Genomic DNA, 64,688 nt, shown 5'->3' with positions numbered 1-64,688 from the left:
TTCAGTATAACTTGGCACACAAGTAGACTACACAAAGAACATAAAGACACTTCATCAACGATGATTATTCTATTTAGTTTCAAATCCCAGCTGCTTAACTACTTTTCTCTTCCTTTGCTATAAGTTCAAACCAGTAGAGCTTCAGTCTCGACAGAGACTTCTGGTTTACTATAAACCAACATTTATTTGCGACGACTTTATTTCGCAATTAACCGGGGTTAGACTTGTTGGCAACGATTAATTTACGCGAACAAACCATTTTTGATCTGTTGTTAATAGACAAAGAGACTGTAAGGACTGGTTCACGGCAAGAAATATTTGCGATGACGAGGCTTTTGCGAATTTCGGGAAAATTTCTCACGCGCAAATAAAAGTTGGTTTACAGTATTTTTTAACCTGTTGTTAATGGGTAATATCTTCTAGTTTGGAAGATTAACTTTTACCTTGTTTATATATTTCTGTATATATATTTGAAAGGGAACAGAAAAATCTCTTGAGTCTGAACAATTCATGCATTTGTATATAATCATTCAATTATAAATTATAGAAGGATTGTTTATTTTATTTAAAATTTTATTTATATTCTTGTTTATTCTATGATATTATTTTTTGTTTTGTTTTGGTGGTAGTACTTATGAACGAGTACATGTAAATTATTGCTACAGGTGTATGGTAACAGAAACTGTTATTCATTTTCTGACATGTATAAAAATGCCATAAAAATTTCAAGAGTGTTTAGGTGTTTTTTAAGTAGAGTCACATGTTTTTTTTTAATCAATAGATTTCTGCAGAAAATTAATTTTTTTGACTACAATTTATCAATTAACCACCTTCAATCTGTGTTCATAATCGTAAATGAAAATTGTTAAAGGAATATTACTTTTGAACACTGCCATGTAACTACATTAAAATTTTAACTCTAAATGTATAACTCAATTTCATGAAGATGATCAATTGATTGGCTTGCGTGATAATTTTATGCATAAACGCAAAACTGTGGAATTCATTTTAGAAGATTTATACTTAAATTTTGCATTAGCATTTTGAAAATTGTCACTTCTCTCTCTTTCATTTGTCTTGTTTTTGAAGATTTTTTAAAATTGCATATTAATAAATTCATTTGCATTTGCCAACCCACAATTTTTAGAATAAGTAAATATCTTTCTTCCTCCATTCATGGATTTTTTCAGATTTTACCTGAATTGTGAATTATTGAAATTTTTTCCTTATTTTTATTTAATGTGTTTTGCCTTTTTTTATTGTAAACAAAATTTTCAAATTGAAAAAAAATATTTTGATATTATTTTTTTTTAATTGGGATTTGGTAGACAACTGCAAACAAACACTGTTTATTTAAGCTTAAGTGTCACGTATCAAGGTCAAGATTCTGTCATTGTAATACTACATTACAACATGCTGTATGCATGGGGGTAGTCATATGTGTATACTCAGTACTAAGATAGCACATATCTAAAAAGGCACCACATTTAATTTATACATTCAGCTTTAATGTTTATTGCTATATGTACACATGTATTACTTATTGAAGAAGTGCTTCATGTATTTTATACGCACAGCAGAGACTCATATACATGTATAACGAATATATGTGTAGAAAGAAACAGTTGAGGCTTAATATAATTGTTAAGAATAAAAGGAGAAAGAAAAATTTTCTGCTGTGTATTTTTTAAAAGACAGGTATAAAATAAAGCAATCATAATTATATTTATGTCAGCTGGCTGATTCATCAAATTATTATTAGAGAAAGATCAAGTGCAAGAGGCAATGAACAGAAACAAAAGTTGAGAAATGTATACACATGAACAATGTACAACCCCCTTCCCCATGGTTTTAATTAGAAAGACAAATATTTCACAATTTATAAAAGAAATGGAAGAAAGAAAATAAAAATATATGACAGAAACAAGTGCCCACTATGAGTGAAAAATTATTACAGAAAGAAATCAATAGGCGTCAACTGGTCCTCAGGGTAAACTGGTGTACATAGTCAAGAAATTATATTGGGGGTGGGTTCCGGGGGAAATCGCAGTTATATAATTATTTAATTTGGTATATATTAGTATTGCACAGAGTAAATCAACCTCCCCCCTCCTTCATAAATTTAAATCTTATGCATGATTTTCAAGAGTGAAGTCCTACTCTACAGCCTCTATTCTGGGGATAAATCCTGCTCTAGAACCAGTAGCCGAAGTGAAAATTAGGAAGGGAAACTTTGTGATAAGGAAATTTTAAAATGCTCAACAAACGGAAGGCAGATTTCCTTAAATAACTGTAGGGGAAATTAACGTCTATAATTTAGATTGAAAATTATCAGCAGGAATAATGATGGACTCTGAGACTGACGGAACACAGCAAGGTTCGTAAAATATAATATACATAAAAAATATTTCTGCTTAACACTAAATCACCTTTACTTTTAATTAGTTTAATATCTTGTTAAACCACTCATAGTTCTGTTTAATTTAAAAAAAAATATACTTTAATAATGTTTACTTCGTTTAATCTATACTTTCAATTTAACTAGCAATTTTACAAATATAATTATATATCAAATTATCAACATTTTATTGTTAAGAAATGATACTACATGTATCTAAAGTTCTATGTGGAGCTTATGCACTTGTTATATATGTGTATTCATATTACAATGAAGCGCATTGAAGTGGTAAAATTTTCTGTTTGTATGAAATGTTCTTAGTCAGCTTTTGAACGTCAATTATAACAATGACACGCCCATATTTTTTGAAACGAGAAAGAAATATTCGTAGTGATGTTTAGGGACACCCCAATCTTCGCGACAAACAACATGATCCACACTTAAATGGAGCTTTAAAAAATTAGAAGAAAGAATTAGAGACTCCCCGCTTCTGTAAAACTCAAATTGCTGCAATATGAACATATTTTTGAACTTATCATGTCTATTGAAGTGACCACAACACATGTTTCGGTCGAACACGCGTTTACTCGGTGTTTATTTAGACCGACAATTTGATTGGTTATTATATTTATGGAAAACCTGTTCTACAGGTATTCGAATAAACAAACTGACCGTTTTATCCATTTCTAAAGAAATAGGCGTGTCATAAGATGACAATAAACGTTCTAAAGATAGCTCAAAACGTTCCATTCGAACGGAAAATTTTACCACTTCAGTGCGCTTCATTGTATGTCAATTACATGTACATGAATTTGTTCAGTAAGGGATTCGGATGCTCATGTACGGATTTTAAATCCTACATATGTAAATTATACTATATAATCCATTATACAAATAAACAAATATGTTTATAAGATTATAGCATATATCTATCTTCTAATTTAAAAATTACAACAAAAAATCATGTAGAAAAAAATATCAAAATTACAAATGCATGCATATACTATATACATAGACTAGTTAAACTATACATTTGAATTAACGAGGCCGAGTCTAATTATTTCTGACCTAGGGATTTTGATAATTTTTTGATAATTAATTTTTACTGTTATATTTATTGTTTTAGGATTAAAAAATCGAATGTTTACCACCCCAATTTCTTAGGGGGCCATCTCAAGTTTTGTCAAACTTTACCATTGGACCCTATGGGAATTTGTTGGAAAATCGCCAAATCATTACATTTTTTCATATTTTTTGTACTTTTGCCCTAGGGATTTCTTTTTCATTCAAGTAAATGAAAGTTAAAGTAAAAAGTCACCAAACAGTGAAGTTTCAAAAAAGTTCACCATCTCAATTGGTCTAGATAGTAATTAAGTTTATTTTTTCGAATCCAAATACCTCTAAAATTGGCATATTACGGTATAAATACATATCTTTGCAGATGAATTATCGGCGCATACTTTTTTTCGGCAAATTTAGCAATTTTTAGAAACTAGTTTTGCTTCAAGATATGTCAAAGTTGTTAGCTCACCTGAGCCGAAGGCTCAAGTGAGCTTTTGTGTTTTTTGTCCGTCGTCCGTCCGTATAAATTAAAGCAATCCGTCCGTCTGTACGTCTGTCCGTCCGTCTGTAAATCACATTTTCGACTTCTTCTCAAGAACCAATGGGCCAATTTTAACCAAACTTGGTACAAAGCATCCTTGGGTGAAGGGGAGTTTAAATTGTTAAAATGAAGGGCCAAGTCCCCTTACAAGGGGAGATAATCAAGAAAAGACAAAAATAGGGTGGGGTCAAAAAAATCTTCTTCTCATAGAACCACTGGGCCAGGAAAGCTAAAAATTATGTGGAAGCATCCCTGGGTAGTGTATCTATTAAATTGTTCAAATCATGACCCCCGGGGGTAGGGCGGGGCTACAAAAATCCAATTTTTACATAGAAATATATAGAACAAATCTTTAAAAATCTTCTTCTCAAGAACCACTGGGCCAGGAAAGCTGAAACTTATGTGGAAGCATCCTTGGGTAGTGTAAATATTAAATTGTTAAAATCATGACCCCCTGGGGTAGGGCGGGGCCACAATAGGAAATCCAAGTTTTACATAGAAATATATAGAACAAATCTTTAAAAATCTTCTTCTCAAGAACAACTGGGCCTCAAAAGCTGAAACTTATATGGAAGCATCTTGGGGTAGTGTAGATATTAAATTGTTAAAATCAAGAACCCCGGGGGTAGTCTGTGCAATACTAATATAGTTTTACATAGAAATATATAGAACAAATCTTTAATAATCTTCTTCTCAAGAACCACTGGGCCAGGAAAGCTGAAACTTATGTGGAAGCATCCTTGGGTAATGTAGATATTAAATTGTTAAAATCATGACCCCCGGGGTAGGCGGAGCTACAATAGGGAATCCAAGTTTTACATAGAAATATATAGAACAAATCTTTAAAAATTTTTCTCAAGAACCACTGGGCCAGAAAAGCTGAAACTTATGTGGAAGCACCTTAAAAGTGTAGATATTAAATTTTATATGGTCAAGTTGGTTTTATTTATAAAAGTCCAAGTTTTACATAGAAATATATAGAACAAATCTTTAAAAATCTTCTTCTCAAACACAGAAAAAAACAATAAATTTTTACTTTGTAAGCATCTTTGGGTAGTTTATCATTTCAAGTTTTTAAATAAAAAATGTAAGGGGTTGTTGGGCATGATTGGTATAGCAAGAGTGGGATATTGAAACCCTTTCTTTGACATAAGTTTTGTCATATGATTGGCCCATGGGCCTCTTGTTATCGTAATATCCATGGACGTCTTGAACATATAAGCGAGTCAAGCGTCATTCTTCAGCGTCATGCATTGCTTACAAAATCCGAAAATGGTTACGTTGTTAGAGCCATTTCAACGTTTTTTTTCCAATTATTGTCGTAAAATCACATTTTCAGATCAGTAGGAGTAACAAATAATGTTAATTTTGTATTAGAATTAAATTAATTTTCAAAGGTGTACTGTCACACAAATGACTGCATGAAATTAGAAAGCTGCGCAAAGTGATGCGCACTCGAATTAGACTCGGCCTCGTTAAGTCACAATTTAAAATTTTCATTTATGGTAAATGTGAAGTAAAACATTTCTTCTTTGTTTTTCCCATTTTCAAAATAAATATATATAGATAACAACAACTAAAATAATTGAAATAAAAATAAAAAATGAAGCTATATTTACATACTTTTACATATATTCTTTCGCATGTACCACAATTTAACAAATTTTCAATAATTGGTTTTGACTTCATATGGACATTACTCATGAAAAAAATTAGAACTTATTTCTTTTGGTGAAAGGAAGTTGGGTCATACTTTTCCTTATGGTCGCCACTTTGAAGAAGGAAACTTGAACATGTATGTTTTTTTTTATTCCCCAGAGAGAGAGAGAGAGAGAGCAATACTTGATCACATTACTTTAAGAAAGCTAGGACAATTGCACGATTCATTAGAAATTTAGAGAGAGAGAGAGAGAGAGAGAGAGAATATATTAGTATTGCAGATGAGTGCAATAAATGCACCTCAAAACGATTTTAAAATTGAATCTTATAACGAACACACTGGTTTTCATAAAATTACTTCCTATATCCGTACATCCTCTTATATCCATATAAGGACAAATTGATATAGTATTCTAGAACCAGTAGCCGAATTGTGAAAAAACATCATACAGAACTATGCATTTTCAGTTGATAAGGAAATTTTAAAATGCTAACAAACGGAAAATATTTTCATCCTAAATAACTGTAGGAAGAAATTAAACTTTGTTACTTACTTATTTAGATTGAAATTATCAGCAGGAAAAATAATGGACATCACTGACTGACTCCAACGAACACGATTTTGAGCTGCTCTGGCTGCAATATAATATACATAAAAATATCTGTGTCTTAACACTAAATCACACCTACTTTTTATTAGTCTAATATCTTGTTAAACCACTCGTGTGTTTTGTTTAATGTGTGTCAAAAATAAAAAAAATACATTAATAATGTTGTACTTCCATTGATAAACTTTCACTTTAACCATATTAACTAGCAATTTACAAATGTATAATAATATATCAAATTATCAACATTATATTGTTAAGACATGATACAACATGTGTCTAACTATGTGGAGCTAATGCACTTGTTATATATGTGTATTCATGCTCTTTGAGGCCAAAATATTTTAAATAATCAATTAACTCAATTACATGTACATGAATTTGTTCCCCAATAAGGATTCAACTTCTTTGATGGATTTTAAATCAACTGTGATGTGTACATAATCCATTATACAAATAATCAAATGTGTTTATAAGAATTTTAGCATATAACATATATGTTTATCATGCATCTGGTTTACAAATGTGAAAAAAATCATGTGCAAAAAATATCATCAAAATAACAAATGCACTGTACATTGTTCCTATATACCTATGACTAGTTAAACTATATATTTGAAATAAGTCACAACTGGTAACTTTTATTACTATTTAGACTTGTAAATGGAAGCAAAAAAATTCACATTCTCTGGATTAATTAGAAATTTTCAATGTATATATATATAGATTAAAACAACTAAAATAATCAAATAAAAATCGAAAATGAAGCTATATTTACATACTTTTACATATATTCTTTCTGGTAATGATGGGAACTTGGCTACTTAATTAACATGTTTTGACTTCAAATGTTGATACTATTTTATGAAACAGAAATTCTCTCGAGAACTTATTTCTTTTTTGGTGAAAGGAAGGTCAGAAGATTTTCCAGATATGGAGGCAGTCATTGAGCAGGTACGATGAAATTGTTTCTTTATTCCCCCCAGAGAGAGAGTTAATGGCTGTCTTGATCACATTACTTCTGCTGAAAGCTAGGGCAATTGCACGATTCATTTTTAAGTTTAGAGAGAGAAATTCTTGATTAATAGAGATGAGTGCAATAAATGCATCAAAACGATTTTGGAAAGTACAGTAAAACTTGGTTATAACGAACACACTGGGATCTATAAAATTTATATCCGTAATTCGTTATATACATATAAGGAATTCGTTAAATTTATATAGTATTCTAGTAAACGTATTGGCACAATTGTTAGAAAAAAATCATTATCCAGAACTATGCATTTTCAGTTGAAGAACGTGAATGAGAAAATGGATATAGTACGATGAAAATCTTTTCATCACTAAGAGATTAAATTCTTTAGAGGCTGTGTAGGATAAACTAATGCACATGTCTGGATTAGATAAAAGAAATAATGTTCATGGAGCTTACTGTTGTTGATTGTCAATTGTACTCATTATAGACACTTTTTTAGTTAACTTAAATGCCAAAAGATACATGATTCTCTATTACAAATTTATTTGTAGTTATCACTACATGTAACTTTAACATCGTTCACTTTGCTATATATGTTTGTATTTGTAATCAAAAGGGTATTAAGTTAATGAAGAACTGCTTCAATATCTGTTTTTATTTTACAGGAAAACATCTGAGACCGATGATAATAAATTAGGTAAGATTTCTAAGATATAGGTCCACTCCTACATCTATGACAAAAATGCCACTGTGATGTTTGCGGGGGCCCGTGTATATGCTCCTTTCTAAATTTGAATTGTTTAAATAAATTAGATGTTGAGGTTGATTGCTTTCTTGTCGTCATATCACATTGCCTCACATTCAAGATCATAAGGAAAGAAATGAACACCAAAAATGAATAAATAAATAAATTAATTATAAATTGTAAAAAACAAACTGTCTATTATTTCCTTAGACAAGCTCTTAGCTCAGGTAGTAGAACTGTCTGAAACAGATTTCCGACAAAACAAAGAGATTTCGGAGTTAATCATAGCAATTCTGACAACAAACGAAAACATCTCCAAACTGAATCAGTCTATTGGTCAACTAAGAGATGTCACTACAATGGAAGCTTCAGAGAATTCCGATTTTCATCGACATACCACTGAAAATGGTGATCAAGAGGAAGATATGAATGATGTACAGAGAAAGACTGAAGTTGATGTAAATCAATCTGATGGTTTTAGTGAAGAAATACCCGACGAACAACCAAGAACATTATCTGAAAGTAGAGATGAGTCGTCGATCAATTCTTTTGGAGAAGTAACAAAAGATAGAACCGATGAGGAATTGAATATATGTGAAGAAAAGACCGTTGATCCTGACGTCAGTGGAAGCATTGACGATGAGCATAATTCTGTTGAAGAAACGAAATCTGAATATTCCCCAGAGGTAGGCTCTAATTCCGAACCAGTTGGAAACTCTATATTAAGCAGTCATGCTGATCGTACTGCTCTCGTTCTTGAACCGGAAAAATCTATGTCTGAAATAGTAAAGAGTTCTTTGGACAACAACAGCAAGGAATCCAAACCACAAAACCAAGAAAGTAGTACTTCATTCCTATGTTTAAGAGCAATGGAGGATATTCTAACCACAGCGGAGAGTAGAGGAAAACTGAAAAGGAGGCGAACTCAGCGTGACTTCGACAACAGGCTTGTTGTTATGACAGAGGAATCGAAAAATATTGAACAAACGTTAGACACGAAGACTAAGGATTTGCAAATTTTTGAAATGAAAACAGAGTATCCTAGTTTAGAAGGTACATGTATATGTATTATAATTAAATACATGTAACTAACTCAATCAAACCAAAAATCGTGCTCATAAATGAAGTACAAGATTTTTTATATGAAATGTATTTATTTTGTTAGCATATAAACATGATAAAATGCATATTATTTTTACCGACGTTTCCTTTTTCTTGTTCAAGATTTAATACTAGCAACTTTTCTTTATGCAGCAAAATCAAAATTCTTTTAAAACCAGATATGAATTATTTCAGATAAGATAATGATGTTGGCCAAGACAAGACGCGTTGACAAAGACCATTGGGTAGAAGAGTCAAAATTAGCTGGAAGGAAACGTAACAATTTTCACAATGATTTTGCTTTATAAATCCTTATTTTGAATTTTGCTAAATATGCTGGCCAGAGGCCAAAAAGGTTGCAATGCCATGTATATCTGCGATTTGAATATCTTTGTTGTATTGGATAGAGGCCAGGAAAACTAACAGATTGTTTAACATTTTGATCTCCAGTGGATTAATAGTAGTTGTTTTAAGCATTTCTTTAATTTAAAATATTATTCTTCACTGCAATTTTCATTTGAATTCAAAAGAATTGATATAAACTAAAAGAGAAAGAAAACGAACTGAAGCCTAGCCTATAAGTCCGTTTGGAAACTCCTTTTGAAAATAGAAAAGGAGACAAATACTCTAACTGACCGTAAACACTAGAAGTGAAAAGGTTGATAAATAAATATTACCAGTCGACTGGTCAAAAACATCGTGAGGTCTCTATTTTGAGCAGGTAAATGTAATGATTAGCAGATGATAAGTTTAAAAGCTTCTCAAGACTTAAAACTGGAATGAATACATCAGTTATATTACAATCTAACAACCTTGCAAAAAGCCATTTCATCGAGAAAAAAATGGAAATGCTGACTTTGAATGAAAATGGCTGAAAGCCAAGCATATAACATTAACTTTTTTATCAGTAGCCTGTTTATAGGTAATTTCAAAATTTTATCCGACGAAGAACATGCCATTGATTTCCAGATGAGTTAATAGAAAATAACGTATTGTGCAGTTGATATGGGGAAAGAATGATGGGAAAGTTGAAGTCATCAAATATTCTATTAATTTTATTGCTAGTTGTCATAAGCGTTTCTGGTCAGTAAAAATAAAAAAAAAATGTCACAATTTTGATAAACTGCAGTCTTTTAATCAGGATCCACTGGGATTTATGAAATCAACATATGATTTACATATTTTTTTGTTAATGGGTAATGGCAAAAGACCGAATTGAAGAAAATACATATGCACATGCATTGTTGATAAAGATAAAAATAATCCCATACACCAAAATAAAAATTTCTGTTTGTCGGTATCTTTACAATAATTGAATCCTCAGTAACTTTAAGTAAAAAAATCTGTACAATTCTTTCAAAATGCAACTCTTTTGAACTTTTGATATTTAAATTCAGACCGGAAGAAGAATAGCCTTTTCAGAGATTTATCATTAATTCTATGACTATCATATGATTTTAACTTTTAAACCTCTCTATTATTTAGCAGATTTTTTTTTCTACAAATTCACAAATATCTAGAAAATCATGATCAACAGAGATAAAATTGTAATAAAATTGTAAAAATTCAAAATTTGATTTTTTTTCTTTTGTTACCTTAAAAACTATGATATGATATATCTTCATAATGGATTAAAAATTCTCAAATTTTATATTTTATTAGACGAAGCTTTAGAACATCAACCTGGAGGTGGATTTGACACTATATTTATTCTGGATACATCTGCCAGCATGGAGGGTGATGGTATTAAGCAGTTGAAAGGCACTGTTAATGATATTTTAGATGGTAATCAAAATTTGCATTTTAAATTATAGCCAAAAATTGAATTAATATTCCTGTTCAAATGCGAAGTAACAGCACATAAGAAGTCATTTTTTAATGTGTTGGCCTTTTAAAAATATTTTGCAGGTCAACTGTATTTAATATAGAAATATTAATTTGCGAGATTTCTTTACATTTAACTTTGCAGCACTTTTCAAATATCTAAATACTATATTTCATAGGCGTCGAAGCAAATTGAAAGTGGAGGGGAGGGGGAGCTAATTTAAAGTGTGTGTGTAAGTGGAGGGGCTTCGAAGCGTATGCATTTGTTTCATGATTCATCTAGAATCATCTCTTAAAATAACATGACTAAATCGATTTAAAACCCTTCTATTAACCAATACCATGAATCTGCACACAAATATAACATGTATAAGACAGTATAACTTGACAGGGAATGGACGGTAAATATACGAGTAAATTTATAAAGCAGACTTGGCATTTAAGTCTATGGCCTCTTACATATCTGCAAATAAATATTTTATTTAATTAAAGTTTACGATATAACGTCATATTAAGAAAAGAAGCGATCAGCAAACTGTTATAACTTGTTATCTGGAATTTAATGAACAACCAAATAAATTGCTTGTACTACACTGTAACTAGCAAGGTTTAGTTTAAAGCTCCCAGAAAGCTCATGTGAGCAAATTATTTTCTTTGAAGAAAACTAAAGCATTGTTATTTTTGTCTTGCGTCAAAGTAAATGTTTTTTTTTAAAATAAGGCTTAGGCCCAACCCATTTTGAATCTTAACTGTAGCTTGTTATCTCTGACATTTGTCGAAGTATATATAATTTCTACAATTTAAGAGGACTGGCATTGAGGCAAGGGAATAATTGCATACTTTGAGCGGTTTATTTTAAGTGTTACATGTACAAGGGTCGTTCAATAAATAATGCAATATTTCATCTAAAAATATGACAAAAGTAAATAACACATACTCTTGGTAGTTTAAATCCTACCAGACATTCCCTGTTACCTTTTACACATGATTATGTCTTTGTATCCATGCACAGAAAACCTCAACATACTCATCTTTAGAGCATGTTTGGAGCACTTGCTTCTCGTTATCATAATAAAATGATATCCTTTCTTTGATTCCACATTATTATTAATCTAATTTTTCGGATATGAAAAGTTCACCTATGTTTTGTCATTAATCAAGCAATTTTATCAAATCTTTTATTATTTTTTTTTAAAAAGACAGTTGCCACATTTACCGCATGTTTTCTCTTAAGCATTTGTAAGAAAATAGGGCACCTATCTGAGAGAAATATTGTTATTTTTTATTCTTTGTCCAAATTCTACAAAATGCTGTTATGATTTAATATTTAGAATCTTAACGATGTCTCTCCATGTACATTTAGTATTTTCAGATATAATGTGGCACATAGCATCGATATTTTTGGTGTTCCCCTAAATTTCAATCGGCCAGACTGATTGTAATATTTAAACTCTCCTTTTTTCTTCTAAGTTATAGTGTCCATCTGAAAAGTATACAACTTTAAACATGTTATAAAAGATAACTTTTTTCTATTTAAAAAAACATATCTTATAAATATGAATTCTTCGGCGAATTATGTAGAAAGCACATAGGCTGTTATTTTCATTTTCTTGGCAGAAATCATTCATAAACAGTTTTCCGCTCAGTGCAGTGAATTTCTTTGCGAGGACAATACGAAAATTCATTGCCTTTTTTTTCGTTAGAACCTCTTTAGTGAAACTTTTCAACTGTGTAAAAATAAAATTAAATGCCTCAACATTTAGTATGTTGCATTACTTATTGGATGATCCTCGTATAATTCACTTTTGATATGCCTTTATATGGATAGTGCATATAAAACTATTTTGCTCAAATATAATAATAATTGTTGTAGAATTTCAAAGATTTTCTGCATTGGATCAACATGTTGCTGTTATCACATTCGGAAAAGAAAATAGATTTCAATGCTATTATTCCAATCGCTACTACGAGATCAAGCAATCAATTGGTGAGAAAATATTTTTGAAATTTTTTTTACAGTTATTGATATTTCAATCCTTTTACATGTGTCTATTATTTAGTGGACAATTAAAAAAATATAATTTTTTCTAGATCAACTAACTTGCGATGGGCCATCACCCTTTGGAGCAGGTCTTTTACTTTCATGCGGTGCACGAAGTAAACTTTTTTTTGTTAGCTATAAATTAATACCATATATTACATTGAATACTATGATGAAATAATACCTTCAAAGAAAACACTGTTTTCAAACTGTGTGTTTTAGATGGCTTTACCAAAGTTGGGAAGTGGAACATCAGACCAAATATCATTCTAATTTCGGATGGCAGACCTACAGATATCCATTATCCTGAAGGTCCAGAGGATCCAGATATATACGATACCAATAGAGTATGTTGTTTTTGTGGTTTGGATACTTATTGAAAGGCGTATTCAACCGATTGATCTTGAACAAACATGCATTGCTTCGTCAAAAATGTCACACTTTAAAGCATGCTAAATTTGGGACCAATGTTTAATATAATATGATGGGCCAGATATGACAAAGAAGACGTTGACACCTTGTCGGAATGGATTAAATGTATTAAATCAATGTTAAAAGCGCGTATTAAAAGATTGAGGGGCAAGATGAAAACAATCTATCCTTCTGTGTTCAATAATTCAGAAGTGAAAAAAAGAATTAGATAGATTACATGATCAGTACGTACTGGTACCTGCCGACAAAGCAGGTAACAACATTGTCTTCGTTTGTAAGGCTCATTTTATAAATTTTATTTTAGAAGAACTTGGATTTAATTCTACAAGTGGTGACCCTACTTATACTCATACTTTCCTTTCTAAAGAAGAAATTCTTCAAAATCAAATGCCAGTCTTAAATATTTTTCATATTCCACAGATCCAAAAGGAATTTGAACTACCCTTTACATGTACGAGGGCCGTTCAAAAATTACGCAGACTCTGCTATTATTTGCTCTTACAGACGTCATATAGTTATGAAATTTCACAGAAATATGTATTTTTAATATTCCAATGAATTTTGGGCAAAATTTCTAATTTTTAAAAACATTCTACTAAAATTATCGGTATCTGCTGATTGAGAGGTACTCTGAAGTTAAAGCAAAAGCATGCGGAATCCAAAATTTAACTCTATATATTTAATTCTATAATTCGCGATATTTTTCGACAATTTTCTCAAATGTATCTTTAAATTGTTTTATTATTATGTATTTAGATTTCTGACGTGATATTTGAAGTATTAACAGAAATATAGTGATTTTTCTCTGATGCGATTCCCGTGAAAACGATTGTGAATCGACGGCGCACCACACTTTTGCTAAATTATGTGTAATGCTCAAAATATCGCCAACATAGATCCAAAACATGCATAATAAAACAAGTAGTAAACTAGGGTATTCGTGACATTCGTCCACAAATAGCAAATTGAAATTTTAGACCGTTAGACCTCTGTAAAAAGGGTATAAGGGAGGACGAGAAGAAGATTTTCGACGAAAACTTTATCCTGACTATAAAGAACTTGATTGAGAGTCACTAATATCTCATATATACCCTGCAGTTTTTGTTTTTAAAACAAAAGAGATGAATATTCTTTACTTGTTTAATAGATATTAAGCTTTACAAGAAATGGTGTTTTGATGTTGAGTAGATAAGGTAACTCAAACTGTGCAGGTACTCTTGGGAAAAGGTTGAGAAAATGAGAGATAAATCGCATATTTTTTATAATGCCTGTGACGTCAAAGATTTTGCTGCTCCGTGAATTAATGATATGTCCTGAAAAATCACTCAAAATTGATACCAATTTACAACATTTTGATATGAAATTTCGATATAATAAAGATTCTTTTATATTTTGTGTGACATTTTGCCTGATTATGTCTAAATATTTTTTCTGTGCAACAAGTCCGCGTAATTTTTGATGCACTCATATATACCTTCATAAAAATTCATACAAAGTGTATATATTTCAGTTTTCGTTACTTTTCATTAAGATATTGACAGTAGTGAAGGAAAAACTTCCGGAGTATGGTGCAACAATATATTTAAGAAGTGGTGTGAATCAGATGTGGAGATGGAAAAAAATTCCAAAGAACTTTAATAAATTTATTTTACCAAAATCAACAGAAAAAATTACAACTTTTCAACTTTATATACAAATACAAAAACATATATAACAGCTGTTTTTTTATCAAAAATGGATCAAAATTTACATTGACACAGACAAAATTATTTTGTTATTTCTGACTACACACAAGTACTCTGAAAATAAGAGATTTTAGGTTTACAATATCTATGTGGTTTTTAGGGACCAGATATTCAAGCAATATATTGGAATGTCAATGGGTACCAATTGCGCTTTAAAATACCTATTCTCTCAATGAAAGAATTTGTGCAAAATCTTACTTGAAAAGATTAAAACACTTGCTGTGGCCTTCAAATCGAATAAAATATTGTCAAAAAATGGTAATTTCCATTCCTACGTCGAGAAAATCCTGGTGAACCTTTAAAAGATACCACAGGTGACACATCTGTTTCATCCTTGGATATTTTACTTGAAAAGGACGTGAATGATAATCTAACAATCAAGCTATATGATAAACATAATGACTTTAACTTCTCTATCGTCAACTTCCCATATTTATGCATCAATATACCTACATCACCTGCATACGGAGTGTATATATTTCAGTTGATTCGATACGCAAGGGTTTGCTCTACGTATGAACAATTTCTAAAACGATATAGTAAATTATTGACAAGCAAGTTGATGAAACAATGATAACAAAAATATTTTAAATTCTATGGTTGATAAAATGACCTTGTTCAGCAGATATAATTTGTCATTGAGTTAAATGCTGACTGACGGTTTTCATTGTTAGTCCTTTATTTATGCACTGAATTGACGACGGATTTTCCCGTTATTTCCCGATCATGACAAAGAGCACACAGTGGGTTTGAAAGGTCGGCAGGGAATGCTCACTCCTCCATGGCACCTGATCCCACCTCTGATGTTTCGGATGCTCTTATTTTGTATTGTTTTATGGACTTTGAGATTGAATACTGTTTGTTATCTCCATATCTATCAGATCTTTAATTCTTTTGTATTTAAAAAGAGATATTTAAAGATTTATTAGATTATTAAGATGTATATGATAATATATGTAACGGTTTCAACACAGATGAATAAGTTTTTTTTTATATAAATCACTCAAATTTTAAATTTTGATAAAAATCTCAACATTTAAAAATTTTCTGACTTTTAAAAATTGTAGTTAGTTACATATTTATCAATTTAAAATCAACTGGTATGATTTCCACAGCTTTTTGCTTGGGAGGCTGTAGGGTCAAAAATTAATTAAAATTAAAAACCAGATTTTGTTCAATATATTTTTTTCAGATATGGTATCTTTAGCTGTGAACTATCATTTGACAAAGAAAAAATTATAAAATTTTATGTTTTAAAATTTGATCAATTTCTATATCTTTATATGTCTCTCCAAAATTTAAAAAATGGAGATTGAAATAGTCTAAAAATGGCTGCCACCCCCAAGCCTCGTTAAATTTCTTAATAGAAAATATTAAATATATAAAGCATTTAAACAATTGTTTGCAAACTTGGTAAATTTTTCTATTGCAGACACTTGGAGAATTAAAAAATATTGTTGAGGACCTAGCAAATCTAGATTTTTCGATTAAATGTGTTCCTGTTGGTGATCCAGATATGGTACAGTGTATGTTCTGTAGTTACATAAAAATCTTCAAGTATAGGTATCAGTAGTCCGTATATATATCGCATATAAATTTACTCTTGGATGACTCTTTTTGATTTTTATTCAATTAGAGCATACTTCAAAATGATCTTAATGGCAATATAATTGATTTAAACTCTTATTGAGACTTGAATAATTAAGCATTTGATAAATTTAACCTTTGCAGTATTCATTTAAAACACTTGGCATGGTCTACATATGATTCCTCTCGAGAGGGACGTTAAACAATATACAATCAATCAATCAATCATAAGCGAGCCATCGATAATATAAATATATAAATTTTAAAAAGGAATGCATGTACATTTATTTTCCATGATTATATTTTATGATTGTAGTCAACACTTGAAATGATATCTGGACTTTCCATTGGAGGAAAAATTATCCATCTGCATGAGGCCAGAAAGCTTGGGAGGTTCCCACGCAACGTTGTAAGTTTTTTGTCTATTTCTATATGGATGATACCACAACAGAATTTAATTTAAAATATAAAACATTTCTTTTGTACTTTGGTTTCAGCCTTGAAAGACAATATCTCTTATTTTCATAAATGATTTTTTTTCCCGTTTTCAGGAAAAATTGAAAAAAATCTTCAAGAATCCTTAGAATAAAATATAAGTGGACTTTAAAGTTAAATCCGAGAAAAATATAACCTACTTTTATAATATAAGTGTACAAATGAACAAATGTATGTAAATCACAACATTTACCTAATGAGACACATTGATTTTGATTTAAAAAAATCCGTAAATTAATGAAAGTCCTTTTTATATATCAATCACTTTTTAAATTTTTCATTTGAGAAAGGATTTTTGTACATTTATAATATCGTTTTTCTGCAAAAACTTTAACCTTGATCACATCTATGAGTGGATGGGGCTATGTATGCCTGTCATATTTCACGGGTGTTTACTTTGAGAAAGATCTTTCTTGTCGTACCACCAAATTGGCCTCGTGAGCGTGGAGTTAGTCCAAATTTTGCCAAAGCTTTTGAAACTTTCATGATCTTGTCCTTAACTTTTGAATATTTGGTGCTAGGGCCTATAAGCTTCACATGTGTATTCACTGTGATAAAACCTTTAAATGGGCATAAAAATATAAGACCATTTGATCTTGTCTGTAGGGTATGACCCACTTTAAAAAAAACTTTAACCTTGACCATTACATTTGAATCGTAAGTACTAGGGCATTTATCACAAACGAATATCTTCAACAGTTTTACAGAAATATAATTTAGATTTTTTTTTATTTTTATTTTTGTCATTTCTAAATCACTAGGATCAGATGCCTGTTAAATGAGATCTCCCACATTACATTTAAACTCATAATTTAATTTCAAACACTTTATTTACACATTTTCACCAATGGATTAAATTGGTAGTATCTACACATAGAGCCAGTATGCCTTTGGAAGGCATCATTGCGAATGAGGATTTTGCAAGTATGTTTACCCTATCTTTCTATATGGCAGTTTTCAATTATTGTTGGTTCGCATATAATACTTTAGTCTAATTGCTTTTTAACTGGATCAAGTAACAAAGACATAGGCTAGTGTCTAGTGAAATGTAACAATGTATATCACTTAAGTTAGGACACAATAGATAGGCCACATTTGTCCCAGTTCAATTTTTCTGAAACTTTGATATTTTGCTCTAAGATACAAAATCTCTCTTTATATACTAGTATAATATGACAGAAATTCAACCACAAAGTTTGAATTATTGCCCATCAGGCCCCTGCAAGAAGATTGTGAAATCAGACATTCGACTAGAAAATGAGCCTCATTTTAAAATAATAATTGATTTATTGTATACTGTGATTTTCTGTGAAATACTGTTTATGAAGATAACCTTTTTGTTACTTAAACTCAGTAAGTTGTATTGATACTTGAAAAATCAACAGAATGATTCAAATGGGTCATAGAATAACATTCGTAAAGATAAAGAAAATTGAATCAGCGCTTTCAGATATTTTGACGATTAAAAAACATAATTTTCAAACTTATTGGTTTAAAGTTTTTGCGGACAAACAGAAAAACAAGTAAACAGGCAAAAAATAGACAGACAGACGGACAGGGCAGAAACTATATTCCTCCGAATCTTCGACAAAGGGGACATAAACTTATTTAACGAGTAAAGTAAATACAAACAGTTTTACTAGTAAATTGTAGTTCATTACTTACTATAGTTAACTTTATAATACCATGGCTTAGTATTGGTACGCACGGAAGCCCACTAGTGCCAACCTGTATATATAAAGGAAAAGCGAAATATAAAAGCAAACCTCTATTTTTTATAAAGGAAATGCGATATATATAAAGGAAACCTTTATATATATATATATATATATATATATATATATATATATATATATATATATATATAACACACTAAAAATGACCAACGACACGAACAATAAAAATTGTCAAATTTTCAGTTATATCAAAGGACAAAGAAAAAAGTTAAAAAGTCATAAGAACAAAGGAAAAATAGAAACAAAAACAACTAGCACTACTACTAAACTACTATAAACACTAGATATTTACATACTTAATTACATGTTGAATTTTAAATTTTTAAGAACAATAATAAAGAAAGAAATCCGGACCGCTATGAAATGCGTCCGGCATTGAAAATTCATAATGCGATTTACATAATTGAACGAATTAATTATGCTAATTAATTACGACAATCAGTAAATCGTTTGTTTTTCTCTCAAAATGGCGTAACTTTACTTAATAAAGAATAATCAAAGAAAAATAAGATGGCAGGGATATATAAACATATGAATTATGATCCATTATAAATTTTGAAATATTTAAAGACTTATTACCGGGAAAAAATAATTAACAAAGGTGAAAACAATACATAGTTATGTGGGTTGTTCGAGAGTTGGTGACGCAAATTGACTGTAGAGTTTACACTAAATTGAGAGAATAATCTTGTTTAGTATCATCAGGAATTGGGTCTAATTTACGTTCATTCTGGTGAAGTCATTCAGTTTGTTAATACCATTAGGGCGGAATGACTATATATATATATATATATATATATATATATATATATATATATATATATATATATATATATATATATATATATATATCATTGCCACTACTGTCATATCCTCCCAATTGTGAATCAAGGTTGAAATGTTCCCCAACTTTTCATAGAAATTTTTGGTCCTAATGGTCAATGGTGGTTATTGACTCTCCTGTGGAGATGTTGTTTCACCAATATACTGTTTGGAAAACTTTGCAACTGATGAGATAAATGCAGTTGTCAGTATGACAGGACAAACTTCCTAGTATTTTGTAGCTGCGGCCTGTAACAGGGCTGTTAAAACTGTCTGTGTCAGTACTGTGCTTACAAAGAAGAAAATTCTGTCAGAGCAAGTTTTAAAGCCCCCGTTAGGTAATGGGTTGTCCAATTTGAGGTTATTTCCATGTCCTTAAAATAGAGAAATGCTTCACATTATGACGCATATTTGCAGAATGGTAAAGACCTTCTGTCATTTCTTTGTTTATCAGAGAATTTATTTAACTTCTATTTAAGGATACCAGTTTCAAGGTTATTTTTGATGTCATTACATTTTTAGTATAATATAATAATAATATATATATATATTAGTATTTTCATACGTTTTCCTTACCTTTTCAACTGAGGATATAATTTTCCGAAATTGTATGAAACTATACGAGTTGTAATATAATATAGAAACCAAACTTGATTCTTCGATGCATATTTTCAAAATGCCAGAGGACTACAAAACAGTATTTTTGTCCTTAAACAATATATTGCGATGAGCGAATTACTAGTATTTTTATCAAGGTCATTGCCTCACAATTGCAATTCCAAGATGCCAAAAGAAGACTTGCAGAGATGGACAAACCAACTTTTGATGCTATGTTTGCGAATTTAGTGACAACAGAAGAATTTACTCAAGATGACAAGGTTTGTGGTATTAACATCTATACATAAAACACAATTTCATTTTGATTTATACCAGACTTGTACTTATTAATAGCTACATTAAAGGTGCATAGACACAAATTTGAAGTTAATATTTTCTGTTTGATATGACGACTTATATATTGCATTAGCATTACATATACACACGAAAATATATTTAAAATCTGATTTCATATCAAAGTTATTGAAACATTTTTATACACACGAAAATATATTTAAAATCTGATTTCATATCAAAAGAATTACCTTGAAACTTCAAAAAGTTTTAAAAATTAATCTTTATTTGTTGTTTTCTAACGTAGATGTGTCAAAATTTTTATAAGTAATTAATACCTAAAATTTATTATTCATCCTTAATCGCATCATTTTGTCCGTTAAAGCTTTTTTTGCACAAATTTTAATTCTTATTTTTGTATGTAAGAAAGGTGTTTTAAGCAATTCACAAAAAAAAAAAAAATACAAAAAATAAGGAAACCTGATTTTGATAATCTTCTTCAAATTTATACCTTTTAATATTATAGTCAGACTAGCTCAGTTGATATATACTCTTACTTTTACACCGTGCAAACTTCATTTTAATCTGGGTCTTTTTAAAGTACACCTTTTATTCATTTTTTCACAATGATTCATACTAGAAAATTCTAATTTTAAAACGAACTCTTTCCTAGTTAGCGCAGTCCCCAACACATTGTTTTTATTATATTCACGGATCCAGAGACAGTCAAATATCAATTATCAAATTTAAAGATAACAAACTCAGGAAATCAATGAAAGAGTTCCTCCTACTTCTACTCACTGAAAAAAAAATTTAGGAAAAAAAACAAATTATTATATGTGTTCAATATACCTTTTTGTAGAGAAAAAAAACACAAATTTATAAAGAAGTGATCCTTTGAGAAAACTTTACATATATGTTAAAATAATATAATTTATATTGTTGAAGCAAAATTAAACATATTTCCTGTTCAGATAGTGAGTGCGTATTATACTGTAAACCAACTTTTATTCGCGACGACTTTATTTCGCGATTTACCAGGCGTAAAATACTTCGCGACTATAACTTTTCGCGATTAAGCTTTTTTTATCTGTAGTTAATAGATATGTAGATACTTTAAGGTCCGGTTCGCGGCGAGAAATATTAGCGATTACAAGGATCTTGCGAACTTCGCGAAAATTTCTCGCACGCGAATAAAAGTTGGTTTACAGTATTTGTATCAATCATAACCCTTTTGGACATTTCTCTCTTTCTTATGTGTATTTCCATCGTGACTTTAATTCTTATTCTTTGATTCTTGTTTTCTTTCCTTGTTTTTACTAATAGTTTAAGTAGCTTTTCATATTCTTCGATGTTTTATGTTTGATTGGTAACCGTTGTTAGTTGAAAGTAGATAGAATGAGGCCGTATAATCTGATAAGGCCCTGTGTCAGCACGAAAATGTTTCTTTACTACTAAATGGCCCAAAGTTCCGATTAAACATATAAATTTAGAGTTCTCCACTGGCGAGTTATGGCGTCTCCATACGAGTAAAAATCTCCAGGTGGACGTAAAACTACAAACAAACAAAACAATATTTTTGTTGTTTGTTGTCTGTGGTTTAAATTGACTAAATCATTTGAATAAATTTACGATAATCACAATTCAAATAACTTGATAGAAATCCAAGTTATATTGCCGACAAATTGTACCGGGTTATGTAAAAATAGCGGAATTTAAAACAAGTCTGAGAAACTGTACAGGCAATTTTTTTAGCTTAAATGTGATCCTAGTTTAGTTTAGAAATATGCACTATTATTAATAGTAAAAAAGATCAGCTTTCGTAAAATTAAAATAAATTTTTACATGTTTTATTATGTGGTATTTTTAACAGGATGATATATTTAAGATACTTTCTGGATCCTTAAAAGAATTGAAGCCAGTTGCCAATGATCAGGAGATACTAAAAGATCAAGAGTGTCAAGAGAGGGACCCTAACATGCCTAACATTGGCACCAGGGTAAGGCGTGGTCCAGACTGGAAATGGAATGACCATGATAGCCATCAACTAGGCACCGTGACAGGACATTCTAAAGACCGTAAATTTTAACATTTCATTCGAGTATTTTTTTTCAAACCTTATATTCTTATTAGATTTTATGATAATTTCTTGCACTAATTATATACTAGTATTTGCGTTTTAATTCCTAATTTTGACGTCGACTAAGTGCACAGGAAATTGATAAATGATTAATTACCCTTAATTCTTATTTTTTCTTATACGATGTCTTATATGCAGCTGGTTGGCTTTCCGTGGAATGGGACACAGGAGGGAATTGTAGGCACAGGTATGGAGCTGATGGATGCTATGAGGTCGTAGTATGTGATGACCCTCGAGTACTAAATGATGAGCTGATATCAGTTGGCTGTTTGGTATCCAGAGGTATTTTTAATGGGAATTCTTTATGCTTTTTTTCCATACGAGGCCTATTTCTGATGTCAATTTCTTTAGCAATTACGTTTTATAATATTTCTTTTAATATGAAGCTTAATTTTTTTTACTTCAAATAAAAAAAAATAATGATTATCATTATATACAAGTTAGATGTATATTTGGTCAAATCATAATTTGAATTGCAAGTATAAAATTTTGTAACTTCCATTTTAAATTTTAGATAATGTTATTTTAAGATTTAGTTTAATTTTGATAGTTAAAAAACGTAATTGATGGAAAGTAGACGTATTTTTTACTGTACCTTTTTGTAGGAATAGACTGGGAATGGGGAGACCAGGATGGAGGGGCAGGCATAATAGGAACTGTTTATCGTGTCAGTGAAAGAGCTATAATCCATGTAAGTCTTTCATTGATTTTGCTGGCTTTGATCATTGTAGTACATGGACTATATTTTAAAGCAAAAACACAAGGACTAAGCCCATTTACATACCAAATGTATGTTTTTTATATTCGTCCACCATGTATTGAGATTCTGGAGACAAGGGATTTCAGAAAATTTGAACATTCTGTTGTTAAGCATTTAAATGAAATTTTACAATTCCTAGTAAAGAAATCAGTATTTTATCTATTTTATATCAAAATGCATAGTATTTCTGAAACTAAATACTCTTGAACTGAAAAATGATAAAACTCTTTGTTCTCAGCTTCCTTCAATTTTTTATCGCACAAAATTTGTTGTATAACTTTAAGAAAGCAAAAGACTAAGCGTTACTCTCGCCCAAAGAAATCTTTACTGAATATTGCTGAATTTTGTTCATAAGGTACGTTGGCCGAATGGTAACAGGAATAGCTATCGTTTTGGATTTTACGGAAAATTTGATGTTCAGCTTTGGTAAGGAGTATTTTTGCATTGTTCTAAGCATGGCCTTCGATGATCTGTTTGTTACTAGGGCATTTTAACATAATATTTGTTTGCTATGAGATATACGACAGCCAGATACAATATCTGCATTCATTCTATTCAGAACAACCACAATAAATGAAATGTATGGAGATAACGAACAGTATTCAGACTCAAAAGTCCGTAAAAAATACAAATTAGGAATAGAGCAAAAGCGGACCTCTAAAATATCAGAGGTTGGATCAGGTGCCATGGCTAAGTGAGCATCCCCTGCCGATCAGTCACACCCACTGTGTGCTCTTTGTTATGAATGGGAAAAAAGGGAAAAATCCGTCGTCCATTGAGTGTGTAAATAATGGATTAACAGCTGGTATAAAAGACATCAGCCAGCATTTGACTTTATGATAAATTGTGTTTGCTGACAAGGTCATTGTACCAACCTTAGAAGTTACGAATTGATCTGTTTTTCAGTGATCCATTCTCAGCTGAAGTTAAAGAAGCTTTAAAACGTCAGAATCTGATGTCTTCTGCTAGTAGTCAATTAATGAACCCACCGTCGCCGTCAAAACCAACAACAAATATAGGTAGTCAGTTGTTGTTATATTGTAAAGTTTTCATATATTTATAAAAATCAGTCTGTCGTGATTACTTTTTTTTTCAATTTCGGGATTGAATTTGTTTAGATCTAAATAAAGAAAAAGAGCCAGAAAAACAAAATGCAGCTGAGGAAGAAAAGATGTCTCCTGAAGACTTAAAACATACTGGTGCCTCTCTGAACATTATGGATATGGCACCCCCTGTAAAGCACTCTGTTTGGTCGGATTTTGATTTTCCTGCTGATATCTCAAATAGCTTTTCAAACAGGAGAAACAGACGAAAACCTTCGGCCAAGGTTACTGCTACATCAGTCAAAAATCCAAACAATACAGGTAATACAAAACAGAATAAAAACATTCTGCTCTCGAAAATGTAAGGTTGACTTAAAACATTAAAGACACATGATACAAACAAACTTATGTCAAAAAGTTTGAAAATAACAACTTGGGTCATGTTTGAATAAATAAAATAAATAAGTTTCACCGTGTATTTGTTTTTTTTTTTTATCTTTTATAGAAAATTTCACAAAAAAGATTTGAAGGGAAAGGTATTTGTATAAATTAATAAGAATGGTTTCACAAGGGCTTTTGAACATCACAGAAGGTTTATAATTTCTTTAAATATTCTAGAAATTTATTTGTTTCATTTGCAATGAAATTGGGCCAAAAAATATATACTAATCAAGGCATCCATTTTTTGTTTGTATCATCTGTCCTTAAATACAAATAAATTTGATTTATTATTTGATCACATATAAATATGTGATTTACCGTCCAAAAAGGTAAACATTAGTTAAAAAAAAAGTATATGGATATTAATTCTTGTAAGGTTTCATTTCAGGGGGAAAAGAAAAGACACATGATCAACAGGCAACAGATTCAAAAGATAGATTATTTGGAGGCACTGGTGCTTCAAACGATGTCTTAAATCCAGATGTTTCAAATTCAGGTCTATCAACGGGAGGCGCTTTACAAAAATTCGAAAATGAAGAAAGTGCTCCTGCAAAGCCAAAAGTTAAATCTGAAGAGATTGTAAATAATCCTTCTGCAAAATCAAATAATCAGATCTCTGTAAAGAGTTATATATCTTTAAAAGACGAGAAAGATATCAATGAAGGTGGCGAAATTTTATTAAAATGTTTAGTAACTGAGTCTAATGATAAAAATAAGGACAGCTCGGTGTCCACGTCAAAACGTTTGGAAGACCACTATACAGATAATAAGCAAAAGACAAATAGCTTTTCAAGCGTTCAAGATTCAGTCTCCGCAACAACGTGTTGGGAGTGGAAGGATTCATCTGGGCAGTGGAAACTTTATCCTGAGGATGTACAAGATAAATTGAGGGAAAAATTTTTGAAAAACCCGAAATCAACAGTGCTTATATCTTTAGAAAATTCTTGGTAAGGATATATACTCAACAATAAAAAAGGAAACGCATAATTGTAACTCATCAAAGAAATTTTGAAAAAGTATATGGAACAACTATTTTTTATCATTAAATACCTGTGACCTATTTAAAGTACACCATTTTTAAACCCCAAATGTTGAATTATTTCCTCTGATTATTAATGTTTATGAAAATAGTGTTTTGCATGATTTCTTTTAAATCATGAGTCTATTTTCAATGAAATTTTTAATTTAGAGAAACAATACACTCCTATTAAAACCATATGTTTGCTTTGATTGCAATGTTAATGCGGCAATGTAAAGCCTGAATTAAGATGAACGCAATAAGGCTCTAACAATGATTATAACCAAAATAAGAAGTTTTAACTGCATTTGGTATACATCAAACGACTTTGCAGCAGTTAAACGCACGTCTCCACCAGCTATGAACACATATTACGGACCTAGATCCTGTTGGCGGTAAACCACATCCTGAAAGGACTGTCAGCTTCTCCATCAGCACCTGCGCAATCGACTGGAAACTTCTGTACAAACTGCTGAAATCAGCATAAAATGCACAAAATGTTCTCAAAGACTGAGAGGAGCTGGTATTCGTGCACGACGTCCGTACACTAAAATCCACTTGCGCTGAGTGGTCGCAAAGGACATGTGGATTGGTAAAGAAGATTGGCTCTAAAATTTGGAGGCGAAGTCAATGATACAACTTAACTTGTCAATTTGGAAAATAGGACTTATTTGATTTTTATCACAACTGACTCTAATATCACTTTTAAAAATTAGGGTTTAAACCGAAAACTTAGATTATCATGTTTAATCAGAATATGCGTTTCTTCTTTGTTGAGTATATTTTCAATCATATTAATTATATTAAAGTTTATACCTTGATATCATACAGTAGGAGATTCATGGCCTAATCACCTATTGGTGATCTTTTTGATGATTATAGTATACAGAAATGAGAAATATTTGACTTTCAATTTTATTCGCAAAGTCTCTAAAATTGAATATTATTTGCTGAGCAAATATGATTGATGTTCAGTTTCAGAGTTGTGCTATTTCAAGGCAAACATATCAACACAGAAACCAAGGAAATATCAGAAATCAGGAGATTTGGTAATTAAACATGAATTAAATAATAGGGTTTACATTTTGAAGTATTATTGAAAAAAAAAGAAACGACACAAATTTTTAACACTTACGAATTTTGTCTCTATAATTTTCATCATCTTTAATTCGTTTGGGGAAAATTCTCAAAGGAAGACAAATTCTGATCTTCTATTTGGCGGTTACATGTAACATTTGAGTACAGAATTTTAATTATCAAACGCAATATGAAATCTTTTAACATTAAATGTATCATGACAAGTCAGAGATGAATATTGACAGCTTCATTTTTCTTGCACATTTAAGTATTGAAAGCCTGCCTGAAATTATATATGAATTACAGATAATTACTGCATATATATTATAGTACGGAAAAAGCAGTATCAGTCTGGATTACTTTTTAGCTGACTGATTTTTTTTTTCAGATCCTGATCAAGTGAAATGACAGAGAGAACAAAATAAATTTGTAATATAAAAAAAAAAGATAGTAATTTTTTTATTCTTTATTGTTTCAAAATAAACTGATTATATGGATTTAATTTAAACTTTACAAGTGCCATATTCATGCTTTGTTATTGACAGATTAAACATAGCTATTAATTATTATTTATCCTCTTGTTTCATTTTTTTATATTCGACCAGAGCTGATAGATGGATTGCATAATTCGTGTGAACTTAAGAACACTTGTCTAGTATCTTTGTCATTCCATGTTACATTTGTGTTTTATTTATTTATCAGCTTGCACTATGTGCCATCGTTGAGATGTACAATGAATATGATATCTTTGCATTTTTGTTTAATATCTCTCTTTAATATAATATAAAACGATTCAGAAATGGTTAAAGGCATTTGCAAAAAGTGTTTGTAATATACCATCCATGTACTTAAATTAGTACAGGGAAGTACTCTGAGTTGATATTAGAAGGGTGCTGTCCTTGAGTTTTTGTTTCCCTACACTGTACGTCCAACAATTCAGTGTCGTCACACACGATCTGTTAGCACAGCTAGATTATTTTATTTAACACATGCAGTATTGATTTTTTTTTTCAAAAAAGATTCTCATAAACGCATACTTAGGGACGGGGTTATGTACAGGTTCCAGCTCGAGAAAGGGCTGTTCACATTCCACATAGAGCTCGAACCAGAGGTAAATAGGATCTAAAATTTCTAATTTATGTTTTTTTCTGACTTTTTCATTATCAATAAGCATTGTTTTAGAGTCACTTGAACAGATTGTAATAGTGAAAAAAATATTTCTGAGCTCAGTTCTTCTCTGTAGTATGTTTCCACTTTCAGAAATTCTTCCCAAAAGTGCGCAAAAATATTGCACCTTATATTGCACCTTTTTTGTAGCGTTATGGTCAAAGCCAAATATATAAAACCAATACGCTACAGAATTGAAGCTAATATTTTTATTGACGATAAGGAATTATTCTAGTTGTATACAACATTTATAGAATCAAATGTTTTGTAATAAAATAAACATGTTTTTATATTTAAACAGAGTTTTGACATGATGGAAGGTTCAACTTCCTCTCTGAAATACGGACAAGGCCTTATGCAAAAATTTGGAAAGCCAATGAACGGGGTCCAACCACCAGATTACGTGGTTTTCTGTTGTAACCAAGAATTCAGCGACTTTAGTTCAGAATACGTTTCCGCTTAACTTACTAACCCTAAAATATAGCACTGTCCTTTATATCTTTTTCTAAATGTTTTCTAGTGAGGATCTGAATTCTCTTTTTTTTCACCAACATGACCAAGGTATGAAAAATTTTGAATGTAAATTTAATTAACAGAAAAACTTCAAAACACCAGTCGTATTTTCATCCATGTTTTGTTTGAAAAAAAATTCTCAAAAAGTGGATTAATTCAGTGCCTTATCCATATATACCCTATGCTTGAAAGTGAAAACGTATTTCTTTTTCTAGGCCTTGCATGCATTATGTATAGAGAGAGTCAGGAATGCTGTATATAACAACCCTCAGTCAAGAATTAGATTGAAAATATTTTTTCACAAACAAAATCAGGTAAGGGGATAAAAGTATTGGGCTATAGACAGCGTACTTTCTACGGAATCTGATGTTAATGAAACAAGTGAAAGTGCAGAACCTAGTCTAAGAGACAGTGTATTTTCTATGGATGCAGAAGGCAAAAGTATTTTGGGTCTTGTAGGACATTTTGTCCTTTGTATTTAAGAAACACATAGAGCTGAACAAACATTTTGTCACATCAAATATAAATTTAAAGATAGGATTTTAGTGAACAAAGTGAAAATGCAGAGCCTTGGATATCTTATGGTTTATGCGTAATTTATCACGTTCATTTAACAGTCAGGTGGAAAATGCAAAAAGGTTATTGTCAAAAATAAAACTCAAATGAGTTATTTTCTTTGTCACTATGAGTTACCAATCTTTTCTACCCCTTATTAAAAGGGAAAAAAATCTGTTTGTAAAATAAACTTTACAAGTTATTTTTCCAATAACCTGTTTGCATATTATGGACCTGACTGTTTAAAGTCTTAGATTTGTTCCTATTATTTTCTAAAATTAATGTTTGTATGATTCCATGTCTAAGTAAAAGTTAAAACCAGACACTGAGATTTTTGACATTTTTGTCTAGTGTGAAAGATAAGGTATTGGGCCAGAGGCACTGTGCATTGGTTATGATGATGTTAAACAGTCCAATGTTTGAAGAAGGCTTTATTTAAAAATCTTTTTACTTCATAAACGTTTTGTGTATATCGTAATATTTCTTCCTTATGTGTGCAATAATATGCAGTGATGATATAAATGATACAGAGCGTGTTATGGAGATATATGTAAATGATGGCATATGGAAAAACCCTGCAAAATCAGATTTCCATTTAATAAGTTTATTATCTTTTATTCAGGTCTGGTGTTCTTCTTTTGATCATCATGTAGAGGAAACAGGTGATTGCGAGGAAGTTTTCCCAGAATTCCTGGAGTTTCTCTATACCTGAAAGGTAAAACTGAACGAGGAAAACGCCATTCTACAAAATCAGTCACAAATGTAAATATAAGTGATATGGTATCATTTTTTGAGTTTTATTGGGATGTAAAACGGCTTTATGAGATTTGATCACGTGACCAACCCGTTTTACATCCCAATAAAACTCAAAAAATGATATTACCTTATTTCTTAAAATGAAACAGTTTTGACTTTAACATAATTCTTAAGAATAAAAGGAGAGAGAAAAAGTCTGCTCTTATTCTTTTAAATATTGTTTTTTGAAAAAAAAAAACCAATCCCTATACTCACGGCAGCTGGATGAATCACACAATTATGATTTGGGAAAGATAAATTGCCAGAGGCAAGAAGGAACAGAAACACAAAAGTTGAGAAATGCATACACATTAACAATGTATCCCCCCTTTTCCCATCTTTCTGTAATAATTTTTTAACTTGTGTAAAAATAAGAATCGCAACGAAAATATCATGACTAAGAAAATTCCAGCCCTTTCTAAATATATTATGGGTTAAAAGTTTATGACAGAAGCAAGTGCCATATTAATTGAGCAGTCAATGTTATCATATGTCCAGTTTCTGGTTACAGGACTAATCCCCGGAATGACCATATGAAACATACATGTAGTCCTGACTCCCGCTGGAATAAGTTTTGTAACAGACTGGCTCTAGAGTAGGACTTCACTAAGTCTTTTGAAACTCTTGCATTAGATTCATTTTTACGAGGGACTTGGGTTACTCTTGGTAATAGTTTAATGTATAGAGTGCGATTTTCCCCGGGACCACTCACAATAAATTCTAGTCATATTGGTAAACTGGTTTAATTTTTGATATTAAATTGATTAATATTTTTGAGGATAACTTTGAAAAGAAACAGAAAAAAAACAATTTTTACCATATATCTCTATTATAATTATCTTTACTTTTCATAAGAAGTGGGGGCTTTGGAAGGGGATTAAATAAATCCCATTTCGGCATAGTGACTTTGTCATTGAAATCCAATTAGCCCCACCCCCACCCCACCCTCCCTTCCGTTCAACACAAGAAATTTTCATTCTATGAAAGCCGGTTATCCCCTTTTCACCACGGATTTATATTTAAAGTGTTATTTTTTCATTGACGCCCACCCCTTTTCAAGCTTAAACACCCTCACACACTTTTTCAAAGCATGGTCAAAATCTCACAAAGTTAACGATATACATAATCTTGTTGTGAAAAAGTTAACACATCCAACCCAAAAAGATTTTGTAAAAAAAGGTTTTAGAAATTGGATAAATTTTGGTTTTTTTTTCAATTATGCTGTGAAAATTATTTATAAATCTGTCTCGTTGTTCCCACTTTCAAAAGCATAAAGTTTTAATAATTCTTTCAATAAAAATATAATGACAGGGGATATTTTGCATGTACATGTATAAATGAAAAAAAATAGAATCATGAAAATTTTCTAAGAAAGATTACTGTATAACAATTCAAAACTTTATATAAATATATCTTTCAATATATATATATATATATATATATATATATATATATATATATATATATATATATATATATATATATATATATATATATATATATATATATATATATATATATATATATATATATATATATATATATATATATATATATATATATATATATATATATATATATATATATATATATATATATATATATATATATATATATATATATATATATATATATATATATATATATATATATATATATATATATATATATATATATATATATATATATATATATATATATATATATATATATATATATATATATATATATATATATATATATATATATATATATATATATATATATATATATATATATATATATATATATATATATATATATATATATATATATATATATATATATATATATATATATATTATGCACATTTTCTTTTTTTCCCACTAAATTTATTGTGTGGCTTGGCCAAAACCAAACAGATAGCACCAGTTTTTAATGACAGGCATGGCAAGTATACACTGAAATAAAGAAAATTCAATTGGAGTTTCGGAAGAAAATAATTGTGAAATACCTATATTGCAAAAGCAGGGTCATTGATATATTTTTCATTGTATGTACTATTTGCATAATCCTACGTATATAAATAATGTTCATGTGGATAGGAAAACTTTGTGATAAGGAAATTTTAAAATGCTTAGCAAACGGAAAGCAGATTTCCCTAAATAACTGTAGGGGAATTTAACGTCTATTTATAGATTGAAAATTATCAGCAGGAATAATGGACTCACAGATTGAACATAGCAAGGTTCGTAAAATATAATATACATTAAAGACTTTCTGCTTAACATTAAATCATTCTTACTTTTTCTTAGTCTGATATCTTGTTTAACCACTCCTATTTCTCCCAAATGTCAAAAATGAAAATTAACTCTGATATTTAAAATGTTTACATCATTAAATCTACTTTCACTTTAACTTTAAGACTTTTAAAAATTGTTTCTAACAATGTTGAGCTTATGCAGTTGTCATATACACATATATGTGTATTGATATTGAGTCCAAACATATTTTATAATCAATTAAATCAATAAGCATGTACATGAATTTGTTCGGTAAGGAATTCGGATGATTATGTACGGATTTTAAATTCTGTGTATACTCCCTACAAATACAAAAATGTCTATTGGATTTGAGAAATGAAAGTAATATTTTTTTCCATTGCCTGATGTATCAAAGATAAAAATTGGTCGGAAAACGTCATCAATGCGCGCAGTTGGTAACTTTCATTACTATTTAGTATTTACGACCACGACCTAGTGAATGGAAGTAAAATATTTAACATATATTCGCTTAATTTAGACATTTTTCATGTATTTATAGATTCCACCAACTAAAATGAAATAAAAATCAAAAATGAAGATATAACATACTTTACATGATATTTTTTTTGGATTTCTTTCTGAGAACTTGGCTACTTTATTAGCATTATTAACATTTATGTTTGACTTCAAATGGTGAAACTTTAATTTGTATGAAACAGAAATTAGAACTCTTTTCTTTTGTTGATAGGAAGTTGGGTCAGAAGATTTTCCAGATATGGAGGCAGTGATTGAGAAGGTAAGATGAAAATGTTCTATCAATCCCCAAGAGAGAGAGAGAGAGAGAGAGAGAGAGAGAGAGAGAGAGAGAGAGAGAGAGAGAGAGAGAGAGAAAACAATTGTTTATCACAAATCAATATAAAGAGTCCAAGGACAATTCATCAAAACTTTAAAGAGAGAAATTCGTGATAAGGAGAGATGAGAGCTATGTATAAATTAAAACGAATTTTGAAATTATATACAGTTGAACTTCGATATCTCGAACTCCGATATCTCAAATACCATGTATATATCGAAGTGACGTGGAAGTCCCAACCACTTAATCTATAAGAATCTCGAATCCCCGGTTATCTTTTTTTTTTCTCAGCCGAAATGTTCGAAATAACGAAGTTTGTCTGTACATGCATTTGCAAAATTGTAAGAAAATAAAATCATCCAGTACTATGCATTTTCAGTTGAAGAACGTGAATGAGAAAATGGATATAGTACAAAAAGAAAATATGTTCATCACTAAGAGATTAAATTCAGAGGAAGAATGGAGGTAAACTATGTTCAGATAATTTAATTCTACACATGTCTGGATTAGACAAAAAAAGTTGTTCATGGAGCTTAACACTTACTTTTGATATAATTGTCAGTTATATTATAGACAATTATTTAGTTAATTTGAATCCCAAAAAAGATAAATGATTCTCTAGCTACTATTCACATTAGTTATCACTAACTTCGATCATTATTTTGCTGCAATTGTTTGTACTTGTATTGAAATGAATGAGTAATCAGTTAGGAACTGCTTTAATATCTGTTCTATTTCACAGTAAAGTATCCGAAAGCGACGATAATAAACTAGGTAAGACATTTAATTATTTGTTTCCTTTACCAAATGAGATCTAAACCTACACTACATGTTTCACGTTATTTTCCCATTTCATAGATACAATTTTAAGATAATGAAAAAGAATTAAACAAGAAAAAAAGTATAAACATTGTAAAATAAAATCCATAGTGTAACTATTAACAATTTGACTGTTATTATTAGAATTTGGTTCATTCTCTTTAGACAAGCTCTTAGCTCAGGTAGTAGAACTGTCTGAAACAGATTCCAGACAGAACAAAGAAATATCGGAGTTAATCACAGCAATTCTGACAACAAATGAAAACATCTCCAAACTGAATCAGTCTATTGGTCAACTCAGAGATGTCAATACGATGGAAGCTTCAGGGACTTCTGATGTTCTTCAACATACCACTGAAGATGATGATCAAAAAGAAGATATGGATGACAATGTGCAGAGCAGAACTGATGTTGATTTAAATCAGTCTGATTATTTTAGTGAGGAAATACCTGAAGAACAACCAAGAACATTATCTGAAAGTAGAGATGAGTCATCAAACAATTCTTTCGTGGAAGTAGCAGAAGATAAAACCGATGAAGAATTGAATACAAGTGAAGAAAAAACTGATGATCCTGACGTCAGTGGAAGCATTGGCGAGGAAGATGATTCTATTGAGGGAACGAAATCTGAACATTCCTCAGTGGAAGACCACAGTTCCGAACCTAATGGACACATCTTGTTGGGAAGTCATGTTGAGGGTAATTCCGTCTCTCTTGAACCTGAAAACTCTGTGTCTGAATCAGTGAAGCGTTCTATGGACATTAACAGCAAGGAATCCGAACAACAAAGTCAAGAAAAAAGTAGTTCATTTCAAAGTGTAAGAGCAATGGAGGAGATACTGACTGGAGCGGAGAGTAGTAGGAAACTGAGAAGGAGGCGAACTCAGCGTGACTTTGACAACAGGCTTGTTGTTATGACTGAGGAATCGAAAAATATTGAACAAAAGTTAGGCACGACGACAAAGGATTTGCATAATGAAGAAAAGAAAACAGACAATAAGACTGAGTTTCCTAGTCAGGAAGGTAAATGTGTCATCATTGAATTTAAAGCTTTATCATGCATGTGTAATAACATCATGTAGCTTCATTTTAAAATATATCGGTTCTGAAACTATACACATAAAATGCATACGCACATGAATCCTTTTTACTAACAAATGTACACCTATACTTGTACATGTATATAAATGTTACTTATAGATCCAGTAATAAATTAAAGTCGCAATAAGTAGATACAAAATAACAGTCTTCTTGATTTTTTGTACGTATGTGTGTACACATACTTTGCCCTCAGTGCAGTTATGAATTCTTGATAGAATAATTACATTTTTTCAGATAAAAAGTTTGCATTGGTAAAGACCAGACGAGTTCCTACAGACCACTGGCTGGAAGAGGCACACATAGCGGGACAGAAACGTAAAACATTATCATATTTTCTCTTCAATGTATTTAGGGATCTTGAAGCTCTGCTGGTTAGAGGCCAAAAGAATTTCTTAGATAAAAGTTAGATTGCATTGAACGGGTATACCTGTTTGTTTTATTGTTCTACATAACCCTCTGAGAGGTTTTGTCAAATTTCACGAAAACCTGATGCAAGTGTTGAGTTAAGGGCAGATGATACAAACAATTTTTTTTCTTTGGGGAGACATAATATCATCTCTCAAGTTTAGAAAAGTGGATAATGCCTAGATTTTTTTCTACTACTAACTGGAAAATGAAATTGACTTGGAAAATTCAAGTAAAATTTCAATAAGATAACAAATATTGACAAATCACTCTCAGTAAAGGTTTGCAGATGAAAACAAATTTCAGAATATGTTACCTTCAAGTTGATGCTAAAGGTGCAATAAAAACTTTTTAAAAAAAAATATACCAAGCCAGGTGAATTTTATGAGAAAACAAAATGACAAAAAATAAGCAATATCACATAGGCTGATTTTTACCAATTTGCTTTTCCTAAATAAAATTCACCTGGCTTGGTATATTTTTCTAAAGTTTATATTACACGCTTAGCACCATGCTAACATGCATATTCTGAAATTTGTTTTCATCTGTAAACCTTTACGTACGGAGTGTGTTTTGTCCATATTTGTAATATTATTGAAATATTACTAATATTTCTAAGTCTATTTCATTTTCCAGTTCTTAGGAGAAAAAATTCTAAGAATTATCCACTTTTCTAAACATGTGGCATGATATGTCTCATATAGAACACATTAATCTCCATATTTTTTTTATGTTGATGAATGGTATTGTCATGATTTTTAAAAGATATGATTACAGGTGGAATTGAAGATCATTCAAAATGAAATATGTTTCAGTTTCTATAATACAATAACATGTAGTTGATTAAATGACTATTAAAAATCAATTAAATAGAGAACCCACCTCAGCAAAACTTATCATTTCTTATGGTGTTATCGTGATTATATTTTTCAAAACTCACTGTAGCCTAGTTAACATACCGAGTTATACTGGAGGATTCCTATAATTCATTTAAAGGAATAATAACGATAAAAGTTTATTTTTGTCGTTCCCTTTGTTGATCTCCAAATCTGTGCAATCTACCTTATAAATATCTATTATTTATTAGATAAGGATTTATTGTTTCAACATGGAAGTGGATTTGACACTATATTCATTCTGGATACATCTGCCAGCATGGAGGGTGATGGCATTAAACAACTCAAAGGAACAGTTACTGACATTCTTAATGGTAAAAAAAACATTTGCACTTTGGACTCTAAAGTTTTGTTTTGAAAAAAAAATACAGTTTAGATAAATACCATCATGATCATTTTTTCTAAGACTTTTTTTTCAGCATAAATGTATTTTTTAACTGATGAATGATAAATCTTGTTTACAGAATACGAAAGATTTTCTTCATTGGATCAAAATGTTGCTGTTATCACATTTGGAAAAGAAAATAAATTCCTTTGCTATTATTCCAGCCGATACTATGAGATAAAACAGTCTGTTGGTAAATGCGTTCCCCTTTCAAATTAATAATATTGGTGTTTTATTTTTTCAAGAAACAAAAAAGATTTTTTTAATTTAAACTGATACATGAAAATTTGAAGGAAAATAACAGAAGTGCATTCTATTTCAGAAAAATTAACATGCAATGGTCCGTCACCAATAGGTGCAGGTCTTTTACTATCGAAAGGTGCACTCAGTAAGTTTGTTGTAACTTCATATCTATACAAGTATATTGTTTATATAATTATAAAATGTATTATTAAAATGATAAATACTTTTAACACTGGTTGATAGTTGGAGTAAGCCGTGTGGGGAAATGGAACATCAGACCAAATATAATTCTTATTTCGGATGGCAGGACGACAGATATTCATTATCCCGAAGGCCCTGAGGACCCGGATGTATATGATAACGGGAGGGTATGTTGGATTTAAGATACTGATTTTAAAGAACATAACAAATTAAATCATCATTGGAAATATCCATTTCTTAAGTGGAATGTAAACTAAATATTGTGTGTCGGAAACGTACACCCATATAATACAGCGCAAAAACAACGAAAATTAAAAAAACTGTGAAAAATAGGATTTTACAGTGTCATAAATTTGGACATATAAGAAATATATGGAATTATAAGTTAACTGTTCAAGCACTCAACGTAGATACGTGTACTCAATACTACTCTTTACAGATACATACCTGTTATAAATATTCAAAGATCTACTGATTTGAAGACGGGTGGAAAATTTAAATATTGGTGCAACTATTTAAATATATGTTACTTCAGTGTTCAGTATTTTAAAAGGGGATATTATCTTTTTAATATATTTTTCGAACAGTTGGGTTGCTGATCTTTTAAATTGTGTTTATAAAATTTTGTATCCTATAGTGTGTATATGATTTATTTGTTTTATCATTCTTATGCACAAAATTCCAGCAGGTCAGCATCTTTATTATCAAGAATTGATAAGGGTATTTATCTAATATTGCATGTATGAAGCTTAGCAATATTTCGCCATCATAAATTTAAAATAGTAAAATTGATTGATAACGTCTATTACAGACACTTGCAGAATTAGGGAATATTGTCGATCATCTCGCAAATTTAGAGGTTCCAATTAAATGTGTTCCGGTCGGTGATCCAGACATGGTATGTTTTTTATCTCTAGTTTCATGTGAAGATAAGATAATGATCCAAAAACAAAATCTGGAATTTGAATTTAAAAAACTTAGTATAAATGTAACAATTAGTTGTACACGTATTAATTATTGCTATATCAAATATTACATGTTTGTAAACATTCACATTTTGCATATAAATAGCTATCATCCAGAAAACTATTATTAGGCTTTTTGACGTTTAATGAATTATTTCTAATGTCATGTTTCTAGTCGGTCCTTGAAATGATATCTGGTCTTTCCTTTGGTGGAAAAATCGTCCATTTGCATGAAACTAGACGGCTTGGGAGGTTACCACGCAACGTTGTAAGTCAATGTGTACTTCTTTCAAAGTTTTGATACATTTTTAAATCTTGTTTTTTACGTATTTATTTCATGGGTTTTGATCGGATTCAAAATGTAGTCTGCTGAAATTACAAATGTGAACGTCAAGCAACATTCTAATTGTTCTTTGACCAAAAGGCTCTATTCTCATATTATCTTTCTTTTCATGATAAATGTACGTGATTAAAGTCCTGTCTGTAAACCTCGTTCTAATCAACAAAAATACTTAAATGAATAAAAACCTCCATTCTTTAGACAACAATTAAGATGTATTCTATAAATATAATTTATGTTCTCCTCAATGAAACCTTGGGCCCAAAATGTATCAATCAAGGCATCCGGTTTTTCGTTTTTATTCTATATCCTTAAATAGTTTAAATTGTATATTATATATATTGCAGAAGCATATATTCGCTTCATTTTGGATCTTGAGAAAATGACATGAACTTACATTCAATTTTTCCTTATTATCCCTCTTTTCAGCAAACATTTATTTCTAGTACACAGAAAGTGTAGAGTGCATAGAATTTGGCATAAAAAAAGGAGAGAAAAAAAATGAAATTGTTTACAGACATTGCAGTTTTTTTAATTTATGAATTGCTTTATTAACAAAAGAAGATTTTTTGAAACTCAGATGCACGGTACAGAAATGAAGATTATTTTCTATTTTACAAAGAAGATGATAGAATAGAATCAATATTGTCAATAGACAATCGTATATATTTGGAAATAAAAGATCCAGAAGATCTAAACGTTAGAGTATCCTTAAAAAATCATAGACAGGTACTTGCATGTAGTTTCTAATGGTTTGTAGAGAATTGCTGCAGAGTTGCATGCTATCTTAAGAAAACCCACAGAGATGGACAAACCAACATTTGAAGCTTTGTTACCTAGTATGGTGACGGCGACAGACCTAACTCAAGACGATACGGTTAGTAGTTAATAATATGTAATTATCCATATGTTCAGAAAATCACAGTGTGTTGGATATTTAAATATGTTGTTCTTTATTTGTTATTTAACGTCATTGGAGAGAATCATTTTTCACTCATATGGAGACGCCACCGCTTGCCGGTGAAGGCTGTAAATTAATTTTTTTTTCTCTACTCGGCACTCAGGGTCATTTACAAGTAAGTATTTTTTTTCGTTTCAACACCTACTGCGACACGAGACCTGGGTTTATACAGTCTTATAAGAAAGTTTCCGCAGCCAACAGTGACTATAGAGCAGATACTCTAATTACAGCGCCACGCGGGCGACTAAATGCTTTTTTGCAATTAAATTGTTTAAAATTGTGAATTATTTTAAGATAAATCTAAGAATGATGAAGCTTTACATTCAGTAGTAACTAAATCAGACCAAATAGACCACATATTTATACATTGTATACAATATTTCATTTTTTTTAGTTTGACATAAATAAACCCAATCATTATATTATATAGCTTAGTTATATATCTGTACTATTTCAACCAGGATGACATATATGAAATGGTTACTGGATCGCCAGAAGAATTTCAGCCAGTAGTTGACAAAGAGGAAAAAGAAAAAGATGAAGAATGCCAAGAGAGGGACCCTAACATGCCTCACCTGGGCACCCGAGTAAGGCGTGGTCCGGACTGGAAATGGGATGACCAGGATAACCATCAACCAGGGACCGTGACAGGACACCCAAAACAGGGTAGATTCCTGTTACTACTGTCCAAAATATATGCTTTTCACATGAACGTAGTGATTTATGCTATTGTGTGCTCTCTCCCGTCCTTTAATTTGATACATTGATTATAGGTCTTGCATAGACAATATTAATGATAAGTAGACAATTGATGGATTTATTCCAATCTGTTACAGTAATTACTTTCGTTGATTGTTATTCTTCAGCTGGTTGGATTTCTGTGGAATGGGATACAGGGAAGGGATATACATACAGATATGGTGCTGAGGGATGCTATGATGTCGTAGTATGTGATGATCCTCGAGTATTGAATGATGAGCTGATAGCGGTCGGATGCTTGGTTTCTAGGGGTAAGAAATCTATACACAGTTCTTACCTGAATACGATAAAACTTCGTCTAAACAATGAAGATCTGATGGCTTGTGTGTTTTCTGCTTCTTTTCTCCTAGTATATGCTTAATAAATAAATCATTTCATGATCATTTCTTGCAAATAATCCATGTACAGGTATGAAGGCACACCTCACTACTTCTCTTACAATTATATTCAATGTTCTGTCTTCTTGATCTATATGCAATACTCACAGGGTGATATTGTCAAAAGGGGCTGTTAACTTTTCCTAGTCACTAAATACCACCTTTGCAATTCCTGGATGTCTTTTTTATCTTTTTAAACATGTTAAAGATTTGTATTATTTGTAGGATTTCGGAGATTGATCTCTGTTCGTTGATTCTACTTTTCATTACAGCTACTAGTATTATTGATTTATGTGTAAAACTTAGAAACAACTATTAGTTGATAAGTGCTTAAAACTTTGCAAAAAAAGCAGACATTTAACATTGTGTTAACCACTTAGAATTTATTTTTGAAGGAATGGACTGGGAATGGGGGGACCAAGATGGAGGGGCAGGCAGTATAGGAGCTGTTTATCGTGTCAATGACAGTGCAATTATCCACGTAGGTTTTCAATGAGTTTCATGTTTTCAGGTTTTTAATGACATTTTCTTCATTCAAAAAGATGTAGACACTTGTCTTCTTTTCTAACAGATAATGATAAAAGATAAAGAATATATACTTAAATAACAGAATGTGTAAAGCCTTGTTAGAATGAGTATTTGCATTTTTTCATGTGTTTATTCCTTGATACTTGAAAAAAAGATATAAAGACAAGGAGTAACAGTAATATAAAAAGCGTGCTTTACGTATTTTTTATATGTGCATACATTTATTTGCATACTCTCAAAGAGAGTGTAAGTTGTTGCAAATTTATTTTGTCTTCTTATTAGGTGCGTTGGCCCAATGGTAGCAAGAGTAATTATCGTTTTGGATACGATGGAAAGTTTGATGTTCAACTTTGGTGAGATCTTAATTCATATCATCTTATGCAGGGCGATATCTTTAGATTTTTTCTGTATATGACCTAGCTAGTCTAGGTCATTTTAGAATATGTTTTCTGAGTATATGAATTGGAATAAAAAAAATAGAACATACAGTCAATGAATTCAGTACAAGTTAACATTTTTTAAAACAAATTTGTTTCTCTAGTGATCCATTCTCTTCGGAAGTGAAAGAAGCTTTAAAACGTCAGAATCTGATGTCTTCTGCTAGTAGTCAACAAAGGAACCCGCCTTCTCCGTCCAAAGCAACGTCAAATATCGGTAAGCTACTGCAGTTTTGATTAAGAAGCTTTTTTTTGAAAATGAATTTGGGTGACATAATTGGTATAATCATTCCTTACAACTACTTTTCAAGCTATTTAATTGTTTAATTTTTTTAGATCTAAATAAAGGTAAAGATCCAGAAAAACAACATGTAGCTGAGGAAGAAAAGATGTCTCCTGAAGACTTAAAACAAGCTGGTGCCTCCCTGAACATAATGGATATGGCACCCCCTGTAAAGCACTCTGTTTGGTCAGATTTTGATTTCCCTGCTGATATCTCAAATAACCTGTCAAACTTGAGAAACAGACGAAAACCTTCTGCCAAGGTTACAGGTACAATATTCAGAAATCCAAACAATGCAGGTAATACAAAACAGGAAATTTTTCTGTTCAAAGAAATGCACGTTTGACTTTATACATGAACTACAAATAAATTTTATTTGTGTATAAATACTGTACGAGTCGTATGTGATTTACCGACTCAAAAATGTAAACACATATTAAAATAAAAGATATAGGTATTAATTCCTATTTTCATTTTAGGGGGAAAAGAAAAGACAAATGATAAACATGAAACAGATTTGAAAGATAAATTATTTGGAAGCACTGGTGCTTCAAAGGATGTTTCAAGTCCAGAGGTTTCAAATCCAGGTCTATCATTAAGAGTCGCCTCGCAAAAACGCGAAAACGAAGAAAGTGCACAGGCAGATCCAAAGGTTAAAACTGTAGACAGTGTTAATAATGCAACGACAAAGTCATTTGCAAACAACCAAGTTTCTATAATGAATCAAACGCCTTTAGAAAACGAGAAAGACATCAATGAGGGCGACAATTTATCAAAAATTGAAGTAACTGAGTCTAACAATAAAAATAAGGACATCTCAGTTTCCACTTCAAAACGTTTGGAAGACCACCATACAGAAAATAAGCAAAAGACAAATAGCTCTTCAAGCGTTCAAGATTCAGTCTCTGCAACAACGTGTTGGGAGTGGAAGGATTCATCTGGACAGTGGAAACTTTATCCTGGGGATGTACAAGATAAATTGAGGAAAAACTTTATGAAAAATCCGAAATCAACAGTGCTTATATCTTTAGAAAATTCATGGTAAGGGTATATTTTCAATTATTTTAAGGTTTGTACCTTGATATTATCTAAATTTCATTGTCCAATGTAAATTGATTCATTTCGATGCTATCTTGAAATGTTTTAACAAGAATGTAAAAAAAAGAGAAATACTGGACTTTCAATTTTATTAGCAATGTATGTAAAAATTTAATACTATTTGCTGAGTAAATATGATTTATGTTCAGTTTCAGAGTTGTGCTATCTAAGAGCAAACATATCAACACAGGAACCAAGGAAACCTCAGAAATTAGGAGATTTGGTAATTAAACATGCATCAAATAATAGTGTTTATATTTTGAAGTGTTATTGAAAAAAAAAAGTTTCAAATTTATTTCATGAAACGACACAAATTTTCAACACTTACTAATTTTGTCTTTATAAATTTCATTATCTTTAATCCGTTTGGGGAAAATTCTCAAAGGAAGAAAAATTTTTCTTGCACGTTTAAGTATTGAAAACCTACGTGAAAGTTTGTTTGAATTACAGATAATTACTGCATATATATTATAATACGGAAAAAGCAGTATCAGTCTGGATAACTTTTAAGCTGACTGATTTTTTTTTCAGATCCTGATCAAGTAAAATGACAGAGAGAACCCAAATAAATTTGTCACAATACTGAAAAAAGAAATTTTTAAAATTTTTTCCTTCCAATATTTCAAAGTAAAGTGATTATTTATTTAATTTAAACTTAATGAGTGCCATTAACAGATTAAACATAGCTATTAATTATTTATTTTCTTGTTTCATTCTTTTTATTTTTGACCTGAGCCTGATAGATGGATTGCATAATTCGTGTGAACTTAGAACACTTGTCCAAAATCTTTGTCATTCCATGTTACATTTGTATATCATTTATTTATCAGCTTGCACTATGTGCCATCGTTAAAATGTAAAATAAATATGATATCTTTGCGTTTTGTTTAATATCTCTCTTTAATATGGTATAAAACAATGCAGAAATGGTTAAAGGCATTTGAATAAAGTGTTTGTAATGTACCATTTATGCAACAACGTTAAATTAGTACAGGGAAGTACTCTTTTGTTGATATTAGAAGGGCGCTGTCCCTGAGTTGTTTCCCTACATTATACGTCCAAAAATTCAGTGACGTCACACACGATCTGTTAGCATATCTGGATTATTTTATTCAACACATGCAGTATTGATTTAAAAAAAAAAGATCCCCAGAAACGCATAGTTAGGGATTTTCGTCCATGCGGGGCTTTGCAGGTGCAGAGACATCTTCCGTCTTCTCTTGTGTTGAATTTTTGTTTTAAAAACCATATTCTTTAAAGAATTCAGTGCATCATTGCATTTTTTCTGCCCCCTGATTTCTCAAAATTTGAACTGAATCATATATATATTACGCTAATTTTGTACATCACTGAATAAAAGAGAATCCAATCTGACTTTGTCTGGGATTTTTTCATTTTTTATGCGTAGTTATATAATGGAATACAATCTCCGAAGTAGCAATGTTTTGGGAAATTTTCGAAATTCAGTGCAATTCTCGGCAATTTTTCATTAAATATGAACGCATGCTTGATCATGATTCATATGTCCATCTTTCATTTAGAATATTGCTGCAATATGAAAGGGGGCAAAAATATGTAATACACCACATTTAGCTATTTGCTATTTTTTTGTGCAACATAAACTTCTTTTGTTTTGATCAGATTATGACGCAATTTTTTTAATGTAAAATACAGTATTTTTTAAAATAACGCCAAAATAAACTGAAAGTCAATATTACGCAATGGATGATGACCGTCGTGTTTTACTTTGAAAAATAAAATTAACTTCTGGCTTGTATTTTTGAAAATAAATAAAAATTCTTAATTGATTAATCTTTTAATTTTGATTATATATAAATAAATATTTTTGCAGACGAAACAAGCTTTATTTTTGGGTACTCATATATGTTTAATTTTATACTGCGGAAGATATTTGTTGCTTGTTTGTATTTTGATACTGTAAACGTGGTGAGCTTTTTACGCCAAATCCTATTGTTGCGTCAACAAACCCGCGATCTACCTAAATTAATAATTTCATGCTTCTATGTCTGCCTTTTCAATTACATTTTTATTTCCTGATTGGTAAAAAAGAGATTTCTACGGAAAAACCCTTCTAATTGCCGATCACCTGAAAATGTGATTTATCAATTAGAACATTTTAATAAATTTTCAATTACCATTGCATATTGTCATAAGCACAGAAATTCAAATCTGAAGCACTCAGTTCTTACTAATTACTTTCAATTCAGCGTATCTTCCTTTGTTATTTATGTTTGTGTTTATCATTGGTGCATGGTCTGATTCCTGTACCCTGTCATTGTGAATGGGTTCATAGTATACTGTATTTGTAATTTTGCTTCCCGGTTTTTTGACAGCTTTATAAACAACAAGTACAGTTATCACCACAATCACAAACAAAATTAAAGGTACAAGGAAGACGATTAGTGTGGTGGATAGACTGCTTCTGGATTCGGGTGTAGAAAAAGTATCTGAACGATTGAGAATTGACTCTGAGGAATTTGTCTGAGGAAAGGTTACAACATTCTCCCGTATTATTCCTACTGCGAATATGTTACCTGAAACAAAAGCAAAAGATATTTCAAGTGCTATAAATATATGAAACATATACTAGTATGTAAATTTATATAACTTTAAATCACTTTTCATGAGCGAGAACTTTCATTCTGGCATATATTTGTATTATTAAGGATTATATACACTAAAAACAAAAAAAAAAAAATAAAAAAATAAAAAAAAAACAATAGCTCGAGAAAATTTTGACTCGCAAATAAATTGCAAATAGGCATCTCGCTAAAAATAAGGTGTCGCGAAAATAAAGTGGTCTGCAGAAGTTCATTGATGACTGTTTTTATACAGTTGAAAAGTATATTTTTGGAATGAAGCATATCAGAAAAATTACCAAAATATTTGCGCTTTGGGGGAAGGGATTTTGTTGTGAAAACTGAACTGATAGTTAAAGAATTCTCTTCCACTGGGAATATGTCCTTGGCCAAAACTGAAAACGCAAAGGAGAGCAAATTTTATTTAATGCTTAAATTAAAGAACACAAAAATGATAGAAAGGTAAAGTTTTATGGTAAATACGTGTACAATATAGCATCTTTCATGTAGCAGACGTTAAATCTCGTATGAATAAAACATTATACAAGAAGTTTTTATCAAGAAAAACACGTATTTTATTTTATGCATAATTAGAGTTAAAACGTATGCAAGAAAATCAACATTTGAAAATATCCCTACATATCTATATTTTAGTGTTGGCAACGAGTACCCGGTTAACCGGTTAACCGTCGAACGATGCCAGTATCGGTTAGTAAAATTGCTATTCGGTTACTCGGATAAAAATACATTTGTCATATTTAATACATGTACGTATGAAATAATTTTTATGTTATTTCTAAATGTATATTGACACATTTCCTTAATTTAATTATCGTTAGGCTAAACAAATTCCCGTTTCAAGTGACATTTAAAATCAAAATTCTTCGAAGATATGGGGGGGGGGGGGGTCTTCAAAAAAGCAAAAGAATGAAATTAATAATACATACAGAAACTATAATATTAAAAAACTCATCCGAGTAACCGGGTACTCGATCGGAAGATTAAGCGAGTAACCGGTTACTAAAAATCGTACGATTTGCCAACACTACTATATTTCGATCAAATGACGCCTATGCATGTATGATAGCTGTTAGTGCTACAACGATGACGCCAGACGGCAATATGTAAATCGGACTTATTCATACTTTAAACTAATCTTATGACATATCTTCACCTACCGCAGCCAAATGAAATGTTGCAGCTCTCCTTTTTACACAGACATCTTTGTTGGCAATGCTCCCCATAATAAGGATATGGACAGGGCATATCACATACTACTCCAGTGTATCCCACATTACATTCTATAACAATACTCATTTGTATGTTTGAAGATAATGTAAATGGACAATTTTAATTAAATCTTATAATATTATTTTGAATTAAAATTTGAAATACTTTAAAAGATACTAAATGAGTTAAAACACATTTTGTGTTTAGATATACGAATGTAGCTTAGGTAAAGATCAGATGATGAAAAAGAAGTTTTGTACAATTTATTCAAAGGGCTACAGCCTTTAAGTTTACTTACTTATACAAGACCTTGTTGCTTCATTCCACTTATATCCAAAACAACAACGGAATGATCTGGAAACGCATTTGAACAATGATTAGTGAATTTTAATTCTAAAATATGTCAAATTGTCTTTTTTTCTTACAGTTTATTTAAGGGGGATGTACAAGCCATATTGGATCTAGTCTGGTGTAAACTAAGAAATACCAAGAATGCGCTTAATACTCTACTAAACTAGCTCAAAGTTACTCAAAGTGCTAATGCACTAATTACCCACTGTTAGAGACCAAAATTAGTAAATAATTAAGTTTATTTTGTCTTAATTAGAAGAAAATTAATCATGTTAGAACTGCGCAGCTACAGCATTCATGAGATGAAAAAAGCATTGAAAATGGAGTTAGTTTGATTCATTGATAATATGGCTACAACCATTTGTTTCGTTTTTTTCTTGTCATTATCCATAATTCTTGAAAATTTTATTTTTCATATGGGTGTCTTCCTGAGGCCATGTGTTTATTTCGTCCGCCATTCCTCTGTCACACAGAGTTCGAATTACAATGATTTTAGAATAAATGCGACCATAATAACATCAAGACAAGAAATTATAAGTAATAATAATTAGGTTATATTACTTACTACTTTTATTTGTTGCATCGCATCGTCTGATTAATGAAAAAACGCGATTTTAATCTCACTCCAGCAAATCGGGAAAAACAATTCTGTTTACAACTCGAAATTCCTCGTTAATATTATTCCACTAAGCACATGGTTGGCATGTGCATATATCTGCTGTGGATAGATCCGTTTATTACCATGATTATATTTAATTTTTATGGAACAAGTCTTGATAATTTGTTGGTTTCTTTAAAACTCAAGAAAAAAAAGATAAAAATGTCCTAAACATATGTGATTACGGTGGGTCTTTTTTCTGTGGCGATAGAAGTTATTTTCAAATGAGGCACTACAAGGAGGATGCTTAGCATTTAATTTGAAAATGTTAAACAATATGCAGTGCATGAAAAATAAATTGTAATTACATGTCTTACATTCGAAAAGTTGGTACATATGTCTATTTTGTTTAGAAGTTAGATAGAAAAAATAGGCAGTTATAGGATTTCCTTCAGGCACCTCACATAAATAGCTAGAATGTTTGCAATGACCAACACATTGTATGGGGTCATGTTTGGACACAAAAACGCATCATGTCTTATTATGTTGACAACGTTGTAAGCTCTCGCTCATTGAACATACGAAGCATGATAAAATATAATGAGTTGTTTCTATGAAATTTAGAAGCGAGCACAATGTTTGCAAAGAAAGGTCCATTGCATACGCTAAGTCTATCATCGCAAAAAAGTGAGTGCTAACCCCACCCACCCCCCCCCCCCGCCCCGAAAATCCTATGTTTGTTTTTCAAAATAGTGTCAAAGATTAAAAAAAAATTGCTAAGTATGACGTGATGGAACATGTACAAGCCTTATAACACCACTTGTTATAAAAATATTTGGTTGCCCTCTCTCCCGATCTACTGCCTAGAAATGGCCCGACTCATTTTTTTAACATCCCATTACACGATATTTTTTTCTTTTTCTTCCGTCAACAATTCTGTTTAAATTTAAAGGAATTTTTTTCTCACCTATAAATACGGACCCAATAATTTTTCCCTGAGTTGGGAGGACCACCAAACATCATTTTAAAAATGTTTATATGTTGATTTTTTCTCTTTACTTTGTACAATTGTAATTTTGAAAATATGGGCAAATAGAAAAAAAATTATTCATTAAATCTCCTAACCCACTCTGAATGATTTCATGCCTTTTCAACTGTTGCTCCTCTGTAATGAAAATTGTAAATGCATGTTTATTTGACACAGTATACGAGGGGTGATAAAAAAGTAAACAATATTTTAGGTATTTGATATTTATATTATTGTTGAAATATTCAAGTATTTTTCAAAGTGTAAAATTTTAATTGAAGGTCTTTGATAGCATATTGCTTTATTAAAAACACATCCCTTTTCAAACTTGCTCTCACCGGGCAACATAACAAGTATCATATTTAACCATCTGCCTTCCTTCACTAAAACGATATCCAATCATTGATTGAAATTATAGGAAGCCATTTAATAAACTGTGAACAAATTCTTATACGCTACTTCAAAGGCATTTCTAAGATATACATGTGCCATAAATATTATAGTCGTTTGTTGAACGAGTTCCACTGAGACAACCATTTTTCGTCAAAAGTACATGAATAATGACGTCATTTTCAGATTGTGACATCACAAACAAGGAGCAAAACTTCAGCATATGCTATTTATAGAACTTGTGTTTGGCTATCTAATCTGAATTGTGGTTTTGTAGATATAGAGATATTTCGCGAACTTTTTGATAACGTTTCGTACTAGCAGGTACTGAAACAAGGTCATTCGTATCAATTTTATGTGTCTAATTTCTTTGTGTTTTATTGGTGATAATTAAAATTTTAATAGATAATATAATTTATCTGTGGCAAACTTACAAACTCTTAATTTTTAACTTTGATGGTGCTCATTTTTCCTTACCTGGAATCAAAGAGTTTAAATTTTTTTAAATTAATACGTAACTATTTAACATCTGTTCGATAATAATACTAAATAAATTACTTCAAGCCACACTATAACACCTTTCCTCTTTTAAAAGTGTTCATATTATTTGAAATATTTTGCAACTGTAATTCTCTTCTACATTTATAGATTGTTATGCCCCTCCATATTAAGAAGAGGTCTGGAAAACAAGATTCTGTTCTAAAAATAGACCACGTGCTGCTATCCATGAACTACTTTCATGGTTCTTTACACTCTTTTTGAAGACAACGGTACCTTGTTTTAAACTTAAAATTATCATTTAAAAGTGCAAAATTTAGTCATTTTCTCAACAAATGGTTGTAGAGATAACATTAATGCACAGTTTGCATATTTTTTTGGATTTTTTAAGGCTCTGCTGAATTCTGTAGCTGCGCAGTTCTAAGGAGCATATCAAAAGCATTTTTCTGCAAAAGTATAGATTAAATATGCACAACATGCATTCGGTTATGCATATTTATTGTATCTTTATCAAAAAGACTTAAAATTTGATCAAAATATAATGTATTTTAGCCATTTGAAGAAATGTTTACATTTTGCTCTCACTGCACTAAAAGTGGCCGTACATCCCCCTTAAGATTTAAAAAAAATTACATACAATATCATTAAACAGTATAACAATTTTATCTTATTTTTGTACCTCCTATATGAATATTTATAAATTAAACGTACCCTCTGCATTGCCTTGATAGGACGTGAATAGTTGATAATAAAAATACCAAACTTAGTAGTGCTGTCCTAGATGCCATAGAAGCAGATACACAGATTCATATTTAACTGCACTATGCTTCAGCACTTGATTTTTTTATTGTTTCAATGTAAGCAGTTATTCATGCAATCCTCTTTAGAGTTTTTATAGTACTCACTTGTTTTACTTGCTAGCAAAGTACAGGCGGAAATCCGGATTTCCTGCATAACAATCTTGCATTTACTTATGTCAAGCATGTTCTCTTGTACTTAAAATAATTCATCGATCTATTACAAAATCAGCAATAAATACAGTTTTTTAAACATATCTTATATGCCCAATGTCAAAATAGCTATATGAACCTTTACGGCTTCCAAGACTTATATGTCAGTTTTAAATATTTTTAATATTCCACAGAGCCAAAAGGAATTTGAACTTCCCTGTATATATTGGATTCGGAAATTCATAAAAATCCTTACACACAAAGATACATTGCGGGTTCCAGTAAATGTTCAACGAAGCCTCTTTCGTTACTCCTCACTAAGATTTTGACAGTTGTGAAGGAAAAACTTCAGGAGTACTGTGCAACAATATATTCAAGAAGTGGTGTGAATCAGATGTGGATACTCAAAATCTCCAAAGAACTTTTGGACAATTTAAAATCACAAGATTTGACCAAAATCAACAGCTTAAAAACTTACGAATTTTCAACTTTATATATATCCATTCCTCACGATAAATTAACGTCCATGCTTTTTGATATCATTGACAGCTGCGTTTTTTGAAATAAAAATGGAACTCGTAAATTTACTTACCTGGTCATTGGTCATTTGCAAAATTGTTTTGTTAAAACACATTAATATGATTGCACATACAAGTACTCTGAAGTTGACATCAAAGAATGCTTGAGTTTCTGATTGACAATATCTATGTGGTTTTTGGAGACCAGGTTTTCCAACAATCTATTGGAATTCCCATCGGTACCAATATGCGTTCCGTTATTAGCGGACCTATTTTTATATTCATATGAAGCAGAATTTGTGCAAAATCTTATGTGTGAAAAGAAGAAAACACTTGCTGTGGCCTTCAACTCGACATTAAATATATCGACGACGTATTGTCATTTAACAATGGTAATTAACATTCCTACGTCGATACGATATATCCAGGAGAGCTTGAGATAAAAGATACCACAGAGTCTGACACATCTGTTTCATACTTGGATATTTTACTTGAAAAAGACGTTAATGGTAATCTAACAACCAAGCTATATGATAAACGTAATGACTTCAACTTTTCTATCGTCAACTTCTCTTACTTATGCAGCAATATACCTTCATCACCTGCATACGGAGTATATATATCTCAGTTGATTCGATACGCAAGAGCTTGCTCTACGTATGAACAATTTCTAAAACGAGGTAAATTATTGACAAGCAAGTTGATGATACAAGAATATCAGCCGTCTCGTTTAAGTCATCATTTTGTAAGATCTACGGTCGATACAATGACCTTGTCAGCAAATACAATTTATCATTGAGTCAAATGCTGACTGACGTTTTTCAAACTAATTGTTAGTCCATTATTTATACACAGAATTGACGACGGATTTTCCCGATTTTTCCTGATCATGACAAGGAGCACACGGCGGATGTGACCGGTCAGCAGGGATGATGCTCACTCCTCCATGGCACCTGATCCCACCTCTGATGTTTCGGAGGTCCGTGTTTGCTCTGCTCTTATTTTGTATTGTTTTATGGACTTTGAGATTGAATACTGTTCGTTATCTCCATATCCTTCTAAACGGACTTATACGTATTCTTAAGGTCAAAAAACGTATCCTACAGGGCTGATATAGATTTGCAGGTGTGATGCGAATATTTTTCACCATTTATAGACTTAATCTTACCAAAGCAGTATTCGTGGTAAGAAAAATATATATTCCGTTCAAAAACCCTGTAAAAATATGTTTCAGTCTCTTGAAAAATGGTACAAGTACATGTAGCTGATATGTGAATATTTATTGGTATTTGCGAAAGTGTGGAGTAAGTTTTTTCTAAGTATGTAATGAACATCATAAAAACTCATCCTCTGGACCATGGCCTTCCGCCCTCCTAACTGATACAGAGTTTGTTATGAAAAAGGGTTTGAATTCTAATTTATACAGTTACAAAAGATTATATAACTCTTTGGTAAGATATCTTAATGTCTTTGTTCTTCGGTAGAGAGAACTATATTGAAAAGTACTTTCATACTTGGAATCCAGCGAGTCATAGAAATAAACAAAACAATGTTTTCATAGGTTTATTGAAACACAATGAGAAAGGTAAAAGGATTCTTAAAACCGTTTTGAATAAAAAGGACATGAAATCATTTTTTAACATGATTATCAATGAAGACATCAAATAGAAATAAAACCCTTCACTTTTTCAAATTCTTGCACACTTAAGTGGGTTCTTTAGTTTTCCTGTGCAATAGCCGGAAAGTTGTCTAGTCAACAAAGAAAGGGGATTGATTTGTTATAATAATCAACACACTAAAATTTACAAAGCAGTTATTTTCAGTTTGCCTGAATTACTCAGGAAACCATGATCTTTGTTTTAAGCTATGCATGTATACAATCACTTAAAATTGCTTGCAAAAATCAAAAATGTTAAGATGGACATTTACTTAGCACAATAAATCATCTTTTGTGGATGTAATATACAAAATGTAAACAAAAAGAAATGATTCCAAGGATTTTTTTATAGACTAAATAGCATTTCTATAGTGGACCAGGAAATGTTTTTGTTCAGATTAAATTTAATCAATTTTAAAACAAGTGGTTTATCCTGCTCTTCTGTTCTTAAATCTCAATGCAGAATCTCTATTTTTGTGTTGAAATCAGTTTATACTTTATTCAATAGCAATGAATAGCCAGATTAAAAGCAGCTGCAAGTACCAAAAGGAAGACAAAGTAATCTACAAAGTAAATGACCACTCCTTACTTTTAAGAATCATTATGTATCTCAAAGGATGCATATTTTGTTTCAGATGCAACATTAATTAAATGAAATGTGTGAATTCTAGATTATTTATGAAAGGTACACTTATCAAACTGACAAAAAAAAGTACATCTTGGACTATGTATATCGCTAATGATACGCCTATGTTTTAACTTTATATTCATTAGTCCTCCATTAAAAAAAAAACTGAAGTAAAATGTTAGGTCAATCTTACTAAAACAAATCTAAGAAAAGTGCATAAAACACAAATTCCCTTAATATCTACAGTTTGTATCGGGTGCCTTGAACAGAAGTAAACATTCGTTTCGTTTCAAAACTAAAGTTTGCTATGAAATGTTTCAGAATTTTCAGAAAAATGTAACCGAAAGATAACACTAGATGCTGTCATGAGACAGTAATACCCGCACTATTATGTTTGCATCTAAATACACACTCCTTCATATTGGACTTTCCAAGGAAGAAGTCAAAATAATTCTATAATTATCACCGTACATGTATTCGTCAAATTGAACATAAAATTTTCAGGTGACCATATGATCTATGAGCCTCACATATGTATTTTGAATACTTAATTCATTACCAGTCTGAAATAACAGAATTTAATTAATGATTGAAGTAAATTACTTAATTAGATTCAGATAAATATTTTGCCCATAATTTGGAACTTTTTAAATTTACTTTCTCAACGACATATTATTTTAGTACAAAGCGTTTTTGATGAATTTATCAAAATGTGCAAACTGATTTTAGTACTTGGTCGGGAAAAAAACCCATTGAAAATACAACCCGATTAATTTGTCAATGCCCATCTCTCTCCCCCCCCCCCACACACACACACACACTCTCACTCTCACATTTTTTTAAAATAGACCTAGATGGCAAAGTTATGTTAAACATAGTTTATTATGATAGTTTGAAATTTGTTCTTGTACTAAACAGTTTTACGTGTGAACATCTTATTTTCTACATTCATATTGGGTTTGCGTCACCCATTATCATATTTATAGATATCACCTCTCGGCACACCTCGGCCGATTCATACTGGCAACGGAATCAGCAAAGGTTTGTCGAATGAGATTATTTAGCACATGTATGCTGACGATGCAGTGTGGTCAGTTAAAATCATTTGTGTTTTAATTGGATTATATGGATTATATTTCATGAATTCGTTGTCACGACCTATGACATTCGGTAAGTACAAGATTTAGTATAGATTGCATAAAAATAAATAAATGCAAATGGTTAGGTTGAAGTTCAAAAAGGGTCAAAGATCATCGCATGCCACAGTCGACAAATTTCACATTGTCAAGTTATCTCCCGTTGCGGACATTCAGTATATACAGGCGCAGATCCAGAATTTTTTTTTTCAGAAAAGGGGAGGGGGTGTCACACCTCAGTCAAAAAAATCAGCCCAAGATTTCCTGAGAAGCAAATAAAAAATAATAATAAAAACAATGATGGTGGAGTCCCTGTTTTCTAAGGGGGAGGATGTCCAAAGTCATTTTTATTCTCTACAGTACATAGTCTTATTTAAATAACTGCTAATTCCGGGGGGGGGGGGTGTCTGATCTCCCTAGCCACTGACTCCCTGTACCTGAAATGACAATTGATCTTATGACTCCATAATAATAGAAAATTTTTTCATTTGACTATATATACATATTTTGTTTCCTATGTTTATGTATGTTTGTCTGTCCACAGAAACTTTAACCTTGCTCATAAGTTTTAAGTGGATTGGGCTATACACATGGCTTCAATATTTCATAGGTAAATTTCTTTTGGCAAAACCTTTTAATGGGTACCACCAATTTTGACCTCTTAATCTCTTGACCTTGGAGTTTGACCCACTTTTACAAGAAAAATACCTTAAACTTGGCCTAAGTTTTGAACAGGTGGTGCTAGGACTTTCATGCTCTAACATGTGTAATCATTGTGAACTTTCAACAGGTATAATTATTTTTGACCTAGACCTTAGAGTTGAACCCAATTTAACTTTAACCTTGGCAATAACTTTTGAACAGGTGAGGAAGTTCTAGGGATTTCTCTCTTTTTTCACATGTGTATTCCTTGTGACAAGACTTTCCCTTTGATACCAACAATTTTGACCCTTTGACCTTGACCTTGGAGTTTGACTTACATTTGAGAAACTTCAACCTTTGCCAAAAGCTGCCATAACAGTTGCTGTCACAACAAACAAACAAATTACTAAAAAAACACAGTATACATGTACATATTTTATATTCAACAGATATACATCTGGTCATATCTCTAGTTCTCCCTTGAATGAGACATGGTGATATAAATTTTAAAAAATAATTATGATAAGAGTTGAAAAGGTTGTGCATATTAAAATATACTAAGCCCTGCAGATGAATTAGATATACCAGTTTAGATATACCAGTTTAGCTTAATTTTGCTACCCAAAGCACCTTGATTAACTATTTATAAGCATACTGTTTTCTGAAATGTACTGATTTCTGTTGTCCATCTGTTTGTCTGCAAACTTTTCACATTAACTTCTTAAGAACCACTGGGCCAATTTCAACCAATTTACATTTAAATATGCAGGGGACTTTTTCCAACATAAATCTTCTTCTCAAGAACAGCAAAGACATTTATTGTCCCCCATTTTCGCTAAGGTAGGGTACATTAAATCTCATTTGTTTGTCATTCTGCCCATCTGTCACAATAAATTTAACTTTGCAATTGGTCATCATGGTCGTATATTTTGAATGAGAAGAGACAGGACTTTTATATTAAACATGTGTATTAGTATTAAATGGGACAATACCATTCTAAATACACTATGATTTTTATTACCCATGACCTTGAAGTTTGACCTAATTTCATAAACAAATTAATTGCTTTGAATTAATCATTTTGAAAGATAAATGAAAGGGCATTCATATTACCTGTGATAAGACCTTTCCAAATGTATCATGACTTTTTGACTCTGTGACCTTGACCTTGAAGTTTAACTTAGTTTTCATTAATGTTGTATTTCCTTTTCATTGAGAAGAGATTCGACTTTCACATTTCAAGTGAACATTACCCATAACAAGATGTTTCCCAACATGCTATGATTTTTTACCCCTTGACCTTGATGTTTTAACAAAATTTCAAAAGAGTGAACTCTCCCAAAAGAAGATAAGACCACTGTTTAAAACGAAAAAGGAGTTTAGGGAAGACTGGGCTTTTTCCATAAAAAAAAGTCATTTTTCGACCCTCATTTGACCCCCCGGGCAAAATCAAAATTCCGAAACCTAACTGCACATCTACATGACCCCACCAACCATCTCCCAAAAGATGATTGGGCTGCTGAATAAAATGTAAGAGGAGTTCAGGGAAAAATGGGGCTTTTAGCATAAAAAACGTCATTTTTCGACCTCCATTTGACCCCTGGGGCAAAATCAAAATTCAGAAACCTTACTACACATCTGCATGACCCCACCAACCATCTCCCAAAAGATGATTAGGCTGCTGAGTAAAATGTAAGAGGAGTTCAGGGAAGAAGAGTCTTTTTGCATTAAAAAAGTCATTTTTCGACACCCATTTGACCCCCCAGGGCAAAATCAAAATTCCGAAACCTTACTGCATATCTACATGACACCACCAACCATCTCCCAAAAGATGATTAGGCTCCTGAGTAAAATGTAAGAGGAGTTCAGGGAAGACGGGGCTTTTTGCATAAAAAACATCATTTTTCGACCCTCATTTGACCCCCCGGGGCAAAATCAAAATTCCAAAACCTTACTGCACATCTACATGATCCCATCAACCATCTTCCAAAAGATGATTAGGCTGCTGAATAAAATGTAAGAGGAGTTCAGGGAAGACGGAGCTTTTTGCTTAAAAAACGTGATTTTTCGACCCCCATTTGACCCCCCAGGGCAAAATCAAAATTCAGAAACCTTACTGCACATCTGCATGACCCCACCAACCATCTCCCAAAAGATGATTAGGCTGCTGATTAAAATGTAAGAGGAGTTCAGGGAAGAAGGGTCTTTTTGCATTAAAAAAGTCATTTTTCGACACCTATTTGACCCCCCAGGGCAAAATAAAAATTCCGAAACCTTACTGCACATCTACATGACACCACCAACCATCTCCCAAAAGCTGGTTAGGCTGCTGAGTAAAATGTAAGAGGAGTTCAGGGAAGACGGGGCTTTTTGCATAAAAAATGTCATTTTTCGACCCCCATTTGACCCCCTGGGGCAAAATCAAAATTCCAAAACCTTACTGCACATCTACATGGCCCCACCAACCATCTCCCGAAAGCTGGTTAGGCTGCTGAGTAAAATGTAAGAGGAGTTCAGGGAAGACGGGGCTTTTTGCATAAAAAATGTCATTTTTCGACCCCCATTTGACCCCCCGGGGCAAAATCAAAATTCCGAAACCTTACTGCATGTCTACATGACACCATCAACCATCTCCCAAAAGATGATTAGGCTCCTGAGTAAAATGTAAGAGGAGTTCAGGGAAGACGGGGCTTTTTGCATAAAAAACATCATTTTTCGACCCTCATTTGACCCCCCGGGGCAAAATCAAAATTCCAAAACCTTACTGCACATCTACATGATCCCATCAACCATCTTCCAAAAGATGATTAGGCTGCTGAATAAAATGTAAGAGGAGTTCAGGGAAGACGGAGCTTTTTGCTTAAAAAACGTCATTTTTCGACCCCCATTTGACCCCCTGGGGCAAAATCAAAATTCTGAAAGTTTTCTGCACATCTGCATGACCCCACCAACCATCTCCCAAAAGATGATTAGGCTGCTGAGTAAAATGTAAGAGGAGTTCAGGGAAGACGGGGCTTTTTGCATTAAAAAAGTCATTTTTCGACACCCATTTGACCCCCCAGGGCAAAATCAAAATTCCGAAACCTTACTGCACATCTACATGACCCCACCAACCATCTCCCAAAAGCTGGTTAGGCTGCTGAGTAAAATGTAAGAGGAGTTCAGGGAAGACGGGGCTTTTTGCATAAAAAATGTCATTTTTCGACCCCCATTTGACCCCCCGGGGCAGAATCAAAATTCCAAAACCTTACTGCACATCTACATGACCCCACCAACCATCTCCCGAAAGCTGGTTAGGCTGCTGAGTAAAATGTAGAAGGAGTTCAGGGAAGACGGGGCTTTTTGCATAAAAAATGTCATTTTTCGACCCCCATTTGACCCCCCGGGGCAAAATCAAAATTCCAAAACCTTACTGCACATCTACATGACCCCACCAACCATCTCCCAAAAGATGATTAAGCTACTGTGTAAAATGTAGGAGGAGTTCAGGGAAGAAAAGTGTGACAGACGGACGGACGGACGGACGGACGGACATGAGTAACAACAATATACCCGATTTTTCTTTAGAAAGTGCGGGTATAATTATAAAGAGGAAAAATATGTATCAAGTGACTGATGGGTGGACACATTTTTTTTAATTGAAAACAATATTCTTACTCCTTTCTTTTGAAAAGGTGTACCTACAAGTGTCACGGAAAAAAAAGAATTCAATCGAAAATTGCTATAAAATTGCTATAGAATTTATTTAAAAAAAATGAATCCACACAATATCCATGAAATATGAAAGTAACGGACACTTAAATGCCTTTAAGAACAGTGAAACTGTAAAACTTGTTAGCACAGCAAACAGGAACCCGTAATGTATGAATATAAATTGTTTGGCGTTAATTGCCTTGCAAAAGACTAAAAATACTCATTTTTTCTGTCTTAAATACTTTAAACAAACTTCTATATCATCTGTCTTATCCTACAAACCGTAGATTCCTTATTTTACAAGAGTACTTTTTGTAGTTCTTTCAAATTGCCAAATCAATAAAATGCACTCAGACGGTTAATTAAAATATTCTATTAAGATTTCAGCATCATGGAAAAGTCAGAAAACTTAATTTGCGAGTGATCCATCTTTATATCTCTCTTAAAGATTTTCTCAATACATTTTCATGTAAAAAGCCTCATCCTACCACCTCAGTCATAATTCTACTTGAATAACACTTTAACAGGAAATTTTCCCAATGGTTTAATTTCTGAAATTCCTTTTAAAAAGAATTTTTTCACATACCTTCTAAAATAATATGCACAGTGTAAGCATAAATGACCCGTCCGTCTGGCCGTTACACTTTTTTTCCTCAGACTTCTTCGAAGTAAGATCTTGATTTTCAACGTTGGTAGGGTGGACAAGTGGAGGATTATGAATTTTTATTCTACATTTTTTTTTACTCAAAAATCGAATTCCACATGCTCCTCATTTTCTTAACCGTATCCCAATCATATTTAAAAAAAAAAAACGAAGTATGGGAGAGGGCTATAGATATGCAATTAGGTTGTGAAATTTTCCATTTATCCTGGGGTGGCCATGGGTGGTGGGTGGGGGTGGGATGATACTGAGGGTTGGTTTATATTAAGACAGCAATTCTATTTTAGGCAATATCATTTTTATTTTAAATCCAAATTAAAATTTTTACAGTTGAAGAGAATTTAAATGCGTTCAAAGATCAGTTGATAAAAATAAGATTTACTTTCTGTACATTTCCTGTGCCCTTACATTTTCATTCACCCCAAAAATTGATTTTTATTATCAACAATAGGATTTATTAATGGAAATTTGAATCTCTATTAGATTCTCTAGATATCATCCAGTTTGTGTGGTTGCTCAGTTTATAACGGCTTATATTTTTTCTAAAATGCAAAAAGAAAAAGGCAGTTAATATTAAAAATGATTACAAAATGTATCTCAGGAATATTTTTTATTTTATCAATAATATTTCATCAATAAATAGAATTCTTCTTTAGATTTTACCTTAGAAAGATATGAAGGTGATAACTACTATTATAACATGAATAAGCATTGCAACGGTAACACCAGTAATGGTGGCAGTTGATTTCTTAGGATCATCTCTGAAATCAAAACCAAATTATTTTATCCACACCACCATACTTTCAAATGAAACTTATGGAGATAACGAACAGTAAAATTTTTACTTTCAAACTAATAATTAAGGTATTTGCCTGAAATCTCAAATAGTTCCATAATTTGCACAATTATGTTATTAAAACATTAAACAATTATCTTGTAAACACATATCGAAATAGGACAAAAAAGATCGAGTATGATATTTGTTATATGATAATAGATTTAAAAAAATATTACTTACAGCTGCTTTTGAGAATGTTCTGTACCTGTGCATGTATTGTTTGTTTCGTAACATATTGAATCTAGAGTAAACAAATATTGAATATTTTATCAAATGTTATGGTGTACATGTAATTTTGACTTAAATACAATATAGGTACAGTATCAAAAACCTGATTTCACTCCGAAGATACAATCAAGATAAACATAATTTTTTCTTGATTCAGAAATATTTTCCTAAGAAGATGGCTGTCTCTCTCTTCAAAAATTATACTTTTCTCTTTGAATAACTTAATAGTTGGACAAGCCCTGGCCACATATATACTTTGGTGAAAAGTGGGGGTATTCAACTTTAGAGCTCAGTAACAACAGAGGATATACAGCTTACATTCAAATGTTTCATTGGACAGGTAAGACGGGGAACATGGACTCAATGAAGTGGTACAATTCCTAAAGAAAGAGGGCTGAATAATTTCCCCTAAGGTATTCCATTCCGTGCAAACACCATCTATATGTACATCAAAACTTAATAAAAATAAATCAACATAACATAATTATCATAATATTTTTACAACTGAAAAATACTACTAAAACATTAAAATAAAAACTTATTATAAAATATAGAATTAAACGTACTAAGATTTCTGAATGTGGCGGCACAAACTTCTACAAAACCACCAACATCTTCAGTGGGTACACAATGGTATTCGAGACTTTTTGTACAGTTGTGTTCAATTGTCCAGCACTCTTTTTCCGCTGCAGCCCTTCTCCACTCCGTCTCGTTTTCCGGACAGCATGATACATTTTCGACCGTTTGTGCTGAAGCAGCACAGTGATAGATTGATTTTACGGCCTGAGAGAAATTTATAAATCTGCTATCATTGAATCAAACATGTTTAAAAAAATAATAATTTGAATATATATTTATAAACTATCTAGATCTATTAATACACATACCTTGGAACAGAAAGTATATGTAAGCAACAAAATCGGCAAATTCATTGACTGCTTATTTTTTACACTGAAAGAAAAAAAATGATAAAGTTATAGATGAGTTCTATATATGAGAGGAAGGTAAAAATTTACAATCACCAGGAAAAGTTTTAATGACTGTCAATAAATCTAAATATTTTGAAAATAAAAATGGATGGTTACAGATATTTTTTTCAGATATATGTATACATGTACGTTTATTGTATTTTCTTGGTAAAAGACGGTTTCCAATTCATAATCTGCAGTCCCTTCTAAATTGTTAGTGTATTTATGAAAGAAAACGGTAATAAATTAACATCAATGCCAAAATCTGTATGGAATAGAAAACTTCCAAGTATATTTGAACGCATATTAAGGCATGTGTTTTGCAAACCTTTGTAACAAATGAAAGACGGGTGGAAACTGGTGGCAATTGTATTAAAATCCCTTTGACTGAGGAATAATGATATTAAAAATAAATAAAAAACTACTAAATTAAAAATATAATAAGTAGGGTTTGAAACTCATTACTGTAAGATATACGTCTTAAACCTAACTAGTGCTAATTGTAACGGGGACCGTTACAGATGTTCCCCAAACGCTCCCCATGTCCCTTTACGTGCCTTATTCCTCTTAGACCTTTTATAAATATGCTAAGTATCCAAGGATTTCATTTAAGAATATAAAATTTACAATGATATCAACTATCAACTATATATCGTTTAACGTTTTGCATGCGCGCACACGTACATGTACATACATATGCAAGATGATTATGGCATGTTGGTTAAATGTTTAACATATCTTTCTATCCGCGAATCAAAGAAAAAAATACATATATAAAGTTACCATTTTTCAATCATATGTCATTTTTTAATATATCGATTCACATTTTATTTCGCTATTTATTTTAACCTAGGGCTCAAAGTTGGTTTTATTCCGACGACAAGGCAGGGTTAAAGTCGACTAAGGGTATCACGCCGATAGCTAACCAATCAAAATGAACGTATTCAATTGTAGTTCCATACATGGAAAAGGGATTTTCCTTTCTGTTCGGAATTTTTTTAATATTTCCTCTCAGGCCATTTTGACAACGCTGGTACCTGTGCCTAGTAAATTTTATATACTTTGTAAATAAATATATAAAGGTTTTTGACCGGAACTATTCATTTTTTCCAATGCATAGGGGGCTACTTTCTGGGGTTTACAAGAGATGTTTAAAAAAACATTCGTGTCAGCTAATGTGACCAATATTGTTTAACACCTCCTTATTAATATTTTTTTCATGAATGCAAATACCTGATTATATTACGAAGGAGAGTACATGTATATTGATTTTTAATATACCGAAAATCGCTATTTCTGGGGATTGCGTAATTCTAAAAAAAAATTCAAATAAATTTCAAAGGTAAAATAAACAAAGGATGCTTGGTATTAAAATATTATTTCAAATCAGTAGAATTGAATGCTATCAACGACATCTGAATAAATAGGCTATAAAAGGTTTATATACCAACTTTGTTCATCTGCACTCTAATTTTAAACACGACAGGATTTGTAATTTCTTTTCCATATAAATTAATAATTTCTATATACTTTGGAAACTCAAATCAAATATTTTAATACACTTTCCTCGAGCTCTTTTCTGCAGTTTTCCTGAAATTTTATGTGGGTCCGAGGTGTTATTTGAGTTTAACAGCGATTCTCTACGTTGCCATTAAATTGATTTGTTTAGTTGTTGCGGGGGGAAGGGGGGGGGGTATTTTTATTGTTAACCTATTTAACGTTGGAGTTGAATCTTGTATCTTACTCCAAGAACTTAAGATTGATTGTGACATTTGGATGAAAGGTCAAGGTCATTAAAAACCACCACCTCTTTAACTTCTATCCTGCCAACCGAAATAAACTCTGAAAGGTGTTTCTAGATACATGTACATGTACTTCATGTTGCTTTTTACCCTTGGGTCAAGGACAAGGGTTAAGGTCGATTTCAAGTTCATAGGTCAAGGTGATTTTGGTATATAGCTAATATCAACATTTTATTCAGATTACCAGTGACCTTGACTTAAGTTTCAAGGTCAAGGGTCAAAAGATCTGCATGCTTCAGTATGTTACATGTCTTGACATTTAGAAGTTCTTAATTCTGCATGAACATCACAAACTCAAGTATACTGTCGTTTAATGCATTGTGTGCGGGTGCATGTGCATGCACGTCCTTGCATTTACTTTTGATAGTAGTATAATGTAGGCATTCATTATATCTATTCATATTCGAAATTTCACCCTGTATTAGTGAGAACCAAGAAAGTTGTAGGCATTTAAAGTTTTAGCCAATCAGATTGCAGCACACGTGCATGTGCGTGTTTTCATGATTATTCTTATATATCATGCTGTAGATCTTCATAATGTATGGCTATGTTAAAAATTTCAAAGGATTTTGTCAGAAAACAAAAAAGATATTTAGACTTTTAGTTTCAGCCAATCGGAGCGAAGCGCACGTGCATGCGCGTGAGATCTTGCTATTTTGACCATGTCATGATGTCTATACTACTAATATATCCTTATATCATGAGTTTCAAAGCATTTCATCCAAAATTTAAAAAGTTACGGCTATATCTATTATATTGGTCATTTCACGTGTTACGCGTGTGCGCACACGCACGCACGTGCGCGCAAAATGACCTTCGTTCCGCACATCTACATAACATACCTAGTGACCCTAAAAAGGTTTCACCTAGATCGGATGAGTAGTTTACGAGAACACTCGCGGACAAAAAAGTACCGGAGAACAAAGAAAAATTCAGAAAAAGTAAAAACAATATGTTCCCAAACTCCGTTTGGGGAACATAATTACAGTGAGATTTGGTATCATATTATAATCAAAATCACTGAGCCTCCTAAAGCCCATGAACAAAGCATTTACTTTTATGTTATAAATAACAGAAAAAACAGACTGTAATTTGTAAAGGAGGACAATTATAATCATCTGATCAAAGGAGTGGACGTAGCCATGTAAATAAAACTAACATGAGAGCTGCACACCTCGCCTGTAATTTTTCATTGTTAAAATAGAGA

The 64,688-nt window shown here is 31.5% G+C and overlaps 4 protein-coding genes and 1 long non-coding RNA gene across 6 annotated transcripts; 3 read left to right on the top strand and 2 right to left on the bottom strand.

Annotated features, from left to right (window-relative positions):
• The first annotated feature begins 7,358 nt into the window (after positions 1-7,358).
• Positions 7,359-27,684, top strand: LOC134274933 (uncharacterized). Its single transcript, XM_062757177.1, has 20 exons — positions 7,359-7,399; positions 7,910-7,941; positions 8,200-9,042; positions 9,286-9,366; positions 10,753-10,875; positions 12,788-12,901; positions 13,006-13,071; positions 13,178-13,302; positions 16,565-16,651; positions 17,036-17,128; positions 20,528-20,650; positions 22,537-22,741; positions 22,942-23,085; positions 23,409-23,494; positions 23,919-23,989; positions 24,470-24,582; positions 24,682-24,927; positions 25,436-25,994; positions 27,041-27,114; positions 27,531-27,684. The coding sequence occupies exons 1-20, from the start codon at positions 7,359-7,361 to the stop codon at positions 27,548-27,550; spliced, it is 3,246 nt and encodes a 1,081-aa protein (XP_062613161.1). The 3' UTR covers positions 27,551-27,684.
• Positions 27,685-30,005: 2,321 nt separating this feature from the next.
• LOC134274941 (uncharacterized) lies at positions 30,006-33,739 on the top strand. The gene is made up of 4 exons (XR_009993736.1): positions 30,006-30,139; positions 32,350-32,399; positions 33,164-33,211; positions 33,648-33,739. It is a non-coding gene; the product is annotated as an uncharacterized LOC134274941 (long non-coding RNA).
• Positions 33,740-34,031: 292 nt separating this feature from the next.
• On the top strand, positions 34,032-43,919 carry LOC134274944 (uncharacterized). Its single transcript, XM_062757187.1, has 19 exons — positions 34,032-34,042; positions 34,253-35,110; positions 35,423-35,503; positions 36,681-36,803; positions 36,954-37,067; positions 37,197-37,262; positions 37,361-37,485; positions 38,130-38,216; positions 38,459-38,551; positions 39,384-39,500; positions 40,046-40,250; positions 40,451-40,594; positions 41,116-41,201; positions 41,531-41,601; positions 41,790-41,902; positions 42,022-42,237; positions 42,448-43,009; positions 43,216-43,289; positions 43,598-43,919. The coding sequence occupies exons 2-19, from the start codon at positions 34,402-34,404 to the stop codon at positions 43,615-43,617; spliced, it is 3,006 nt and encodes a 1,001-aa protein (XP_062613171.1). The 5' UTR covers positions 34,032-34,042; positions 34,253-34,401; the 3' UTR covers positions 43,618-43,919.
• Positions 43,920-45,185: 1,266 nt separating this feature from the next.
• On the bottom strand, positions 45,186-50,816 carry LOC134274923 (protein draper-like). Of its 2 annotated transcripts, XM_062757166.1 has the most exons (5): positions 50,472-50,816; positions 47,195-47,250; positions 46,845-46,967; positions 45,966-46,061; positions 45,186-45,621 (listed from the first exon to the last, which is right to left on the bottom strand). In XM_062757166.1, the coding sequence occupies exons 1-5, from the start codon at positions 50,546-50,548 to the stop codon at positions 45,266-45,268; spliced, it is 708 nt and encodes a 235-aa protein (XP_062613150.1). In that variant the 5' UTR covers positions 50,549-50,816; the 3' UTR covers positions 45,186-45,265. The 2 variants fall into 2 exon arrangements, with proteins under 2 accessions (XP_062613150.1, XP_062613151.1); XM_062757167.1 differs by lacking the exon at positions 45,966-46,061 and having other exon boundaries at positions 50,472-50,807.
• A 9,492-nt stretch (positions 50,817-60,308) lies between these two features.
• Positions 60,309-61,739, bottom strand: LOC134274922 (uncharacterized). The gene is made up of 5 exons (XM_062757165.1): positions 61,599-61,739; positions 61,278-61,494; positions 61,030-61,149; positions 60,664-60,724; positions 60,309-60,406 (listed from the first exon to the last, which is right to left on the bottom strand). Exons 1-5 carry the CDS (start codon positions 61,641-61,643, stop codon positions 60,310-60,312), a joined length of 540 nt encoding a protein of 179 aa, XP_062613149.1. The 5' UTR covers positions 61,644-61,739; the 3' UTR covers position 60,309.
• Between the last annotated feature and the right edge of the window lie 2,949 nt (positions 61,740-64,688).

Source organism: Saccostrea cucullata, unplaced genomic scaffold (assembly GCF_032062105.1).
Source record: "Saccostrea cucullata isolate Sc308-1 unplaced genomic scaffold, CSIRO_AGI_Scuc_v1 ctg816, whole genome shotgun sequence".
Lineage (NCBI taxonomy): Eukaryota > Metazoa > Mollusca > Bivalvia > Ostreida > Ostreidae > Saccostrea > Saccostrea cuccullata.
This window is presented reverse-complemented; position numbering and strand designations above follow the sequence as displayed.

Bases quoted from the DNA above. Each gene is read 5' to 3' on its own strand.
- LOC134274933 (XM_062757177.1), top strand. From the start codon at position 7,359: ATGAGTGCAATAAATGCATCAAAACGATTTTGGAAAGTACA. The intron at 7,942-8,199 runs GTAAGATTTCTA...TTATTTCCTTAG, and splicing joins GACCGATGATAATAAATTAG to ACAAGCTCTTAGCTCAGGTA. The intron at 23,990-24,469 runs GTAAGGAGTATT...TCTGTTTTTCAG, and splicing joins AAATTTGATGTTCAGCTTTG to TGATCCATTCTCAGCTGAAG.
- LOC134274922 (XM_062757165.1), bottom strand. From the start codon at position 61,643: ATGAATTTGCCGATTTTGTTGCTTACATATACTTTCTGTTCCAAG. The intron at 60,725-61,029 runs GTAAGCTGTATA...TGTTTACTCTAG, and splicing joins GTCCAATGAAACATTTGAAT to ATTCAATATGTTACGAAACA. The intron at 60,407-60,663 runs GTAAGTAATATT...TTTTGATTTCAG, and splicing joins GAACATTCTCAAAAGCAGCT to AGATGATCCTAAGAAATCAA.
- LOC134274923 (XM_062757166.1), bottom strand. From the start codon at position 50,548: ATGGCATCTAGGACAGCACTACTAAGTTTGGTATTTTTATTATCAACT. The intron at 46,968-47,194 runs GTAAGTAAACTT...GTATTGTTATAG, and splicing joins AGCAACAAGGTCTTGTATAA to AATGTAATGTGGGATACACT. The intron at 46,062-46,844 runs GTAGGTGAAGAT...TTGCGTTTTCAG, and splicing joins CAACATTTCATTTGGCTGCG to TTTTGGCCAAGGACATATTC.
- LOC134274944 (XM_062757187.1), top strand. From the start codon at position 34,402: ATGGAAGCTTCAGGGACTTCTGATGTTCTTCAACATACCACTGAAGAT. The intron at 37,263-37,360 runs GTAAGTTTGTTG...ACTGGTTGATAG, and splicing joins ACTATCGAAAGGTGCACTCA to TTGGAGTAAGCCGTGTGGGG. The intron at 37,486-38,129 runs GTATGTTGGATT...CGTCTATTACAG, and splicing joins ATGTATATGATAACGGGAGG to ACACTTGCAGAATTAGGGAA.